Below are 63,664 nucleotides of genomic sequence, written 5' to 3'. Positions count from 1 at the left end.
GAATGATTTTTGTTTTAACATGTAAGAGCTGTGAACTTACTCCTAATGACCATACTGTTCTACAAAATAATATTTCTGTTTAGTGTCCACCATTTAAAACTTAGGTCATATAAAAGTTTTTGATTCCCCCCCCCCAGCCTTTATAGTTAGGGTTTTGCATCAAGTGCCTGAGGCCAGGTTTGTGTGATAATGGACAATTATTTTGTTCCAACATATGTTGTAGATCTTTTGCTGTTTCTGTTTGACACTGTAAGCTTCACATGGTTCTGACCCTGAGATGTGCTCTAGTGTTGTATGCCATCACCAAACATTCATGAAATGTCCAGATAAATCAATTGAGGTAGAACGCAAATTAACCAAACTGTCATTGACAAATGGTCATGCAGATAGATTTTATTGTATTTGAATTACATTCCAAAATATTTTTGTTTTTTATTCCTGAATATTTTCTTTTAAAAAAAATATCAGTTGTTACATTTATGAGATTCTGTTCATTCCTATTTGTATGTAAACCTGTCTATTGTGCCGTGGGATTGGATCTTGATTTTTCTCCACGGAAATATTTTGAACTGTATAATGCCTCAAATAGACAAACATGTCATTGGAAAAGTGTTCAACCTGTCTTTGTCCAAATCCATTGTCTCTAAACTATCTCAAATCATGAAGTAAATTCTTAATACTACACATTGCATTTGTTATTTCTTTCCATCAGTGCTGCTTGGTAAGGAAGGGACACTGGTGGCCCAGTCCTCTAATGTACTGCAAGGTGATGTGCAGAGTTGCCTCCCTTTAGGCACCCAGAAACCTATGATCTTGGGTTTGAATCAGGAGGGTGGCCCAGTTCGCTGTGCAGAGTTACTACAACTGCTACTACTACTACTACTACTACTACTACTACTACTGTTCATATTTATGAGGGGCGGTCGGGTAGCCTAGTGGTTAAAGCGTTTGCTCGTCACGCCGAAGACCTGGGTTCGATTCCAACATTGGTACAATGTGTGAAGCCCATTTCTGGTGTCCTCTGCCGTGATATTGCTGCGATATTGCTTAAGGCGGTGTAAAATCATACTCACTCACTCATATTTATGATGTGTCATATGCACACCCTAAAGTAAGCCCCAAGCACTACATTATTACTGCTTATGGATCAGTGAGCACTCAGTCCCTGGGGAGTGTCCAACCCAAGCTGCCTGTGATTGGCTAGAAGGTAAACAGCCACATTGCCATCTTATCCTGCCGGGTACCCATTCACTGTTGGGTGAATAGATGCAGATTTCGAACGAAGTCACGTGCCCAAGGAGACACCACATGTAACATGTGCTTCAGTGTTGGGCAGGACCGAAGCCTTAGAAACACCCAGGAGGCAAGCAACAGAACCTGTGCTGTTTTGTTTGTTGTTTAACGCTGCACTCAGCACTATTCCAGCAATATGACGGCGGTCTGTAAAATAATCGAGTCTGGACCAGACAATTCACTGATTGACATCATGAGCATCGATCCACGCAATTAGGATCGATGACATGTATCAACCAAGTCAGCGAGCCTGACCACCCGATCCCGTTAGTCGCCTTTTACGACAAGCATAGTCGCCTTTTACGCCAAGTATGGGTTGCTGAAGACCTATTCTACCCCGGAATCTTCACAGGTCCCCTGTGCGCTGTGCCACGTTGTGCACGTTGTGTCCCGTGGGCAAGCCAGAAGCCTACGATCGTGGGTAGGATCCCCGATTATGTACGTTTGTCAGCGCCATATCCATACGCGGGTTTCACCAAATTGGTAAAGGTTTAAATCACTTTCGGCTTTCCTCCTACACACCATGATATACATGTAACTGGAATATTGTTCAAAGGCATTAAAAACAAGTCAGAAGAACGCCTCCGTGATCTAGTGGTAGAGTGCCTGCCCGGAGAGCGGAAGGTCTGGGTTCGATCCCCGGCCGCGTCATACCAAAAGAAGTTAAGAGATGGTACTTGTTGTTACCCTAAAACAAGGACTGGTCGACATGTGTCTGAGTGGGGTTTTCATGTTAAACTGCGGCATGGCATCTCAGTGATCTAGCACTATAAATCGGCATCAGTCAGGACTAGTACAAGCAGCCACACACACACACACACACACACACACACACACCTGCCTGCATGTCGCTATATAAGTGTAATAATCTTGGACACGACGTTAAGCCCAATTTCACCTTACCATTGAACCCAACTCACTCACTCACTCCAATGTGGGGCAACCCATTTGTCAGTGCAGACTCTGATGTGGTTACCGTTGTTTGTACACAGAGTGTATGTATAATCTATACCCCGCACATCAAGAATGTTATGTTTTGACCAATAATGATGAGGCTGGAATATTGCTGAGTGCCGCGTTAAACAACAAACAAACAAACAAACAAACAAACTTGATTTTAAAACACAGATTTTAAAAAAAACATCAGAATGGTTTTTCTGACCTTGAATCATTGAGAATGAATTTCTATCACCAGTAGATACCGACTTTCTCCTTATCCGTACAACAAACCACGGCCGGACACCAGATAGCGTCCCAACTGCAGTATTGCTATTGATTTCAGTAAACACACTGGGTTCTATCCAGACACCACTCGATGGCTTCAGCTGACATCTATAAAGACGCGCATCGGGAGTAAGGTGATGTTTGTTCAGTCAGAAAGTCGCCAAAAGCTGACAACCATTTGGTATCGCATGTCCCTAGAAGCAATCAGACCATCCCTCCGCCCAGGTATTGCTGACCCCTGGGACAGGGTACAGGCCTCTACGTTCAACAGGGTAACAGGCATACTCACAAAGGAACACTCCAGTCGACTTGGGTTTCCAAAGTGGCTCAATCATCGGAGTAATTATGAAAGTATTTGATGACTTTTCATGGGAGGCAAATATAACAGGTGCTTTAGAAGAGGACAGTAGAGATCTTTACACACAATTAGGTCTACTCCACACGCATAGGAGCCAGATTTGTGAAAGAATCGAAAGGCGTATTTGTCTCTAGATAGGGGTATGTGATATTAGAATTTTCTTTGCATACGTTGCCGTGGGTCTGGTACTCTGGAGTTCAGTGCGAAGAGGTCAATATTTTAACGTATTTATATGTTTATTATGCCAAGCTCAGGACAATTGATGATCCCTGCACGTTTTACTCACTGTGTCTGCTCCGATGTTTGAAGTACCTGTGTAGCAGTAAACGATAAACTTAACAACACAGCCACGATTTCACACGCAACTGACTCCTCATCAGTCAGTAGTTAAACAGTTTGCTTGAGAGAGTGAGTGAGTGATTTGGGTGTAACGCCGCTTTTAACAGTATTCCAGTTATATCACGGCGTGTCAGCTTAATGTGGGAGGAAAGCCCGAAGTGATGCAGGTCTCAGACGTTTACCACTTCGGTGAAACCCACGAGCACGGGAATGGTGCTGACAAACCTAGAGTGAGTGAGTGAGTATCGTTTTACGCCGCTTTTAGCAATATTCCAGCAATATCACGGCGGGGGACACCAGAAATGGGCTCACACATTGTACCCATGTCGGGAATCGAACCCGGGTCTTCGGCGTGACGAGCGAACGCTTTAACCACCAGGCTACCCGACCGCCCCGACAAACCTAGAAACATAATCGGGGTGAACCGGGATTCGAACCCACAATCATAGGTTTCTGGCGTGCCCAAGGGACGCAACTCTGCACAGCGAATCGCGGCGCCTTAGACGACTGGGCCACCCGTGCCCCCTGCTTGAGAGAGAGAGAGAGAGAGAGAGAGAGAGAGAGAGAGAGAGAGAGAGAGATACATCACTATCAATTAGACTGACGAAGCCTGTAACACAGACACATGTGGTTTTGCTACACACAGACAGCACAGTTTGTTTGTTAGTTTGTTGTTTAATGCCGCACTCAGCATTATTTCAGCTATATGACGGCGGTCTGTAAATACAGTAAACTACGTTTATAACGAACACGCTTATAACGAACATGCGGATATAACGAACTGTTTTTTTGGTCCCGGCCATTTTCTGTATTTATGGTGTATATATGCTTATAACGAACTACAATGTGTGGTCCCTTTGAGTTCGTTATAACCGTAGTTTACTGTAATCGAGTCTGGACCAGACAATCCAGTGATTAACTTCAAGAACATCGATCCACGCAATTGTGATACGTTGACATGCATCAACCAAGTCCGCAAGCTTGACCACCCGATCCCGTTAGTCGCCACATACGACAAGCATAGTCGCCTTTTACGACAAAGAGCACACCTTGATTTACACGTGGTATTCAGAGGAAGTACACTGACCTCACCATACATGACCACCGGATGTAATGTTTTGAAGAAACAAAATCTGGAAATGTAAAGAAATAATTTGACCTCCTGTTTCACAGAAAAAATACTGCGTTCACGGGACGGTGGATGTTCTGAAGAATGATCTAATATGTGTTTGTTTGTTTGTTTGTTTGTTTGTTGTTTAACGCCGCACTCAGCAATATTACAGCTATATGACGGCGGTCTGTAAATACTCGAGTATGGACCAGACAATCCATTACTAAGACATAAGTAATACGCACTTAACTGGTATTTACATCTGTGTACCATTATCTTGCAAATATACACTGATGTACTTTACAAATAACCTTAGAGATTGCATGATCGTATGTTTGGAAAGGGTTTTGTCGCTTTTTGTCTTTTTCAACATAACCTGCATCTACGCTATGTATATAATTGTCCTAATTTTGTAACATGTCCCGAGTGGCTGTTTTGGTACAATACAAATCGTGATCTTGATCTTCAGCTATGGTGATGAATCCGTGGCCGGATGATGAACAAGATCCCCCCCCCCCCCGCAGCACCACGTGGTAGCGTACAACGATGTACAGTGACGGCAGTGGCACTATGCCTGGCCTCGTGTTGGCAGCACACGGGATGGTGTACCTGAAGATGAAGAAGATGCGCGAACCCGCCGTTTCGCCTTCCTGATGAAACAATGGAATATATACCTTTGCTGTCTGAAAGGTAAGGTATATTGTTCGCTGGCAGTGATAAATTTATGAATAGTGTTATTCATTTGTAATTCGTTACGAAATATGGTTTTCTGTGCGTTAAGGGGTTTATTATTTTTCTCACAACGCTTCTTGACATACTGAGATCCAGACAGTGAAATATGGCAAATATTGCTTGTTTCTATTAAAAAATATATATTTTGACAGTCTAAGCGTTAGTCTACATGTACTGATACCGTCCCTGCATGGGAGTGGGTTCCACGACAACCTGGTTCTCTGACGTATGGACGACAGATAACCAATAATAACACTGGAGTTATAGCTGGCCGAGGGGTGGGCGGGTAGTCTAGTGGGTAAAGCGTTCGCCTTGTGGGTTCTATTCCACACATGGATACGATGTGTGAAGCCCATTTCTGGTCCTTATAGTAGCTAAATCTGGACGTCTGGTTGGAAGGTTGTTTTAGTGAGTGAGTATGGTTTTAAGCCGCTTTTAGCAATATTCCAGCAATGTCACGGCGGGGGACACCGGAAATGGGCTACACACATTGTACCCATGTCGGGAATCGAACCCGGGTCTTCGGCGTGGCGAGCGAACGCTTTAACCACTAGGCTACCCGACCGCCCCGGAGGTTGTTTGAACCCCTACCCTCCCTACTGGGGTCCGTTTCACAAAGGGATCTTAGCTATAAATCTGTGTTAAAGTCATCTTCCCGAGGCAAGAGCGTTAACTGACTTAACAAGTCCAGTTTCCACCCTTGCCGAACTAGGCTGGGATTATGGAGTTACATTTTGGCTGGGCTAACGAGTCTATGCATAGTCCAATCAAAATCGCGCACCGGAATCCGGTTCGTTAACTGTCATGCAGAATTCGGTCGATTGAAGGATTTGCAAAGCATGTGCATCGCCAACTCGTTGTCAACAGATATTTTCCAAATCTTTTCATGTTTTTAATCACATTGCTCACGTGATATGATGTACTTCGCGAAGTAAGAACCGTTTCATCACAAAATAGATCTTGATGGTCGATCAGATCGTCTTGACTGGGCGCCACCATTTTGTTTGAAGCAAATGCATGTGATACGAGAGGTGGAATCTGATTGGTCATTATGGGAGAGGCATAGAATGGACATAACTCGTAATAGCCACTGGTGGCGCTACGATCGAGCCCAGGAATTCCAGCCAAGTTCGGCAAGGGTGGAAACTGGACTTTTAAAGTCAGTTAACTTTCTTGCCTCAGGAAGATGTATTAAAGTATGGAGGTACGACAGTGGTAGACCAACGCTTAGTCTATATAATTGTGATAGAAACAAATAACTGCTATTTAAATTGAAAAGGAAACCAAGTGGGATGGGAGATTTAGAACCTGGGAAAAATCTAGACTTGTTTCATTTAGGGCTTTTGAATTACAGAAATAGCTGGGCGAAAGGGAAAATAATTTGGTTCAGGGACCATGAGACTTGTCCACAATGTTGCTCAACTAGTATGTAGAAAAGAATGAGACGTTCTTTCAAATTTCCTGACTAGCAGTCAAGTGTTCATATCTAACCCTGCTGGGTAAGTCGTAGTTTACAATTGTTGCGTGAATCAGTCCCCAAACATTTGTCTACCGCTGACACCGCAGCCCATGGGTGTGGAACTACTGATATCACCGTACTTCATCAATTAAGAGACCAGCCCCCGGGAACTTCAGCTAAGGTCACAACCATATTAGAGCCCGGTATAAACAAGAGGCTTTCGTATCCTTAACGAGAAGGTAGGGCTTGGTTCAGTCAAGTTATGACATTCAAATGTAGTGGGAGAGAAATCATCAGCCGACTCACTGAACGGACACGGAGCCTCCGCGGATATAACGGAGGAAATACGGTATGTGTTCCAGAGGCGACCCATGTATAGTAGAACAGTGATATACGTTCCTGGAGCTCGGCGAGACAGAAATGATTATTTCCTCACCACCTTCCTCTAAACCCTCACGCAATCTCATTTGTTTGTGTCCAGGAGACACTATACTTAGCGCCACCTAGCGGTAATAACCAGACAAAGAATCCTAATTTACGTGCACAGGAAAGGCACGCACTCACAACGTGCTTGGGCCTGTTATCATAAATCTCTGTTGTTGTTTTTCAAATAGTACTTTATACATGTGTTTAATAGAGCCTGGATCATCCCCCCTTAATGTTCCCCCTGTATGGGATGCATCCTGATGCATTCGCTAGTTTCATATGAAACATCTATATTAATTTCATGACATATTTGCAAAACATTTTTGGTACTAATAGCTGCCAATTCTATTCATTGTTTCCGGGTGGGGCGGTGAGGTAGCCTACTTGTTGAAGCGTTAGCTCGTCACGGCGAAGACCCGTTTGCGAAAAGCATTTCTGGTGTCCCCCCGCCGTGATATTGCTGGAATATTGCTAAAGGCGGCGTAAAACCATACTCACTCACTAACTCTCAATCCGGGTGAGAACAGGGCCTTGCACGTGCGGCGGACTGATGAGCAGAGCGTCTCTGTGGTGTCATGGGTAGAGTGTCGGCCTGGATCCATCGCTGGTCGCGCCGTACCAAAATATGTTTAAAGATGGTATTTGATGTTACCCTGCCTGGCGGTCGGTATAAGGGTATAAAACAAGGACCTGTCGGCTCGGAGTCGGTATATACTGTGTCTGAGTGGGGTTGTCATGTTAAGCTGTGGCATGATATCTCAGGATAGCACAATACAACCGGATTCAGTCCGAACTAGTAATGCAAGACTAAAACATTATCAGACATGTTCAAAACAACTAGTCTATTTTTCTTTTGTTTCATTCCACTTACAAGTTTTGGATCTCTGACATCAGTTAAATAAATGTATCTAAATTATGTGAAAAGGTATGATTTTCCATATTTCAAGAAAAAAAAGTATCTATAAACAGTCGCTGTCTATTGTTTGCTCCTCATACTCATGTGCTATTAAAACACTTGCTTCCTGAAAACCCATTCACACCATCTTCATGACATTCATCCCGGCTATACTTCTAGATTTGTCAGCATCATTCCCGTACCACCAGTGAAGATCCGGGTCTTCAACAGACCATGCTTGCCATAAAAGTCGACGACGTTTGTCGTGAGGGACGACTAACGGGATCGGGTGGTCAGGCTCGCTGATTCGGATGGTGCATGTCATCGTATCCCAATTGCGTGGGTTGACACTGGGTTGATTATGTCAATCTCTGGATTGTCGGGTCCAGACTCGATTATTTACAGACCGCCGTCATATACCTGGAATATTGCTGAGTGCGGCCTTGAAAAACAAACAAACAAACCATACCGTGCTCGTGGGTTTCGCCAGAGTGGTAAACGTGTGAGATTTGCATTACTTCGGGCTTTTCTCCCACATAAAGCCGACACGCCATGACATAACTAAAATGCTTTTCAAAGCGGCGTTAAACCCAACTCACTCACTCTGTGTTGCAGGTTTCGCCTGACCAACAATTAGTTTGTTATAAGTCCAAAACAGGCAAGAACTCAAAAGAAAAATGTCATGTTCTAAGTTTCATGAATACATCAGCTAACTGCAGGTTTCCTCATTGCTAATATGACGCATCCCGTGTGTGCCACGTTTGGGCTCTTGTGAAGCCTATCCCCTCTACAAATGTGAGTGAGTATGGTTTTACGCCGCTTTTAGCAATATTCCAGCAATATCACGGCGGGGGACACGGGAAAATGGGTTTCCTACATTGTACCCGTATGAGGAATCGAACCCGGTTATTCGGCGTGACGAGTGAACGCTTTGACCACTAGGCTGTCCAACCACCCCTTCTACAAACGTAACTACAGTTCCGCTTCAATGATCCCCCTTCTGTAAACACACAACTACCACGACTCCACCTCCTACATAGTCGTCGGCTAGTCGTGACCAGACCAGATGGTATCGCTGTTACGGGCATTTCCGAGATCTGTGAGATGGGTTCCCAGAATACGGTGCAGTGGGGAGAAGACAGGTTATTAACTTAGTAATTACCGAAATCACTCTGACACGTGTTCACTGACCCCAGGAGGGGGGTGGGGGGTGGTGGTGTTGTTGATGGAATGGGGGTGTCGATGGCTATGCTTATGGGATCTCATACTCCAATACTGTGAAAACTTGAAACTTCTCTGTTGTCTTTTAAGAGGAGGTAGCTGTCTTCATTTGTTGCCGGCGGACAGGCAACCAAAAGGTTGTTTAATGCCAGACAATCCAGTGATCAGTATTGTGATCCACGTCAGCAAGGTACGCCAGCCAGCCAGACAATAGTTTATTCATGTCTCACTCCTGTACATACATAAAACAACCTTGTACAAATAAACCTTGGTAAAATGTACAGAACCATTCCATAGAACTATGAGAGACAAATTATCATAAATTATCAGATATGCTGTACGGATCATATAGTCAAACGTTATTCCTGTAAAACATGCTTTTTGCGATTAAGAATTGAAAATGTACACAACCAAACATGTTGCTATGGTTTAATTACATCTGCGGACAAAATCATAGAACCAATGGCATATTATTATTATTTATCTGTTTTACACAATAGTTTCTAATCAAAGAGTGCAGCACCGATACATTATTCTGCATCTCTTGAAACATAATCACCCATGAAGACCGGTTTGTAATTGGTCTTCAGCAACCCATGCTTGCCGTAAAAGGCGACTAACGGGATCGGGTGGTCAGGCTCGCTGACTTGGTTGATGCATGTCATCGATCCCAATTGCGTGGATCAATGATCATAATCGCAATCTCTGGATTGTCTGGACCGCTGTCATAAAGCTGGAATATTGCTGAGTGCGGCGAGAAACTGCAAACAAAACAAACAAACAAACAAACATGCCACCTGAACGTTTTCCCGTGTTTCACCCCCGGGCTGTGCCTCTAGTCTGTAGTTATTACTCTGAGAGACAACTTGGTTAATGGGATGCTATCAACTCACGTGTGAAACTGCCTGAGAGAACAGTCTCCGGGGGGTCTTCGCAGGTAGGTGTAGCATGTACAGACACGTGTTGATCGCACGCTTGTGTAGTTCATATCTTTAGTAGTTTAGACTAAAGCTTAGTCTCTGAAAATATATATAATTCTGATAGAAATAAATAACTCCATTGAAATTGAAGTTTTTAAGGTTGAAATAACCAGCGAGACCGGAGGAACATCTAGACTTGCTTCAGTTAAGTTTTTGGATTACAGAAATGGCTTGGCGGAAGGGAAAATAATATGACTCAGGGACTTTAAGACAGACTAACCTAAGTAATTCTTAGTTGTTTGAGAAATATTTTGAAATGAATATAGTAAAGACGTATTCCTCTTTGTACTTTACTTCACAACTTTGTAGAGCAATTCATTGACCGGACCGGAGTAGATGTAAGTCTCAGGTAGGGAATGGACCGTGGGTCCGATGGACCCTAGGGTAGGCATGTATTTAGGAGTGTGTGAGTGAGTGAGTATGGTTTTACGCCCGCTTTAGCATTAATCCAACAACATCACGGCTGGGAACACCAGAAATTGGCTCCATACCTTGTACCCATCTGTAGAGCCGAACCTGGGCCTTCCACGCTGCGAGGCGAGGCTTTGACCAATAGGCTAGCCCAGGATCTGTCGTAACTGCTTTCGGGCGTCCAGTGCGACCCTGCTACAGTTACTAAACGTATTGCCGTTCCTGGTCCTTGTGGTCAATTAAGCCATGGCATTGCCCTCGCCTTGTCCACCACGGCTCGGCTCCGTCAAGGAGTGATTGGTCTAATGACACTTACTCCAAGTTGTCTATCAGCATTCACACACGCTTAATAAAGAAACGCAACACCAGTTTATACTCACATAGTTTTACTTACTCTCAGCCCATCCATCAATACAGGACAGGATCAGACTGGCCAGGCTCGTCACTAGCTGGGGGAAACTTAGAACGATTGGGATTCGACTCGATCGATTGCAAACCGCGCTCTCCTCTCCTAATGTTGAGGGTATCATTTTATAGTGTTCGAGCCTGGCCTGTCCTTGTCACATGTCTCAATACCTCCATTTGATTCGTTACAAGTTTAGATCTGACCATGACTCATGTGTGTCGTAATCGGAAAAATACCAAAGCCTACGTGCCAGATTGCTCATCTCTCTATTGATTTTGTGACTCGCTCCGAAGCTCCAAATGAATTGTGCTTTGAAATTCCCCATTTGTTTCATTAACTCATGGGCGATAGCCATAGACCAATCCAATGATAAATGTGAAATGTCCAGAATACACTTGTGATAAATGTCAAATGTCTTTTCTCTATTGATTCCTTTCCAATTACAAGTTCTGTCACAAACTATATCTAATGCAACTCCTCATTGCAGCTATAATGGTTCTATTTATTATCATGAGTTTCTGAGATGCATTTTTAACCTTATAACAGATCCCTATATTCGGGAAGTGTGTTTCCTCACCGAGGCATTGCACCTTTCATTAGCATTTTAGTCAATTAATTCTTTTAACAGATGAAAACAACGTAACTTGATGATAAGACAGAGAGCGGGGTTGTTAAGGTTGAAAGTTAACGAAGGGAGATGGTCGGGGATTGATTTAAACTACGTTTGTGTCCTCTTTGTAATCCAGGGATAGAAGATGAATACCATTTTATCTTCATATGTAACTCCTATAGGAACATTAGACACCTCTCACTCTCTCGCGCCCCTCTCATGGCCAATTTTGCGACCGGGTTCCGTCTTCAAATGGCCATACCTAAAACAATTGTCAACTCGTTGCGTAATGGTCCACATATATTTCCCCATGTATTATATATATTTCAGATGCAATTTAAAGCACCCCGGGACATGCGGAATTAATCAGTATGATTGAACACATGTAACTGTGTCTTGGGTACATCTTTTAATGCAAGACATGTAAAAGAAAAAATATTTCTGAGGGATTCTTTGACGAAGAACTTGAAATCATACGCGCATTCTGATTGGTTTGTCGTATTTTCGCACATAACATTCATCGATAGGGGGTCGAGTCTTCTTGCAGGTTACGAAAAGGGACGAGTGGCGACGAATGTTTTTATTGGGTATTGCTTTTTTTTGCAGATTCCTTGTGTCCATTGGTCAAGGAGTGAATTGAATGGCAAGTTGGCTGGAAAGTAACTGTGCCGTGTGTGAGATGTGCAGTCAACGAATGTTCATCATTATCTAAGAGGAGACTCCCTTTGTGAGGAATAGCTGCAGTAATTACCCTCAACGATGCTGTATTAGACGTATACAGAGACAGTGGAGCAGTTGGTCACGCGAACCTCATTAACTAACAGCGTGCTGCGTTAACGTGCCATAGGACAAATACCAGTTCAGGACTGAGGGAGAACTGCTCGCGGAGCAATGGCGTCTGTTGACAACGTGGACGACGAAATGCTGTCCTACTCCCTGCTTCCATTCTTCATTCTCGGCGTCGTCAGGATTGCCCTCGCATGCTTCGGCATCGCCGCCAACATCGTGTCAATTCGGGTTCTCACTCACAAGTCAATCTGGTCGGCGACATCCATCCTCCTTATATCCCTCGTCGTGTACGACACCGTGTTCCTCTTCACCGGCGCTGTCGTCATCATCGCCGGGCTGCCGGAATACGAGGAGGACCATCTGTTCGTCACCGTGACGGTCTTCTACCCGTTCCGATACATCGCGCAAATGGGGTCCGTCTACTCCACTGTCGCAGTCACGGTGGAGCGGTTCGTCGTCGTTGTGACGCCCCTGAGAGCGAGGTCCATCTGGACGACGAACAACGCAAGAAGGGTGGCAATCGGCGTCTTCGTCTTCTCCCTAGGGTTCAACATCCCCCGGTGTGTCGTCTTCCACCAACTGTCATCAGCAGACTGGGTGGAGAACGGCACCCTGACTCAGACCGACGCATCGCAAGCGTTCCTCTATACACGAGTGTACGAGGTGTACCTGACGATGGCGATGTTCTACATCCTTCCCTACACCATCATCATCGTGCTCAACATCAACCTCATCGTCCATCTACGTATCAGCGCCAGGGTCACCAAAACAATCAGTCCCCGCCATACCGCGTCCACCTCGCCAACTGATAAAGAAGATGGCCTGACTATCGTTGTCCTTGGGATCACGACCTGCTTCTTCGTCTGCTGCGTGATTCCGCTGACATACCACATCCTGCTGCTGGCTGACCTGGACCTATTTTCGAACCCCCACAAAGTGTACTTGTTTGCTGTCAGTGACACGATGCTGTGCGTTAATTCGGCTACGGACTTTATTTTCTATTGTCTGCTGGGACGAAGGTTCAGGAACGTGTTCTACAAGCTCTTCTGCCCCTGTCTTTGTAGGAGGAGAAGTAGCCCAGTTAATCAGAACCGACTTACTCTTTTACAAATGAAAGGAATTCCGTGTTCTAATACTCGTTATACCATCTCTGAGTTGCGGTGACATGTGCAGTACAGGATACGGAGGTTTAGCTGAATTGGTGGTGTTACCATAGAAAGTTGATATGGACACTTTATCACACGGACTGTGAGAAGGAATACTACTAAAATAATACTCAGTAAGTTGTGACACTTTCCTCACAAATACAGTGTCGTGACTTGATGTATCCTACTCAAAAGATGTTAAGGAACACCCGATGACAAGACATGACAGATTAACTATAGCCAAATGAAAAACACGACCCGTGAAGATCCGAGTTAGAATAGGTCTTCAGCAACCCATTCTTGCCACAAAAGGCAACTATGCTTGTCGTAAGAGGCGACTAACGGGATCGGGTGGTTAGTCTCGCTGACTTGGTTGATGGATGTCATCGCATCCCAATTGCGTGGATTGATGATCATGATGTCAATCCCTGGATTGTCTGGACCGCCGTCATATAGCTGGGATATTGCTGAGTGCGGCTTGAAACTACAAACAAAACAAACAAACTAACAAACAAACATGCCACCTGAACGTTTTCCCGTGTCCCCCCAGACTGTGCCCCCTCCCGACCACCAACCAGTAAGTAGTTATTGCTCTGCGGGGCTACTTGGTTAAGGGGACCCTATCAAGTCACGTGTGAAACTGCCTGGTGAGAGAACACATGCTCATGATATCAATCACTGGATTGTCTGACCTAGAGTCGGTTATAGACATACTGCAGTCATATATTGTAATATTGCTGAGTGCGGCGTTAAACAATAAGCAAACAAACAAACATTTGAAAAACTAGGGTGTTCTTGTCACTGTATTTATGTGGAAAGTGTTACCTTTATATATTGTCCAAACCTACACTTGGAACCTGTGAGGAGGTCATTTGAAAGAGAAATACTTTACATTGACATTGTCAGATGTGTGAACCCTGACAAACTGACTTGAATGCCCAGTGTTGAGACAGGAGCGAGTGGCGAGGACGTGCAGTTATATAGAGACTCAGAAGTAGTGTTTTTCGTACACTTACATGTAATCCGTGGATTAAACACTAACAGGAACGTGTCAGTTCATTCATATCAGAAACGACACTCCCTAGATGGGCCATAATACTGGTTAATGTGACGTGTCTTTCATAAGGACACGGGTGCCGAGTCGTCTATCATAAGGCATAATTATTCGCTGTACTGAGTTGCGTCCCTTAGGCTGCCGGAAACCTTTGATAGTGGGTTCGAATCCCAGATTCGCCCTGAATATGTTACGGTTTGTCAGCGCCATATTCGTCCACGTGGGAATCGACAAAGCGGTAAAACGTCTAAGACCTGCAACACTTCAAACTTTCCTCCCACATGAAGCTGACACGCCGTGATGTAACTGAAATACTGTTGAAAGCGGCGTGAAAGTGTGACCAATCTGATTCAGAAGGTATCTTGAAATCATTGGTTTCTATTTTAATTCTACGACTATTCTTTAAGCAACCTAGCTGCAAAGACACACTTAATACATCCCGTAAATTGTGAATTGGGTTTAACGCCGCTTTTAACAGTATTCCAGTTATATCACGGCGTGCCAGTTTAATGTGGAGGAAAGCCCGAAGTGATGCAGGTCTCAGACGTTTACCACTTCGTTGAACCAACGAGCACGAGTATGGTGCTGACAAACCTAGAAACATAATCGGGGCGAACCCACGACCATAGGATTTTTGACGTGACTAAGGGAGCGAATCGCGGCGCCTTAGACGACTGGGCCACCCGTGCCCCGACATCCCGGAAGTACATGTGTATAACGTGATGAATAGTGTTGTTATAAATCTTGCTTGGTGCCCTAGGAGATTCCGGGGCAGGATTGGTCCCCATTTCCCGATGCATAACTTGGTTTCTTGTGTTTCGTCCATCGTACCTCATGGACAGCGTGGATGGTTGTTCCTGTTGTCTATCGAATCCAAGAAGAGACATTGTCGCGTCGAGTCGTCGCCCTTACAAAAACAAGCAAAAAGTGTCAAAATTAACCAAAGCGCGACAATGCGACAAATGGCCAAAATGTCGCGTTGTCGCATTGTCACGCTTTGGTTAATTGTGACATTTTTTGTTTGTTTTTGTAGTGGCGACAACGCGACAATGTCCCTCCTAGGATTCCATATCAAGCACTGGTTGGCCTGACCCAGACACGATAATATACAGACCTCAATGTAACAGCCTCAATGTTGCTCACTTCCACATGAAGGAAAACTCACTCACTCACTCTTCCCTAGCAGACAGGACCTTCTCCGAGGTGAAGTGGATAGAAGCTGCCCTGAGAACGGAAAGGTTGTTGTTTACAGGGATAAAAAAGGACAGGTTGGTCTAAGTAGGGTATCCATTTTAAGCTGCGACATGGTATCCCAGTGGATTAGCCCTATAAAACCGGCATTAGCTGGTACAAGCACACGACACACACAACACAACACACGCACACGCACACGCACACACCGCACAGACCCACACGACACACAAACACCACACATACATACACAAACACCACACACACGAACAAACAGACAAACAGACAAACACACGCGCGCACACAAATACAAGGGAACACACGTCGCTTGAATCCCCATTTCACCTCACGTTGCCTAGCAACCAGAGACTTCTATACAGGTAATGCAGCCGATATGTGGCACCAGATGCTTATCTGGTGAAATACTTCCAATTCAAGTTCAATAAACGACAGAACGACCTCTGGCACTGCCACCTGGAAACCGACTTTTTATTTCCCCAAAATAACACCCTGGTCTTTCAGCCACTGGTATAACCAGTAGTAGGGAGACTGGACCGGGATAGGTTTCTGTGTCGTCGTGGTAGTCGTAGTGATCTTGGTCGTTGTTGGAGCGGCGATCGCGGTTACTTTTGCCAGTTCCCTGGCTAGAGCCTGGACGCCGTTCCATGCCTCGCTGGTATATCCGGGGATGGAGGAGGTGGGAGGGGCAAAGTTGTAGCGGCTACTCATCCCGGGGGGGAGCTCTATGGTGTAGCTGTAGTCGATCTTAGCCCCGCCCTTGGCGTAGTCGTCAGACCCCCCGGCCGCCACGTCTGGAAGGAGACATAATTATTGGCCATGTCATCCTCCTCCTCCTTTAACCAGTGTGCGTATTTTCACTGGACTGACATTTGCACCCAGAAAGTTACCGAGAAAGTTCTCGTATTTAAATATATTTATATATATCTACAAAATAAAACGAATAAAATCCAACAGGAGCCCAGAACAACCCTTACCTGAAGCTTAGGCAATCTAGACTTATCAAATCATTCTAAAGTTGAGTTGACTCATTTAAAAAAAAAAGAATTCTCTAAGGTCTGGGAGGCAGGCTCTATCTCCACTTTATTTTGATAAATTCCCGCATTCACAAAGGACAAGATAGATCCATTCGCTACCATAGCCCGATTCGTATGGCACCACACTAACAGCCCTCCAATGATATTACTCTCATGAGCGAGACACATTCTCTGCTGAGTTCGAGATGGTCGTATGGAGGTGGTGACGTCACTGCCGAAATGAAATTATGGTGGCGAATGTCTCCAGTGTAGGTATCACAGTAGAATGGAGATATAATACACTTGTCAATCAAGGATGGGTTCTTATCGGTGTTATTTTTTTATTTCAGTCTGAAAATGCTGTCGATGCCATGGGCCACGGGAGGAGTGGCAACCAGCTCTCAATATTTATCGTTACAAGATCGAAAGCTCCCGAATTCCCAAAAAATCGCTTTGTAATTAAGAGTCCATCTCATTATCTGCCACTAATTTAGTTTTTGTATGTTATAGCACTGAAATTTGTACTTTTAGTTTCCGCCCTCGTACACACATGTAAGTAAGATATTGTAGATTTCAATGTTACGTAACGATGTCCATTAAACATTCCTTAAGTGAGTGAGTTGAGTTTTAAGCCGCAGTATTCCAGCAATATCACAGCGGGGGACACCAGAAATAGGTTTCCTACATCGTACCTATGTGGGGAAGCCAACCTGGACCCTTCAGAGTCCGAAAGATTTAACCACTAGGGTATCCCTAATTCCACCAACCCCTCTAATTCCTTGACTTTAAAATCACAAGAGAAAGTCACGGCCGGGGCAATCTACACAGGTATTTCATTGCTTCCTGTCTGTACACCATGCATGGGTCAGTGATGGGATCTGAGGCGAAAGATATTTGCTACTCACAGAGCGCTTTTGAGGAACTTCCGGTGATATAGTCATCGCTCATGGCTTTGTTGGCGACCTGGGCCACTCGCTCCTGAAAACATGGTGAGAGAGTGAGTGAGTGAGTGAGTGTCATTTCACGTCACAGTCAGCACAATTCAAAGCCTTTAGAGCAATGGAGCCTCGGCAGGGAATATATTGGCATTAGCCCACCTCTCACAATCCAGACACTGGAACAATCACACAGCAACCCTCTCATGCCGCCGTAAAATACTCGATTATTTACAGACCGACGTCATCCAGCTGGAATATTGCTGAGTGTGGCGTTAAAGAACAAAAGACAACAAACAAACAAAACTAAAATCATCCAGATTATACATCATGAAAAAACGATCATTGATCAGTCGATTTTTACGACTAGATTGGCACGTTGAGGATACGGAGACATCCTAGTCCTGTGTGGTAACACAATTCAAAATTAATGATAAACACGGTGATATCTTTGGAGGAAAGCCGGTACTGCATGACTGGCTGCACGACACAGGCACGACGCACGGCATCGGTAACCGCCTCACTCAGTGTATCCACGTCCACGCATCGTGCTCTCACAGCCACCAACACAGTCTGTTACACATGGACCACACCCACCACCTCTGCTGCATCAGATGATGAGGTGAGGAGAAGTCGGGTTTAACGTCGCGTCCAAGATGATTGCACTTATATAGCGACGTGCATGCACGTGTGTATGTTTCTCTCTGCTTGTACTAGTCCGGACTGATGCCGATTTATAGTGCTAGCCAACTGTAATACCATGCCGCAGGTTAACATGAATACCCCACTCAGACACAGTTTACTGACTCCGAGTCAGATAGTCCTTGTTTTAGCCCCTTAATGTCGAGCGCCAGGCAGGGTAACACGTTACATCTTTTAACTTCTTTTGGTATGAGGCGCCCGGGGATCGAACCCCGGACCTTTCGCTCTCCGGGCGGACGCTCCACCACTAGACCACGGATGCGGTCCACATCAGATGGGGAGACAGAGCTCTTAACACTGCCCGTTACATATGGACCCCACCTACCAGCTCGGCCGCATCAGATGGGGAGACAGAGCTCTCAACACTGCCCGTTACATATGGACCCCACCTACCAGCTCGGCCGCATCAGATGGGGTTGCGGTGAGGCTGTATCCCCACGGGTAGAGGATGTAGCGGCCGAAGGAGTGGAGGCTGAGGTAGGCCACGATGGTGTCGTTGTGGGAGTCCAGGTAGTTCTTCAGGGCTCTAGACTCGGGTGCACTTAACTTGCTGGGACCGGAGTAGATGTCGCTGCAGGGGTTGGAGCTGCCGCCAGCGCCTACAACATAAAGGTCATATACTGTAGAGGTCATGTTCGGCATGACGTCCTTTTGATGGGAATCAGGGGGTGCTGACTGTAGGGCTCGTTCTCTCTCCTACCCACAGTTCCTTGCGCTCAACCTCTGACGGCCCGTCACGGTCACAGAGAAACAGTCTATTCAATATTGCAATCCGATCTTAGTCTTCTTCATTTTGGAAAAGTCAAGTCATGATATATACTTGCCGTAAAAGGCGACTAACGGGATCGGATGGTCAGGCTCGCTGACTTGGTTGATACAAGTCATCGATCCAAATTGCGTGGATCGATGCTCATGATGTTAATCACTGGATTGTCTGGTTCAGACTCGATTATTTACAGACCACCGTCATATAGCTGGAATATTGTTGAGTGCGGCGTTAAACAACAAACCAACCAACCAACCAACCAACCAACCAACCAGCATTAAGGCCTCCGCCCCACATCTATATAGTTGATACATACTAGTAGTTGATACATAGTTGATACATAGAAGTACAGAGTTTCACATATTCGGATAAATGTTACGTTTTAAAGGAAATTGCATTTTTGACATATAAAGCCAGTTTTAATATGACAGCATCGTCTTTTGACGAGAGAAAAATAATTGATAAACATATGCCATGACATGTTGAAGTTTGATGTATGCAGAGCCAAAAAACATATTTCCGTTCGCGTTTGTGTCCTTTGTTTACAATAGTTTTACAGTTCCACGTGCAGAGACGCTGAGACGTGGGTAGTTAATGGCACTGTCACTTCGACGTGTAAACACATATTCTCATACCCCTGACTATCGCGAATGTAGCAGTGATTTTGCAAGAGACAAATAGCATGAATACATTTCCATGACTTTATGAACATGTGATAGGACATTCTATCATTACCTGCATTAAAAAATAGGTTAAGAATATCTAAGATAACAATAAGTCAATGTCCTTGGGAATAAAACGGTTTGAAACTATGATGAAGTAGGCCATCTTTGTGTGTGTGTGTGTGTGTGTGTGTGTGTGTGTGTGTGTGTGTGTGTGTGTGTGTGTGTGTGTGTGTGTGTGTGTGTGTAGGCCATCTTTATGTGTGTGTGTGTGTTTGTTTGTTTGTTTGTTTAACGCAGCATTCAGTGATATTCCAGATATATGTCCGTAAATAATCGAATCGAGCTCAGACAATCCAGTGGTGCACATCATGAGCATAGATGGGATACGATTACATTAACCAAGTCAGCGTGTCTGACCACCCGATCCCAGGGTGGCCTCTTACGACAAGCTGAAGACCGATTCTTACCCAGATCTTCACGGGGTCGTCTAATTGTGCAAAGCAATGTAGAAATTACACTGCACTTTCATACTCCGTCTGTGTACCAGGCAGAGATCAGTCCGACCACGTGATATGCAACATTGAGGCACTGGTGCAAGGCAAAGTCACAACTTTACCGGAGTGTGGCTCGGTCTTTCTTTGGCACTTATTAATATACATATTCCTCAGTTGAAGTTTTGAGGTTTTGGAGGGATGTGTCCACACAATTTAACTTGTTCATTATTTATTACATGAGAAGCGACAATAAGCCCAACTCTAAATAGGAAGCATTCTACCATAAGACCAACACTAATTAGGAAGCATGCTACCCAATAAGACCAACAACAAATAAGAAGCAGGCCACACAATACGACAAACTCTGAATAGGAAGCATTCCACCATAAGACCAACTCTATATAGGAAGCATGCCACACAATAAGACCAACACTAAATAGGAAGCATGCTACACAATAAGACCAACTCTAAATAGGAAGCATGCCACACAATAAGACCAACTCTAAAAAGGAAGCATTCTACACAATAAAACCAACACTAAATAGGAAGCATGCCACACAATAAGACCAACACTAAATAGGAAGCATGCCACACAATAAGACCAACTCTAAAAAGGAAGCATGCCACACAATAAGACCAACTCTAAATAGGAAGCATGCCACACAATAAGACCAACTCTAAATAGGAACCATTCTACACAATAAAACCAACACTAAATAGGAAGCAAGCCACACAATAAGACCAACTCTAAACAGGAAGCATGCTACACAATAAGACCAACTCTAAATAGGAAGCATGTCACACCATAAGACCAACTCTAAATAGGAAGCATGCTACACAATACAACCAACTCTAAACAGGAAGCATGCTACACAAAAGGACCAACTCTAAATAAGAAGCATGCTACACAATAAGACCAACTCTAAATAGGAAGCATGTCGCAGATTCCAGATTCTGGAATTCGTCTGTGCCCTTTTTGTACCATGGATCTTAACCATACTTTGTGTCTAAACCCTTCTATGAACTGAAGATTTCTGAAGAGAGTGCGTGAAATTTAACGTCACATCGGCAATATTTCAGCCATCTCGTGACGATGAACAGAAGAACAGCACGGCTCTGAACCCTATCCAATGGATCTGAACCCTATATGTACCATCGGTCTGAACCCCACCATGAATTGAGACCCGGGTTCGATTCCCGACTTGGATACAATGAGTGAAGCATAGTTCGGGTGTCAACGCCGTGATATTACTGGAATATTGCTAAGCGGCGTAAAACAATACTCACTCACTCAAGATGAATTCAACCTTAAAGTGACACTGAGCTCGGGCAAATTGGCAGCCCTAGTAGGTTCAAGTCATCCAAACACCATTTTGTTTGTATAATTGTATAAGTGCAATATTTAGTGCAAAAAATTAAACACACATACACAGTTTCATACTTGGCACTTCTTACGTCTTGACCTGAACTTCAAGCTGACGATCACTGTCGGAATACGTGGTATTTTAGCGAATGAAAATATACGTGAACTCACTGGGCATATGTTGTGGGTAGCCGAAGTTTCTGTTGAGGTCAGTGCCGATACATTGGCTGCCTGTGTTTCCTTGGCGGTTTTTCCTCCAGTATCGGGAACTCTGCGACAAAGAATCAGGAAACAGTGCATTCTTTATACAGTCTCGCCGGCTCTTTACTGGGTCAACAGTTCGCCAATATCTCAAAATGTGTTTTGTTTGTTCGTTTGTTGTTTCACGCCGCACTAAGCAATATTCCAGCTGTATGACGGGGCCTGTAAATAATTGGATCTGGACTAGACAATCCAGTGATTGATATTATAAGCAACGAGCTATGCCGTCGGGGAACGATGACACGCAAACAACCAGGTGACCGAGCCCCACCACCAGTTAGTGGCTTCCGACCAGCTGAGGACCTATTCTAACCTGGAATCTCCACAGATGATCTTAAATGCTCTGACAAATTATTTTTTTGCTCAAAATCAGCAAGAGCTCTGACATTTGATTGACAGTATCTAAATGTGCAGTGTGGGTGACCGGTATTGGTATAACCACCCCAGGTCAGACATAACAACAGAGGGCGTATTTAACTCCCCGTGTGTGGCCCTATCATAGAGGGCGTGGTCAACCCACCGTGGGTGACCCTATCACAGAGGGCGTGGTCAACTCACCGTGTGTGACCCTATCACGTGGTCAACTCATCATGACCCTACTACAGAGGGCGTGATCAATTCACCGTGACCCTATTACAGAGGGCGTGGTCAACTCAGCGTGTGTTACCCCATCATAGAGGGCGTGGTCAACTCACTGTGAGTGACCCTATCATCGAGGGCGTAGTCAACTCACCGTGTGTGACCCTATCATAGAAGGCGTGGTTAACCCACCGTGTGTGACCCTATCATAAAGGGCGTGGTCAATTCACAGTGTGTGGCCCTATCATAAAGGGCGTGGTCAATTCACCGTGTGTGGCCCTATCATAGAGGGCGTGGTCAACTCACCGTGTGTGACCCCATCATAAAGGGTGCGGTGAATTCACCGTGTGTGACCCTATCATAGAAGGCGTGGTTAACCCACCGTGTGAGACCCTATCATAAAGGGCGTGGTCAATTCACAGTGTGTGGCCCTATCATAGAGGGCGTGGTCAACTCACCGTGTGTGACCCCATCATAAAGGGTGCGGTGAATTCACCGTGTGTGACCCCATCATAGAGGGCGTGGTCAATTCACCGTGTGACCCTATCATAGAGGGCGTGGTCAACTCACCACGTGTGACCCTATCATAGAGGGCGTGGTCAACTCACCACGTGTGACCCTATCATAGAGGGCGTGGTCAACTCATCATGTGTGACCCTATCATAGAGGGCGTGGTCAACTCACTACGTGTGACCCTATCATAGAGGGCGTGATCAACTCACCGTGTGTGACCTTATCATAGAGGGCGTGGTCAACTCACCGTGTGTGACCCTATCATAGAGGGCGTGGTCAACTCACCACGTGTGACCCTTTCATAGAGGGCGTGATCAACTCACCGTGTGTGACCTTATCATAGAGGGCGTGGTCAACTCACCACGTGTGACCCTATCATAGAGGGCGTGGTCAACTCACCGTGTGTGACCCTATCATAGAGGGCGTGGTCAACTCACCGTGTGTGACCCTATCATAGAGGGCGTGGTCAACTCACCGTGTGTGACCCTATCATAGAGGGCGTGGTCAACTCACCGTGTGTGACCCTATCATAGAGGGCGGGGTCAACTCATCATGTGTGACCCTATCATAGAGGGCGTGGTCAACTCACCACGTGTGAATACCGATACCCGTCCGGGTTGAGCACTGGGACAATCTCCCAGTTGAAGTCCCTCAGTAGACCTGCAGAGGAGGCGTTGTAGGCCAGCTGGAAGACAGCAATGTTACATGTTTAATGTTGTTTATTATTCTGTATACGCAGCTTTAGGCGAGAGGTCGGGAGAGGTCGGGAGAGGTCACAGTTTGATCGTCTTTTGTTCTGTTGTGGAATACAATGGTTGCTGGTTTTAAGAGCCTTGAAGCATTCGTCACCACTCGTCCCTTTTCGTAACCTACAAGGAGACTCGTCCCCCTATCGATGAATGTTATGTGCGAAAATACGACAAACCAATCAGAATGCGCGTATGATTTCAAGTTCTTCGTCAAAGAATCCCTCAGAAATAATTGTTGATTTTGCATATGTCTTGCATTAAAAATATACCCAAGACACAGTTACATGTGTTCAGTCATACTGTATAATTCCGCATGTCCCGGTGTGCTTTAAATAGCATCTGAAATATATATAATACACGGGGAAACATATGTGAACCATTACGCAACGAGTTGACAATTGCCGAGAGGTACCTGGTAGAGGATGTAGTTCGCTGTTGCCGGTGCTATCCATTCCCGCGCATGAATACCAGCGTCAATGAAAATAGTTCTTTTCTTTTGTCCAGATGCATCCGCCGAAATCTAATAGAGAAAGAAAATATAACAATCGTACATGGTAAACCAAACAATTACACCAATCTAATGATCACTAGTGGTGTCACCACGCAGAATCCGAGACAGAGAAACCTACAAGATTCCGTGTGGAGACTGAACCCGGTTGGCCTCGTTGTTTCAGCCACCGCAACCCGCACTGTTCACCGTGGAGACCCTTGAGGGTCTCGGTTCGAATCCCAGATTAACGTCGAATATGATTCTCTGAGTGTCAGCACCACTACTGTAGCCTTTTACAGTGTTTGGGGGCACGGGTTGCCCAGTCGTCTAAGGCGCCGCGATTCGCTGTGCAGAGTTGCGTCCCATGGACACGCCAGAAACCTATGATTGGTTCGAATCCCGGTTCGCCTCGATTATGTTTCTAGGTTTGTCAGCACCATACCTGTGCCCGTGGGTTTCACCGTAGTGATAAACGTCTGAGACCTGCATCACTTCGGGCTTTCCTCCGAAATTAAGCTGACACGCCGCGATATAACTGGAATACTGTTAAAAGCGGCGTTAAACACAACTCACTCACTCATTATTACAGCGTTTCACCAGTATTTCAGTCAGCGCAATGTGACAAGGAAGCGCTCGTAAAATGCTCGTCTGCTGTGGAAGTTATTATTTGGATGGAGGAGTAAGTGAGGTGAGTTTTATCGCCGCTTTGAACAACATTTCAGTTGTTTCAGGGGTATCAGCTGATGTGGGAGGAAACACATGACAACAGCTAGGGTGTTGTCACACCAACAACACGACGGGGGCAACACTCGACACTATACTTAACTCTTGGACATTGCTTCATGTAGACTCACCCTCTAAAAATAACGCTGTTTTCGAGTTTAAGCTGGAAGCGCTCGATAATCCTCTGTGATCATAATACTTCATGCAGATGCTGACTGATACTGTTTGTTTGTTTGTTTGTTTGTTGTTTGCACTAAGCAATATTCCAGCTATATGACGTCGGGGAGATAAATAATTGAGTCTGGACCAGACAGTCCAGTGATTGACATCATGAGCATCCATCTACCCCATTGGGATACGATCAAGGCAGCGAGCCTGAACACCCGATCCCGTTAGTCGCCTCTTACGACAAGCATAGTCGCCAGTTACGGCAAGCATGGGTTGCTGAAGACCTATTCCACCCCGGGTCTTCACGGGTCGACTAATACTGGAATCAGTGGGTGACCCCTAGCTAACACCGTGTCTCTGTGCACACCCCACCCCCTTCCCACCTCCACCCTATAACAACGGGGTTGCTATATGTAAATAGTTGATACGTCTCCGTACTTACAGCAAACACGTGAACCTCGTTAAAAACCGGACTTGGTTAATCTGGATCCCGGTATCCGGACAATTACTATTGAGGACCGTCATATGCATTTTACAGTGGTGTTGCTAAAAAATCGTTATTCCAGTATGTTTTAATCATCAGGGAACGGAACGGACCGAACAAACGGGGTTGACTGTATATTAGACAGTCAGTTTGGTGTCGAGGAAGAGTCCGAGACCTCTTCAAGTGAGTGAGTTAGTGAATACTGTTTTACTCCGCTTTTAGCAATGTTCCAGCAATATTACGGCGGGAACACAAAACAAATGGGCTTCAGATTGTACCCATATGGGGAATCGAACCCGGGTCTTCGGCGTGACGAGCGAACACTTTAACCACTAGGCCACCCCGCCGACCCAGACCTGTTCAAGAAGACAGGAGACGTACCCTGATCAAATTGATGTCTCTGTCCTCTGACGATCGCCCTATCCGTTCCTTGACCATATGGGCATTGCTTGACCCAGATAATATTTTGTCTTGGAAGGCATATTGCTGAAATGGTAAATTAATTCATACATGAGACAGCAGGTTTTCGCCGTGTTCGTTTTCAGAGTGAGTGAGTGAGTGAGTGAGTGCGTGAGTGAGTGAGTGAGTGAGTGAGTGAGTGAGTGAGCGAGTGAGTGAGTGAGTGAGTGAGTGAGTGAGCCGCTGTCAGCAATATTTCAGCTTTATCACAGCGGGGGACACAAGATATGGGTTACACACATTGCACCTATTTGAGGTTTCGATCCCTGGTCTTCGTCGTGACGAGCGAACACTTTAACCACGAGGACACGCCATCGCTCCTCGTCTTAAATGGATTATTCGCAACAAATAGTGGGGGAAGTTGGATAGCGTTGTGGTGAGACTGACTTTGTTTCAAAATGATAACATGTTCTGTGATAAAGTTTCTCGGATACATGCTCTGTGATGTTCACGTCATGGTACACTACAGGTTGTACCAGGGTCACAAGGGGTACATGGGGTTTTATGCGACCCGCGTTAGGTTTTCTACCTTGAGCCGGACGCTCGCAAAACGTGAGCGCACTCACTCACTCATGTATAAGAAATTCATTCCCCAACTGAGAAAATTATTCACCTCCAAGGCGGGTTACCCTAACTCTTGTAGCAGGGTCACGGGGTTACACGGGGTTACACGGGGGTTACACGGGGGGTACACGGGGGGTACACGGGATTTTAGGCGTCCCGTGTTAGGTTCTATACCAAGAGCGGGTTAGGTTCTACACCAAGAGCCGGAGGCGAGTGGTACAAAACCTAACGAAGGACGCACAAAAACCCGTGTAACCCGAATGATCCTGCTACAACGAATTCACCTTACCGACATGTTTTAATGTGACATTGTAAAAGAATCAACAAAAATTCAAAATTGATAGAAAACAGCTGTTCAATTGAGCTGATGTTAACTTGTGCTATGTCACGTGACTTCCATTGACTCGGGGAAAAAGCGTGCGGCTTTTTGCTTTGAAGCGGGGTATAAGGGATTTATTCTGCCTCTCAGATATCCAGCATTGCTCGTGGCGGGGTATAAGAGATTTATTTCCCTGTTGAGACGTTTATTACCTCCAAGGCGGGTTACACAGTACTTAATCAAGATAACGTGGACAAATCAGATCTCACCATTCTGGCATTGAGGTATGATAAATTCTGTTATATACGACATTTGATCTATGGGTCATGTTGTGATGCAGGCTCTGAGATGCTCATGGTGTGACTGACTGTGACACAAGTTTTGTGATTCGCGTTTTGTGTGATGCGATAAGCAACACGTGGTACACTTCCTAGCATGTGCTACCTTGTCCAGGTCGAGGTACGTGAGGAGATCCTGTTCTTTAGTAGTGACGGCCCGTCTCCGTCTGTGCCTCATCCTCTCTCGGTACTCCTCATCGGCTACTCTGTAACATAGTGTAACATGCTGTAACACTGTAACTCAGCAGAACATTGTAGACACCTGTAACAACGCTACTCTGTAACATGTTGTAACAATGTAGAACACTGTAGTCATTTGTGACATTGCTACCCTGTAACACGGTGTAGCATACTGTAACATGACAACACAACAGAACACGTTCACCACGTGTAACAATGCAGCTCTATAGCACGGTTTAGCATAGAGCAACACTTCAAAACAGCAGAACAGTGTAGACACGTTTAACAATGTTACTCTGTAAACAAAGTGTAACATATTGTAACAATGCAACCGAGCAGAACACTGTTACAACTTGTAAGATTACTAAAGCAATATGGCACACATGCCTCAAAGGGCAAGTACAGTGAAGAATTGATGCGATATTGTTGCGAATACCAATTGCCCAATATACATGAGCAAGGGACAATTCGTCTATCTACTAAATAATCTAGGACCCGTGAAGATTCCGGGGTAGAATAGGTCTTCAGCAACCCATGCTTGCCGTAAAAGGTGACTCTGCTTGTCGTAAAAGGCGACTAACGGGATCGGGTGGTCAGGCTCGCTGACTTGGTTGATGCATGTCAATCACTGGATTGTCTGGTCCAGACTCGATTATTTACAGACCGCCGTCATATAGCTGGAATATTGATGAGTGCGGCGTTAAACAACAAACAAACTAAATAAATAATCTAGTAGCTGCCTTGGTTCCATTTCACTCGCATTGTTGATTTTGTCCGATTATTTTTCTGAAATGATGACCACGTGACGTTGTTTACTCTACAGAACATGGCATACACTGACGAGTGTGAGAAGCGACCTTGATCTTGACATCGTGAATAATTAATGGGACAATTAATTTCTGGAACCAGCTTTTTATGACTAACATCCTGTTTAGGTAAATCTCATGTCGCCCTTGGGCAGTCAGTGAGGGAATGTCTTGGATGAAGTTGTTACTAATTATTGGCAAAGTGGACACGGCAGTCAAACGGATGAGCAGACAGAAAAGCCCCGTTATGCGATTAAAAATCTGTGCGCAGCGCAACAAAGACCGGGGAACTTATTTTAACCCAAGTGGCGTATGTTTCGTTTTGGTGACGAATCATGTTTTTAGCGTCTGTTTACGTTTTCGGTTTTCAAATTTGATTTTGGTCAAGCTTTGGTGATTAAGTATGCCCTAAAGTATTAAAACTTGCAAAGTTGCTATATTCACTACACGTGTTCTTGTGTGACGTACTGATTCTTTGGCTGTCCATATGACATATGTACTACAGACTTTCAGAAACCAAACAATGTATACATTTGCCTATCATTACATAAACATCTAGAGATACAACATCGACACACTATCAATGATTCGTTTATACTGTGAGGTGAGGTGAAAAGGGGTTTAACGTCGCGTCCAAGATTATTGCACTTATATAGCGACGTGCATGCGCGCGTGTGTGTGTGTGGCTGCTTGTACTAGTCCGGACTGATGCCGATTTATAGTGCTAGCTCACTGAGATACCATGCCGCAGTTTAACATGAATACCCCACTCAGACACAGTATACAGACTCCGAGCCGACAAGTCCTTGTTTTAGCCCCTTAATGCCGAGCGCCAGACAGGGTAACAACAAGTACCATCTTTTAACGTCTTTTGGTATGACGCGGTCGGGGATCGAACCCCGGGCCTTCCGCTCTCCGGGCGGACGCTCTACCACTAGACCACGGAGGCGGTCTCGTTTAAACGGACGCCCGGTGTTGTGGATGATTGATGCTACGAACGTCTAGAAATGATGCTGATGATGCTGATGATGATAATGTTTGTTGTTTAACGCAGCACTCTGCACTATTCCAGCGATGTGACGGCGGTCTATAAATACTAGTAATCGAGTCTGGACCAGACAATAAAGTGATTGACATCATGAACATCGATCCATGCAGTTGGGATACGATGACATGCATCAACCAAGTCAGCCAACCTGACCACCCGATCCCGTCACCTCTTACGACAAGCATGGTCGCCTTTAAAGTCAAGGGGTTGCCGAAGACCTATTCTACCCCGGATCTTCACGGGTCACGTTCAGAGATACAACATGGACACATTATCATTGGTTCGTTATGCGGACACCCGGTGTTGTGGATGATTGCTGCTGCGAACGTCTAAAGATACAGCATAGACGTAGTATTTGATTCGTTTATCCAGACATTCACTGGGAACATTACCGTCCGGATTAACGGGGTTTCACTTACTTTTGCATATCTTCGTGTAGGACGGTGATCTTCCCTCCCTGACTCTTGACGACCCGGATGAGCTCTGCTAGATGTCGGGGCGGCACCATTGCAGTCAGACTGACCCCCTCGCTTGAAAACACATCCACCTGGAATAACAAGGATGATCTCATCCATGACGAATTGATGAAAGCGAAACCCTGTTAATCCGTGCTGTTACTTATTTATGCCACCGGATTATCACCACGCGACCACGTTTCTGAACATCAACTTACAGTTTCCGGGTGTGTGTGTGTGGTGTGTGTGTGGTGTGTGGGGTGGTGGCGGGTGGTGGTGGTGGTGGTGGTGGTGTGTGTGTGTGTGGGGGGGGGGGGGGGGGGGGGGGGGGAGATTGGAGAGGGAGTGGTGGATGAGTGAGTGCTGAGGTTCAGGGTAAAGTCTATCACAGTCATAAAATGTCTAATGGTCGAAAGTGTGACATATTTTTCCGCTGACAAACAGACATATTCTACATATATAGCCACCCGATACCCGCTGGTCGGGGTATTGGTAAGTAAGAATGGTAGGTAGAGGAAAAAGCCGTTGTTAGCAATATTCCAGCACGAAAACCAGAAATGGCGTCCACAGAGCGTACACATATAAGAAATCGAGCCGGAGTCGTCAGCTTGACGGTTGAACCAGTAGGCTCCGTAGTGCACGACTAGAATACCCGGACTGTGTATCTTACTGGTTGAGTTGTATAAGGAAACCAAGTGTTGTAGTTACCCAGTCTCGGCCGCTCACTATTGCCCGAAGTTTCAGCTCCGAGGGCGCATCCACCTTGACCAACTTGTAGCTGAAGAAGCAGAAGTATATCACTAGCAGGTTAATGTGTGGGGGAGATGTTTGACTGGGCTCCTGTCTACCTGAACTATTAGGGCTTAAACCGTTACACTTGCTGAGCCAGTCAACAGACGAACCAGTTTACTTTTGGATACGGCGACACGCAACGGACCTTGTCAGTAACCCAGCCCAGCCCAGCCCAGCCCAACCCAGCCCAGCCCAGCCCAGCCCAACCCAACCCAGCCCAGCCCAACCCAGCCGAGCGGAGCCGAGCCCAGCCCAACCCAGCCCGACCCAGCCCAGCCCAGCCCAGCCCAACCCAACCCAGCCCAGCCCAGCCCAGCCCAGCCCAGCCCAGCCCAACCCAACCCAACCCAACCCAGCCCAGCCCAGCCCAACCCAGCCCATCTTAGGGACTGGCCACTTATTCTTCTTTATTTTATTTATTTTTCATGAAAAAATGTTTTTAAATTTGAACATTAGTTAGGGACTGCTCATTTGGTATAGGGGATGGTGGCTGGGGTGGGATTGGATCACATAAAATGGAGAGGGGAGGGGTCCGTCGGCAAAATATGATACAGCCCTAAGGCCAATCTCACTGCGTACCCCCACCCATCCCTTCCCCATAATAAATGACCTACTCGGCGACCCATGGGCGGGCTGCGGGACTTCCTGTAACAGGGTACTGAAAACAAACTCAATTAAATTCCTGTTTAAAGAAGCAGCTTCAGAATCAGAATTGTTTTCGTACGTTATATATTTTTCATAATCTGAACACTCAATAAATGTCATTTTAAAAAAGATATACCTATGAGGACACGGAAATTATTTTCAATAATTCTTACTGACATTATAACTCTTACTGCGCGCTGATTGGCTTATTCGTTCTAATTGCTCCATTGCTCGGAACTTCAACACAATAATTCACTCGGAACTGATAATCCGTAATATCTTCCAATCCCGTCGGCTATTCTTTAATTTGTTTACAACCGCGCAGTGACATACAACATCAATTATTGCGTCACAGATGAAGTCCCTGAAGGGGTGGAGCTGTAACGTGGTTTACGATCTCCCATCTGACCCGGGGGGTATCCGACTCTGGATTACTTGTATACCCAGGGTGTTACGCAGTATCTTGTAAACTTGTAATTTCCTACTTGACCCGAGGTCAGTATTTGCCTCGTGGTGACAATTTCCCCGAGTCTAGTTGGCGTAACATTAGTCTTACTGTTTGGTCAAACATGAGCTCAGTCAAACGGATCATAACAATTGTTCTCTCTCTGAAATGCTTAATAAGAAACTTAATATGAACAACACATACAGTGAAACCTCATTAATGCGAACAATACAGACTGTAAAACCTCATTAATGCGAACAATTACTTACAGTGACACCTCATAACTGCGTAAAATGCATTCAGTGTAACCTTATTAAAGCGAACAATTACTTACAGTGAAACCTCATAAATGCGAATAATGCATACAGTTAAACCTCATTAATGCAAACAATGCATACAGTTAAACCTCATTAATTGAAACAATGCATACAGTGAAGCCTCATTAGTGCGATCAATAACATACAGTTTAAACCCCATTAATGCGAACAATGCATTCAGTTAAACCACATCTGTCCGGAAACCTCCACGTTCCTGCGTTTGTGCTGGGAACGTTTACACATACAGTAAACTACGTTTATAACGAACACGCTTACAACGAAATGACGTATATAACGAACTGTTGTTTTTGGTCCTGGCCATTGGCGGTATCCTTTCGTTGAAACGCTTATAACAAACTACGGTTATAACGAACAGAAATTATTGGTACCTTTGAATTCGTTATAACCGTAGTTTAATGTATACGAAACGACACTTATCCGTCACAATGATCCTTGTTGTCGGAGCGTCCGCTCAGAGAGCAGAAGATTGGTGGTTCGTTTCCCGGCCGCGTCATTCAAAACGACGTTCAAAGATGGCCCTTGTTGTTACCCTGCCTTGCATTATGGGGATAAAACAAGGACTTGTTTCTCGGATTGAGCACACACACACACACACACACACACACACACACACACACACACACACACACACACACACACACACACACACACACACACACACACACACACACACACACACACAGAGTCAGAGATGGAATACATTGATACTATAAGGTACTTGCAAAGGTTTACATCAATGTTACTGATTTTTCTATACCTTATGGGAAAGCAGATAAGGTATCTCAAACTGTGAGATCATCAGGTTGAATGACTTTTGATAAGGAACTCCGTTAATACATACAGTGGACCCAATGTGTATGTTCGTACTATTTAACAAAATACTAGTTGGTGTACATTTGCCTCATCTTCCAAATGCCATCATTTTTGTGTCTAAAACTAGGTTGAAAACAGAAGAATATCTTTTGAAACGACTCTAATGCACCTTTATATCATGTCATCAAAGGACTGCAGGATAAGTATATCCAAACACACTCGACTCCGCTCTTTGCCATACATTTAAACACCTTATTTGTACACGTCCGCATTCGCTCATCGCCCTTCTCCAAGTAATGGCTTGTCAGTATCCCTGCTCACTCTAAAAGACAGACTGCCTCCGTGGTCTAGTGGTAGAGCGTCCGCCCGGAGAGCGGAAGGTCCGAGGTTCGATCCCCGGCCGCGTCATACCAAAAGACGTTAAAAGATGGTACTTGTTGTTACCCTGTCTGACGCTCGGCATTAAGGGGCTAAAACAAGGACTGGTCGGCTCGGAGTCAGTATACTGTGTCTGAGTGGGATATTCATGTTAAACTGCGGCATGGTATCTCAGTGAGCTAGCACTATAAATCGGCATCAGTCCGGACTAGTACAAGCAGCCACACAAACACACACACGTACATGCACGTCGCTATATAAGTGCAATAATCTTGGACGCGGCGTTAAACCCCATTTCACCTCACCTCAATATTCTATAAGACACGGCCGCAGGATGGGATAGGATACATATATATATAACATATATAATAAAGCAACAGCGTGGACAGCAAAGTTCATCCTTGGTGTGGTTCAGAGTGATGGCATGTGTCTGTATAAGCGCTGGGTGGCACAGGCGTCGCAATTCGCTGTGTAGAGTCGCGTCCCTTGGATATACCAGGATCCTAGGAGTGTGGGTTCCAATACCTGGTTCGCCTTTATTATGATTCTTGAATTGTGGCAAATTGGTTTGCCATGCTGGTGGGTTTCACCAATGGAAACATGTTCTTGGGAGATCGGAGGCTTTCCCCCACATTGAAATGGGTACTCTGATAGGCTGAAACATTCTCCATGGTGGTGTCACGGATGTCCCAGCAGTCTAAGGCGCTGCAATTCGCAGAGCAGAGTTGCGTCCCTTGTGCATGCTCGGGGGTTTGAATCCCGGTTCCCCCGATATTGTTTCTAGGTTTGTCAGCACCATACCTGTGCTCGTGGGTTTTACCAAAGGTGTAAACGTCTGAGACCTGCACCACTTCGGGCTTTCCTCCCACATTAAGCTGACACGCCGCGATATAACTAGAATACTGTTAAAAGCGGCGTTAAACCCAACTCACTCACTCACATTAAGCTGACACGCCGTTATATATCTGGAATACTCTTCAAAGCGTCGTTATACCCAACACACTCACTCACTCACTCACTCACTCACTCACTAACTGAATTGTTTGATAGGCATTACTTAGAAGTTGACGGATGACAAAGTGGAGATAATTTATGGAGAACAACACTTGTATTTACTCTAAAGGCGATGTTTCGGTATAGATCCTTATACCGTTGTCAAGCAAGGAGACGTCGCCTTTACAACATATATAGAAGTTGTAATCCATAAATTATCTCTACTTTGGCACTCACTAACTGTTCAAAGTAATGTAAAACCCAACACAAACATTACAGTTTACCCCCAAGGCCTTGAATCTAGCTTGTTTGTTTAACAAATGTTACTTATTGAAGTATACCAGCATTATCAAAGATGAATCTGGACAACTCACTGCCGAGATACTGAACCTACTTCAGACACACCTGAATGTACGCGAGGGCTTTGTGTGCCGTTTAAGGACCTGCATTTACTGTAAAATGTGTTGAGGTACAACCACAGGCTACCCATGTTTACTTTTAACGTGTTTGGGGCTGTGTTTAACACTACAGTAGAACGAGGCGCAGCTCTGACACCCCTATCAACCTTAACATGTACAGAATCTAAACGTGTTCAGATATTAGACATGTTTAGATATAAAACTCATTTATATTCTGGTATTCCGGGGAGTGTTTGTAAGGAATCCAAACTACGGAAATTCATTATTGTCATATCCGGATATTATTTTACTAAATAAGGACCTATTCTTCGTAATTTAAAAGTAATTTACTTGCTAAAATGAGAAGAAATCATTGGTTTTGCTTACGCTTATAAACACTTCCGAAATACTAACCCCAAAGGTGTTTAGATGACTCTGGTTAAATGTAACCTCAATCGGCGTATTTATATCTAATGTTCAATATTGGGCAATAGAAAGTGTACACGTTGTGAAATCGGCGACATGTTGTATTGTTTACTTCAATGTCTGTCGTCAACACACAGAGTAACACTTCATTAAACAAACATATTTTTTAATAAACTTCTTATAACGGTGAACTATTTTGCAAAAAAGGTAGAAATACTACTAATAATGATAAACAAAACTGATAAACAATACTGACTAAGTATAAGATATAAGGATGAACAACTTCTTGTTACAATTAAGAGCGACGTTTCGGTGTAGATTCTAACACCGTCATCAAGCAAGTGATTCATCATCTTATCCTTACTTGGTACTCCCACTTCTAAATGCCTCTCAAAGAAACAATACTGACACTGAAGACAAATGATCTATAAATTTCAACTCCTTCACTCTTCTTATTTCTTTGAAAAAAACCAACGTTGAATCCATACGTCAAATGTATTCATTGATACTTCAGCTATTGAAACGTCACTGAAAGATTGTATAGCACTGGCACTGTGTAACTCACCTGCGATAACCCGCCTCCTCCCCCAACACCGCCTGCCCGAGGGTCAGGACCAGGATAACACACACACCAGACAGCATCGTCACGCCAGGCCACAGTCTGAAACAGCCAGGATATACCCTTTAGTCTCCCTTGATCCTCCAGGGGTCGGGCCACCCTAAATCTCTCTTGATTCTCCAGGGGTAGGGTAACCCCGAGTGTCGTGGTTCTCCGGGGGTCGAGTCACCCTGACTGCCCATGATTCCCCAGGGAGGTCGGTTCACCCCGAGGTAAAGTGCCGAGCTACCCGCAGGGAGCGTCCGTATCGCCCATTATCTACTCAACCTGTGTAAAACAGCTTGATGATAAAGGATTAGGATATGGCATTAATGTTTAAACTGCGGTAAAAGGTGTGTCACGAAGACTATGAATGCGTCTTTAAATATTTAGTTTACAATATTCTCACATCTAACCCCTCTCCCAAACCCCATCCTGACCCCCCTCCATATAACCCTGTCCTCAATACCAGCGTGTGACAAGAGCAGGTATTAGGGGGATTGTGAAAATATTGCACTGAATGGTGGTTACGATTTACGATAATTAAATTTCATAAAGAGAGTTATCGAGTTACGCTAAAAGTCTGGAAGACCTAAAGAAGCACGTGGCCTAGACTAACATTTAGTCTCTGAATTGAACATATCGTACATAAAAAAAAATATAATAAAAAGGAGCCCAGTGACTCGCTTCATTTTCATTTTTCCTGATACTGCAGTGATCTAGACTTGCCAAACATTATAGACTTGCATGGGCTATTTTTGATATATATTTGTATCAGGGTCTGTAAGACAGACTACACGTGGCCTAAATACGCCATAATGAAACAAACAAATGGTACAGTTTCCTGTGCTTTATTACACAAAGCCTACACACAATGTATAGTTTCTATGTTTCGTTACACAAAGCTGTCACACAAAGTATAGTTTCCTGTGTTTTGTCACACAAAGCTTTCACACAATGTATAGTTTCTATGTTTCGTTACACAAAGCTTTCACACAATGTATACTTTCCTGTGTTTTGTTACAAAAAGATTTCACACAATGTATACTTTCCTGTGTTTTGTCACACAAAGCCTACACACAATGTATACTTTCCTGTGTTTTGGTACACAAAGCCTACACACAATGTATACTTTCCTGTGTTTTGATACACAAAGCTTTCACACAATGTATACTTTCCTGTGTTTTGATACACAAAGCTTTCACACAATGTATACTTTCCTGTGTTTTGATACACAAAGCTTTCACACAATGTATACTTTCCTGTGTTTTGTCGCACAAAGTCTACACATTTTGTCGCACAAAGCCTACACACAATGTATACTTTTCTGTGTTTTGTTACACAAAGCCTACACACAATGTATACTTTCCTGTGTTTTGATACACAACGCTTTCACACAATGTATACTTTCCTGTGTTTTGTCGCACAAAGCCTACACACAATGTATACTTTCCTGTGTTTTGATACACAAAGCTTTCACACAATGTATACTTTCCTGTGTTTTGGTACACAAAGCCTACACACAATGTATACTTTCCTGTGTTTTGATACACAACGCTTTCACACAATGTATACTTTCCTGTGTTTTGTCGCACAAAGCCTACACACAATGTATACTTTCCTGTGTTTTGATACACAAAGCTTTCACACAATGTATACTTTCCTGTGTTTTTTCGCACAAAGCCTACACATTTTGTCGCACAAAGCCTACACACAATGTATACTTTTCTGTGTTTTGTTACACAAAGCCTACACACATATATACTTTTCTGTGTTTTGTTACACAAAGCTGTCACACAATGTATACTTTCCTGTGTTTTGGTACACAAAGCCTACACACAATGTATACTTTCCTGTGTTTTGATACACAAAGCTTTCACACAATGTATACTTTCCTGTGTTTTGATACACAAAGCTTTCACACAATGTATACTTTCCTGTGTTTTTTCGCACAAAGCCTACACATTTTGTCGCACAAAGCCTACACACAATGTATACTTTTCTGTGTTTTGTTACACAAAGCCTACACACAATGTATACTTTTCTGTGTTTTGTTACACAAAGCCTACACACAATGTATACTTTTCTGTGTTTTGTCGCACAAAGCCTACACACAATGTATACTTTCCTGTGTTTTGTTACACAAAGCTTTCACACAATGTATACTTTCCTGTGTTTTGTCACACAAAGCGTTCACACAATGTATACTTTCCTGTGTTTTGATACTCAAAGCCTACACACATATATACTTTTCTGTGTTTTGTTACACAAAGCTGTCACACAATGTATACTTTCCTGTGTTTTGGTACACAAAGCCTACACACAATGTATACTTTCCTGTGTTTTGATACACAAAGCTTTCACACAATGTATACTTTCCTGTGTTTTGATACACAAAGCTTTCACACAATGTATACTTTCCTGTGTTTTGTCGCACAAAGCCTACACATTTTGTCGCACAAAGCCTACACACAATGTATACTTTTCTGTGTTTTGTTACACAAAGCCTACACACAATGTATACTTTCCTGTGTTTTGATACACAAAGCCTACACACAATGTATACTTTCCTGTGTTTTGATACTCAAAGCTTTCACACAATGTATACTTTCCTGTGTTTTGTCGCACAAAGCCTACACACAATGTATACTTTCCTGTGTTTTGATACACAAAGCTTTCACACAATGTATACTTTCCTGTGTTTTGGTACACAAAGCCTACACACAATGTATACTTTCCTGTGTTTTGATACACAAAGCTTTCACACAATGTATACTTTCCTGTGTTTTGATACACAACGCTTTCACACAATGTATACTTTCCTGTGTTTTGTCGCACAAAGCCTACACACAATGTATACTTTTCTGTGTTTTGTTACACAAAGCCTACACACAATGTATACTTTTCTGTGTTTTGTTACACAAAGCCTACACACAATGTATACTTTCCTGTGTTTTGTCACACAAAGCGTTCACACAATGTATACTTTCCTGTGTTTTGATACTCAAAGCCTACACACAATGTATACTTTCCTGTGTTTTGTCACACAAAGCTTTCACACAATGTATACTTTCCTGTGTTTTGATACACAAAGCCTACACACAATGTATACTTTCCTGTGTTTTGTCACACAAAGCCTACACACAATGTATACTTTTCTGTGTTTTGTCACACAAAGCTTTCACACAATGTATACTTTCCTGTGTTTTGTCGCACAAAGCCTACACACAATGTATACTTTCCTGTGTTTTGTCACACAAAGCCTACACACAATGTATACTTTTCTGTGTTTTGTCACACAAAGCTTTCACACAATGTATACTTTCCTGTGTTTTGTCGCACAAAGCCTACACACAATGTATAGTTTCCTGTGTTTTGTCACATAAAGCCTACATACCTGTCATTAATTAAATGACAGCTTCATGGCGACCTTTATGCAATAATATTGATTTTATTCTTTATTTCGTATTTTGCAAGAAAACAATGTTTACAATCTATATTGGTACGGACACACATAGTTCAAAGAAATGCATATCTATACTGACATTTAAAGAGGTTGGGAAACTCATCAGCTATCGCTAGTGAGTCACAGTAACTTCTCTCAGTAACCAGCGACCAGTCTCTGTAAGTAAACGATGGTTGGAAGTTCTGAAGGCCACAAGTGGGAAGGAAAACAAATCTTCCAAACGATGACACATTCGGAGTCCATACAATATAGCATTTGGATTCTTGCTAAGAGCGCACTACTTGTATACTGAGTATACGGGCCACGCTGTACACACAGTGTCCTATACTGTAACCCTGGCCGGTGCCACCGATAGGCCAGGACATGATTACCTTTCGCTAACACCTGGTGTCATCACTGATTTTCAGTGGTCTTTCAATGTAATTTTCACAGCTATTTTGCCCTTCACATCTAATGGAGTCTGTTTTGGAGGATAATCAAGACTGGTTATACTCTTTAATTGACGTTTTATATTTATTGTTACTCCCGACACCTGTTATTACGGACACCTGTTACTACGAAAACATGTTATTCCGGACACCTGGTACTCCGGACACCTCTTACTCCGGGCACCTCTTACTACGGACGATATCTGTGAAAGCTCTATCGTTCGGATAAACGGGGTATCTCTAGATATAAACTGTATTTTCTGTTTCGCTATGGACGGATGTGGGTATTGCAACCTCCGCATCTGACCCTAACTGACCGCAGAGTCTAATAAAACACGTTAAATAGACAGTCATAAAGGCATTACTCTCATCCCAGATTACAATCTCACTACAATGAAAGAGACTCAAGTAGGCCTTGCAGGATCCGATTACAGCCAATAAAACCTCACACCTCCTCATAAAACACTTACCTAGCGGGCTTCACATAGCGAGAGAAATATTAAATCACTTTTGTTATTCTGTAACGTATGTGAAACATATATTGTTATGTATGTGAAACATATTATTATGTATGTGAAACATACATTGTAATGTAGTGAAACATGTTGTTATGTACGTGAAACATGTTGTTATGTTTGTGAAACATATTGTTATGTATGTGAAACATATTGTTATGTATGTAAAACATATTGTTATGTATGTGGAACATATAGTTTTGTATGTGAAACATATATTTTTTATGTATGTGAAACATATATTGTTATGTATGTGAAACATATATTTGGATGTATGTGATACTGTCGGAAGTGCTTGGCCGACCTCTCTGGACCTTTCCCGATCCGTAGGACTCTGTTACGAACGTACACGACTGCGTCCAGACAATGATAGGACATTCAAGATCATTGAGGATAGTAATCCGACCTTTTCACTTTTCGTGTCTTAGCGCTGTCTGATCTCAAACGGGAGACAACATCGGCACTGTGTGAACCTGGCCTTACGACTTGGGTGAAACCAACGTGGGGGTATGGTGATGACAAACCTAGAAACATAATCGGGGTGAACCGGGATTTGAATCCAGAGATCATAATTTCCGGAGTGCCCAAGGCACGCAACTTTCATAGCGAACTGCGGCGCATGGACGACTGGGCCACCTGTACGTCCCCTCCACCATGGTCTCCCCCCGCCCGATGTGGGAGGAAAGCACGAAGTGATGAAAGTCGAAATGGCTCACACAGTCACGTGTTTGGTGCTTACATCATTTTCCCTGGACAACGGGCACTGTGATCGCAAAAGCAGCTCTCCCAGGAGTGATTGGATGTTGTTTCACGCAGACAACCCGTGACAGGAAGTATAAGCAGCGCCCGACGCCACAAAGGTACGATCCCGGGCCGTCAGAAGCCTGGTCAACTGACCCCTGTTTTAGTCCGTGTTACAGGAGGCCCTGGTCAACTGACCCCTGTTTTAGTCCGTGTTACAGGAGGCCCTGGTCAACTGACCCCTGTTTTAGTCCGTGTTACAAGAGGCCCTGGTCAACTGACGTTTTAGTCCGTGTTACAGGAGGCCCTGGTCAACTGACCCTGTTTTAGTCCGTGTTACAGGAGGCCCTGGTCAACTGATCCCTGTTTTAGTCCGTGTTACAAGAGGCCCTGGTCAACTGACATTTTAGTCCGTGTTACAGGAGGCCCTGGTCAACTGACCCCTGTTTTAGTCCGTGTTACAAGAGGCCCTGGTCAACTGACATTTTAGTCCGTGTTACAGGAGGCCCTGGTCAACTGACCCTGTTTTAGTCCGTGTTACAGGAGGCCCTGGTCAACTGATCCCTGTTTTAGTCCGTGTTACAAGAGGCCCTGGTCAACTGACATTTAAGTCCGTGTTACAGGAGGCCCTGGTCAACTGACCCTGTTTTAGTCCGTGTTACAGGAGGCCCTGGTCAACTGATCCCTGTTTTAGTTCGGTGTTAACTCTAGTTTCCGTTACGCGGTGATCAACACAGCGCTACGATTGTCGTATAGGTTGAGTTTGTGCATCAAACAAATCACATGTTGATGCCACCCGTGAAGATTCGGATTAGTAAAGGTCTTGGGCAACCCATGCTTGCCGTTAAAGGCGACTATGCCTGTCGTAAGAGGCGACTAACGGGATCGGGTGGTCAGGCTTGTTGACGTGCTTGATGCATGTCATCGTATCCAAATGGCGTAGGTCGATGTTCATAATATCAGTCACTGAAATGTCTGGTCCAGACTTGATTATTGACAGTCCGCCGTCATATACATGTAGCTGGAATATTGCTGAGTGCGGCTTTAGACAACAGACAAACAGAGGAAGACAAATTTTCAAACAAGGTTATATATGACTGGGTGATTTTATAATTAGTTTAGTGAATTAGCGGAGTTATTAAAATCGCACGAGTACATTATCGTTTGGGGTTGGATTAGAACCGGTATAGAATTTGTGATAGAAAATGCTATTGCAAGCTGTATGTACAAGAACTACTCAATAAGTAATACAATTTATAAACAAACAGTCATTCTGACCTAACACTGATCTAAACAGGATTTTCGCTATGAGTGTTCGCAAGTAACCTAAATCTGTAACATGTGTGCATGTGTGTTTCTACCGCACAATTCTCCAGCAGTTACATATAACGGCAAACTTTCAAAAGCAGAACAATTGAAAATCAGATGTTTGAAATAGATAACAAATGCGCAATATCCGGGGACGATACCCTGGTATTTGTATTTGTTTGTTGTTTATCGCCGCACTAAGCAATGTTCCACCTATATGACGGCGGTCTGTAATAATCGAGTCTTGACCAGACAATCCAGTGATTGACATCATGAGCATGTTGAGATACGATGACATGCATCAATCAAGTCAACGAGCCTGACCATCCGATCCTGTTAGTTGCGTCTTACGACAAGTATAGTCGCCTTTTACGGCAAGCATGGGATGCTGAAGACCTATTCAGATACCCTGGAAGATCCATCATACATGTATATTGACATTTATGTTTCAAAACACAGCATAATTTCTACTATGGAATCTTTTGTTAATTGTAACATTGCACACATTGGATTCCCTTTACGTTTCTCTTCCATTCGGAGTATGTGTTCTTTTACGCATCTTCCCTAGGCAAGGGAATTAACTGACTACAAAAGTCCAGTTTCCACCCTTGCCGAACTAGGCTAGAATTACATTTTGGCTGGACTAACGAGTCCATGCTTTGTCCAATCAATATCGCGTAACGAACTAGACATGGATTTCAACGTGCAGGTTTCGGTCGACTGCAGGATTTGCTAAGCCTGTGTACCGCCAACTTGGCGTCGACAGATATTTTGCAAATCTTTTCATGTTTTTAATCAAGGTGCTCAAGTGATTTGATGCACTTCGCGGGGTAAGACCCGTTTTTAAAATGTAGATCATGCTTATCGATCAGATTCCAGCACTATCACAGTGGCCTGTAAGTACACCAGTCTGACCCAGAAGAAGGTCAGATAAAATGGGGATTAAGGTCGCGTCCAAGATTATTGCACTTAGATAGCGACGCGCAGGCACGTGCGTGTGTGGCTGCTTGTACTAGTCCGGACTAACGTCGATTTTATAGCGCTAGTCCACTGAAATACCTTGCCGCAGTTTAACATATATTCCCCACTCAGACACAGTATACTGTCTCCGAGCCGACCAGTCCACGTTTAAGCCCCTAAATACCGAGCGCCAGTCAGGTAAACAACAAGTACCATCTTTTAACGTCTTTTTGTATGACGTGGCCGGGGATCGAACCTCGACCTTCCGATCTCCGGGCGGACGCTGTACCACTGGACCAAGGAGGCGGTAAAATCTGGCCCAGACAAACCAGTGGTTGATACCACGAGTAACGATACACACAGTCAGCCAAGTCACACATTGTAACCATTCGATACCCATAAGGTTATCAGGAAGCTATTCTATGGTTTTACACAGAGTAGTAATATTCCGGCCACGTCACGGCAGGGATATCTGAATGCGGGCGACACTCATTGTTACCATGTGGAGAATCGAACCCGGGCTTTCGGAACGCAAAAACAATAACTGGAATATTGCGGACTGTATCATAAAACAATATTCAATCGTTTACTGACTCCATAAATCGTTAAAGAAATGTCATGTATCCGACAAAATATAGTTCCCGACTGGAGGGGTGGCGACTGACGGAAGAGCCACCTGAACACAGTGCGCATGCTCCATACGCCAATCTAAGCAAGATGGCCCCCTGCTCTGTTGTGGGCTGGTTGTGAACAGATTGAGCTACTTCCCAAAGTATGACACACATGTGGTGTCGATAGTCTCGAAGGACAATACATACGTGAACGGAAGGCGTCAATTATAACAGCAGAGATTTACTTTCTGTTTGTATAATGCTTCACGCAAGCCAGGTAATAATTAAGCGACTCAGTAATTCAAGACCAGTGAAGATCCGGGTTAGAATAGGTCTTCAGCAATCCATGCTTGCCGAAAGCGGTGACTATGCCTGTCGTAAGAGGCGACTAACGGGATCGGGTGATCAGGCTCGCTGACTTGGTTGATGCATGTCATCGATCCCAAGTGCATGGATCGATGCTCATGATATCAATCACTGGATTGTCTGGTCAAGACTCGATTATTTACATACCGCCGTCATATGGCTAGAATATTGCTAAGTGTGGCGTTAAGCAAGAAACAAACAAACAATAATTCAAACCAATTATTCTTATATATAAGAAATCTAAACCAACAATAAGCGTCGTCAGTTTTTCGTAAGTTTTGATGAAATACACAGGAAGTATTATCTGATAATATTGATAGAATGATGCATCATGGGACTTGACGGATGACGTCATGGCGATTATTTTAAACGCAATAAAATACAGTTTATGCAACATTGGTTTAAGTAAGATGGCGTCAGACGCCTTGAGACATGAAACAGCGGGACCGCATCATGCAATACGCCTATCTCTTCTCCTGCAAATGAGTTCTTTTGAAACAAGTGATGTTCATTTCACACCAGCTGACACTGATAATGGATGCACATGCCGAGCTATCAAAAACGTTCGTCGCGAGTGTCAACTCGTTGAAAGTCGTTACAATTATCTCACTGAGGCTACCATTCTTCACGTTACCCCCGCAACTATATGTATTGTCCAGTAATTCTGTTCATAACTGTGTTGTTGTTGTTGTGATTGTTTTATGCCACATGAAGATCTGGGGTAGAATAGGTCTTCAGCAACCCATGTTTGCGCTAAAAGGCGACTATGCTTGTCGTAAAGGCGACTAACGGGATCGGGTGGTCAGGCTCCAATTGCGTGGATCGATGCTCCTGATGTCAATCACTGGACTGTCGGGTCCAGACTCGATTATTTACATACCTACGTCATACAGCTGGAATATTGCTGAGTGCGGCGTTAAACAACAAACAAACAAACAAAATTCTCCAAGTCAGCTTATTTAGGTGGGACAGCCCAAAGTGAGCTTGTTTTGGAAGTGTACCACTTTGGCGCAACCCAGGAGCAGGGTATGGCGGTGACAAACCACAAAACATAACCAGGCCTATGTGGGATTCGAACCTCCTATCATAAGTTGTTTCTGGCATACCCAAGGGACGCAACTGTGCCAAGAATTGCGGCGTGTACCCGTCTGAGTTCAGCAATATGTCATAAGTTGAAACCCTATCTGTCAATCAATGTCACTCTGCAATAATGTATTCCGATTACATTCATGTTTGCAATTAACGCTTCATGTGATCGTACACGCAGTGAAGAACGTACGGATATAAGGAACCACGTGATCTTAGTGCTGCGAAGATCGTAGCTCCAATACTCCAACATGGACTTAAGCCAGGCGTAACGCTACGATCACTTCGTGGAACGGGGCCCTGATATTAAAACCGTTCCTTAAATTAATCACAGTGGGTTTGTAATAAACGTATTCGATATAACTTACTTATATTTCTTTTTAAGAACTTCGTTATGTTCGACGTTGACAGTATTCGAGATAAACAAGTGCTACATTTGTTATACAGCTAACCATCAATTCCACACAGAAACAACATAATCAAGGAAATGTTCTAATGTAAGTTAGTTAGAACAATAACCACGTGTATACACCTGTCCCAGGATGTCTCAATGCGATGTTGTCAAATTTAACAATGAATTTATAGCAGTAATTAAGATATAAATGAAATGGATAAAACAAGAAAAGACATTACACATACATCGGTTACATAAATCAGAAACATGTATATTACCTCAGATTGACAAGAAAACCGAACGTACCTATAAAACAGCCCAATTCAACTGATGGTCCATCACTGAACGGAATATGCAAATCAGGACTTAACAGCCATTACGAGGCTAAATAAAAAGCTTTAAAATATCAACAAAGTAAATGATGTTACCTGAAGCTGTTAAGCGACGTGGCAGATTAACCGACACTACCAAAGCCGACTGATTAAGTGGGAATGCTTGCGATTTGCCGTACAGGTTGGGGTATTTCAAAGGATGCTCGCTCTTTTGTAGAAGGCATTGAAGTCTACTAGGCCAACAGCACATAGTAGTTTAAACACGCAGCTGACAGGTGCTACTTTCCCAACAACTGTCTACATCATTTGTTTGATTTCAGTGTGGGATAGCTTTGTGTAAGTACAAGATTTGTCACGATAGCGGATGGGTTTGAAGGACGTGGGTAACGAGGGCTGTTGACAATAGATACATTAGATGAATTGGAGGATGACTGCACTGCGTTGGATTCCGTCTGCTCGACATCCCGCGAGTGAAACATTGAAGGCGAGAGGACAGACCTCGGACCAGGAAGGGTGACGAATGCGGCATGATTGTTTCGTTTATTTAGTTATGAAATATATGGGATAATGGTTTATTATTAATATGTAAAATGTATCGGGGTGCATATACTTGAATACCCGCGGTGGTGTTTGCTGAGGTGAAGTGGGTAAAGGCGGGATTTGGGATGCTGAAAGGGATATGAACAGTGAGGATGGAGATATATAGATATGAGCCTTGTTGTTTAACATTGCTTGACTTTGCTTGACGTCAGTGAGTGAGTAGATCTCCCTGCCTTGTCAGGTATGTGTGTATCTAAAGCACAGTGGTTTGCAATGTTTGCAATTATTTTTCTTTTTGCTATTAGAAGTATTATTATTATTAGTAGTAGTGGTAGTGGTAGTGGTAGTGGAAGTAGTAGTAGTAGTAGTAGTAGTAGAAATGGTGGTGGGAGTAGTAGTAGTTGTTGTCGTAGAAGTAGTTGTAGTAGTAGTATAAGTATAAACAGTAGTGATAGTACTACTAGTAGTAGAAGTAGTTGCGGTAGGGGGTTAACATCCACATGGAAGTGTGGTGAACTGGCTGGCCGTGTTCCCTGGAGCGTGGAGGGTTAACAGTCGAATGGCAAGGAAATGGTACAACCCACTCTACCAGTGATCAGGGACAGAGGGCAGCATTCTGACAATGTGCGTTCAACGTCACTTCGAAATCATCAGAGAGGTCACAGAGAGGTCACAGAGAGGTCCAAGTCCAAGACGTGTCACACATTGGTGCCGCCCACTAACGGGGGCGTGGTGTTGTCAACACAAGAACGGCCATGGAAAAGAGGGGTTAAACAGCACAATGCCTGCTTTTCGCGAACACCTGGTGTCATCCTTAATGTTCAGTGGTACATTCATACAATTTTCACAGTTATTTTGTCATTTACGCCAAATTGAATCTGTTTCGACGGATAATGTAGTCTCATTAATTCTCATGCATTAACAGTTTATGTTTACAAAGAGTAAAACAGATAATATGTGTTCGGTCAGGAGGGAACTCTCACCTTGAAAAGAAATAATAAATAATCATTTTGTAGCCTCGAGGAATATTTTCGTCTTATTTCCTTTCTTCACAGACCATACCTCATATCGACAATCATTCCATTCCCTGATCGTGTAGGGCGTCCTGATTTCGTGTTTTGTACACTTGCAAGATTCTCCACAGCCAGCTTTGTGCTCAATCAGGTGTTTGTATGGCTTGTGAACATACAGTCACCTACTTTATGTATTCCATCGCCCTTGATATGACTTAACGTTTGCACGATGCCCCGACCTGCACCCAAACATGTTTTCTACAGCATACACACGTCTATACCTGGCGTCATGAAAGAGTAGGCCTTCACATACGAACGTTGCTTGGGGCTTAATAAACATACTGAATGTGGCCAAGCTTTATGATTAAGTCAATCTAAGGATGTGGTCTGCAAACTGCTGTTAGTCAATGTTTAACTGGGGGAGTTATGGTGGCCATCGAACTAATATCGCTTTGTGACCGAGGAATGTCGTATATGCTCTTTAGTTGTAAAGGCCCGGTTCTCCTCTTACAAAGCGGACCTGGCGCTAGGACTCAGATCCATCAACTGAAATGTACCAAAGTCACAGCTGACATTGCTTTGTAGATCCGCTGAGATGAGATAAACGTCACGTAATGTTTTGAAGTTAAAGGTGTTTCAGATTGGACGAGGTCCAGGCGATGTTGTGGTTCAGCTGATACCCTAACCCAGTCCGAGAGGAGAATGCATGTGTATCGTGTGGACACAATGGTTGCAGTGCTTGGAACCACCTAGGAACCGGTGCCACCAAAGCGCCATGTACATGTACCACTGGAGCTGTGTCACTAGCACTAAGGTTGCTCTGTGGAAGGTGACCTGACTATGGGTGCTGTTGTACGAAACAGCTTAGCTTAATGTTAAGGTATGGAAGCTACGATCACCTTAGCGCTAAGATCGTTTTGTACTGAAAATAAACACTCATATTCTCCTGTAACGAGATATACAATGGCAACTGACGGCCCTCATGATATATCCTCGCTTAGATAAAGAATATATCAGCTTCTCCTGTAACGAGATATACAATGGCAACTGACGGCCCTCATGACATATCCTCGCTTGGTAAAGGATATATCAGATTCTCCTGTAACGAGATATACAATGGCAACTGACGGCCCTCATGACATATCCTCGCTTGGATAAAGAAAATATCAGATTCTCCTGTAACGAGATATACAATGGCAACTGACGGCCCTCATGATATATCCTCGCTTAGATAAAGAATATATCAGATTCTCCTGTAACGAGATATACAATGGCAACTGACGGCCCTCATGACATATCCTCGCTTGGTAAAGGATATATCAGATTCTCCTGTAACGAGATATACAATGGCAACTGACGGCCCTCATGACATATCCTCGCTTGGTAAAGGATATATAAGATTCTCCTGTAACGAGATATACAATGGCAACTGACGGCCCTCATGACATATCCTCGCTTGGATAAAGAATATATCAGATTCTCCTGTAACGAGATATACAATGGCAACTGACGCCCTCATGACATATCCTCGCTTCGATAAAGAATATATCAGATTCTCCTGTAACGAGATATACAATGGCAACTGACGGCCCTCATGATATATCCTCGCTTGGTAAAGGATATATCAGATTCTCCTGTAACGAGATATACAATGGCAACTGACGGCCCTTATGATATATCCTCGCTTGTATAAAGGATATATCAGATTGTCCTGTAACGAGATATACAGTGACAACTGACGGCCCTCATGGGATATCCTCGCTTGTATAAAGGATATATCAGATTGTCCTGTAACGGGATATACAGTGACAACCGACGGATCTATAGATATATTCCCTAAGCTGAGGTTCCTGGTGCACTCTTACATAAACTCCCAGCACTCATTCTCATTCGGTCTACACTTGAACAGGGCATGTTACGTGAACAAACAATCGTTTTTCTCAATGGTAAACCAGAACACAGTGCTTGGATTGTTTGAGACGACGCGGGACTGTTACCTCAGTATGCTGCAGCCAGTCGAGCTTCAAGTACAGTAAATCCATGTTGGAGGGCAATAGCAATGACATTGTAAAGCACGTTGACCTGGGTCGTGGAACTCTAAAGATAGTCCAGCAAAACCAGATTCCCTTGTTTATAAAGACACAGGTGAGAACATGTCTCATTAGGGAATGCATCACAGAGTGCCACGCCTTTCTCTCGCCCGGGGTGAAGAGGGGGACCGGGGTTGGGGGTTAGCAATGTGGTATAGAAGTAGCAAACCTGGAACTGCCTAGACAAGTGTCCGCACCCAAAACTGGTGAGTTATGATCGTGATTATGCGCCATCCTTGCACGACCTACAGTATTTTAATGTTTAACACTACGTCTATACTATAGACTTAATTCAAATGAGATAGCACCTCTGTCAACATAGAGAAAGTACATAATACAGGTTCATGTGTTATAGAGTGAGGGGTTTTCGCTGCTTTAAGCAACATTCCAGAAATAGCACGGTGGGGACACCAGGACACCAGGAATAAACATCACACGTTGTAACTATGAGCGGAATAGAACCCGGACCTTCCGTTTGACAAGCGAACGATTTACCCGCTAGGCTACGAGGATTGTTAAAAGCCGAAATGAATGTCATAGAGGTACACACATGTGTGAGACAGACGTATTCGTTGCAATCACTGATGGCGATCTTTTGAAAACAATGAATGCGTGATGGTCGCCTGAAGTCGCAACCAACAGTTTGAGAACCATATTGAGTTTATGATACGTTAGGTATGCGTTCATGTTGTTCATGCTACGTTAGGTATGCGTTCATGTTGTTCATGATTCGTTAGGTATTCGTTCATGAAGCGTTCATGTTGCAACCAGCCAAGGTTCATGACGGTCAAAAACTCGTAAAGAATTCGTGCGTATTGCGTTAATAACGCCGCTTATACTGGGATCGTTGTGCGTTTATGAACACCTCCAAGGCAAACTTAACGGGTTCGCGAGGAGTCGTGATGGAACGCGTTACGAACGCGTTATGCGTTAGTATCTATGAGGGGCGACTTTTGCACAGTAGTGTAGTCATATTCGTTTCTCTGTCACAGGTGGCCCAGTCGTCTAAGGCGCCGCGATTCGCTGTGCAGAGTTGCGCCCCTTGGGCATGCCAGGAACCTATGATTGTGGGTTCGAATCCCGGTTCGCCACGATTATGTTTCTATATTTGTTTCACCGGTGTGGTCAACGTCTGAGACCTGTATCACTTCGGGCTTTCCTCCCACATTAAGCTGACACGCCGTGATATAAAAGCGGCGTTAAAACCAAACTCACTCACTCACTGTCACAAAACAACAAGAAGCAAATTCCGGAAACTACGCACGAGTCACGATGAATAGAGTGGGTATTGTTTTACGCCGCTTATAGCAATACTCGAGCAAAATCACGGCGGGGACAATAGAAACGGTCTTCATACATTCTACCCATGTGGGGAATCGAGCCAGGGTCTTCGGCGTGGCGAGCGAACACTTTAACCACTAGGCTCCCCCAGCATGGGAGACAGAAGCTGGAGCATGTAAGGTGTTGTGTGACATGGACGTGGGGCTATCTCCGCGAGATGGCTGTGATCAGTGGGTTCTCCCTGCTGTGATCCTCCGCAGAACATCGCTGTGACTATCTGTGACCATGTGTGATTATGTCACCATGGTTCATTCCTACTGAGATAGCACGGGGTTCGCTGTTCAGAGTGATGGCCCTTTGGCATGCCAGAATCCTTTGATAGTGGGTTCGAATTCAATATTCGCCCTGATTATGATCTATGGTTTGTCGGCACCTACCTGTGTCGTGGGTTTCACCAAAGTGGAAAGTTTGGCACCAAAATAAACCTGATACCCCTGATAAACCTGAGTTTCTATTGAAAGCTGTGTTTATCACAACTCACTCACTCACTCACTCACTCATACTCGATGTGCGTCTAAGCAGGACATGACTGTGTACGTGTGACACATGTCTGATCACGTGTAACCTTATGTTTATTTGGTTGCTATTTAACTCCGCACTCAGCAATATTCCAGCAATATATTGGCTGTCTTTAAATGATCGAGTCTGGACCAGACAAGCAAGTAATTGACATCATGAGCATCGATCTATGCAATTGGGATACGATGACATGTATCAACCATTTAGCAGGCATGACCACACGATTCTGTTAGTTGGTATTTCAACGATGTGTGATCAATGTGATCATATGTGACGATGTGTGATCATATGTAATCATATATAATTCAGGGCCCGGCGTGGTGTAAGACGCGTGAATTTACAATGAAGTACGGTTCAGACATATGTGCGTCAACACAAAGATTTTAAGAAAGGCATGGTGATGGATGCAGCACACGGGTGAATGTCTTCCTAGACTCCCCTATTACCTTAAGGACGACTTGTCTTAATGTCCGCTCGGGCACTTCCATCACATGTACTTTAAGCTACAGAGTCTGGGCTAAGTGATGAAGTGGAAGTACGCTGTGTTTGGACGGGATCCCGTTACGGAGAGGACGTTGTCACAGTGACCGAGTTCCGACATGTCGCATGCACTTGAATTTCACGTTTTGACATTTGTGCTTGGCACATGGTCTTGTGACCTTATTTCAAAGATACGCTTTAAATTAAACTTTGATGTTAAATGGTGTTTATCATCGACTGTTTTCTTGGATATACATATATGTTTGGTCATTACCAGCAGAATAGTAAATGAGTTTGGTAAAACGCCCCTTTGAACAATTTCACGGCGTGTCAACTTCGTTTCAAAAGTGACGTCACCATCTCGATCTCGATCTATAACTGAGCACAAAATGTCTCTCGCTGGAGGGTGTAATTTGATTGGACGGCTATTGTCATGCTATTTGAATCGGGGTTAAAACGAAGCTATCATTGATGAATAGGTTAAGTGTATTTGACATAATACCCAGGACAACCGAGGATGACACGATCCATACATAAACACTTATCCTGCTTTTATGACTTTATTCCATGTAACATACCCACACCGAAACAGGGGAACCGTATCGCAAATGATAACGTAATAACGATTCATCCCCGCCTTAAGGTTGACTTGATATATACTGAACAAAACAAGTAAGGGGTCATGAATACTTTTTGGATATTTTTGTAGTGACGATTGAGCACACAACTTAATAAAAAATAGGCAGGGCCCGTAACTTGTTTTGTTCAGTATATATCAAGTCAACCTTAAGGGGTGTGTGTGTGTGTTGGGGGGGGGGGGGGGGGGGAATGGGTGGGTGGGGTGAATAGTTATTACGTTACTATTTATAGCTTCTGAAAACTGAAAAAACTCATCTTATTATTCCATGTTTTATGTCGCCACAATGGCTCAAGTCAATTTGCTAATATTTTACAGACAAAATAATTCTCGCGTGAACCACAGCAAAGGAAACAACAGAGAAATTGACGTCTTTTTCACTTTGATGAAATGAAGCCTGTTCCCACACAGATATACTCAGAAACTACTTACTTAACGACAATCTAGAAATAAATAGCCAAACGATTAATAGTGTACAACAGTCAAACTCGAGTAAGTCTGGAAAGAAACATCTTAAGTGAATACGCCATGAGCATAGAGAGATTTAAGTAATATCAAATCGTGTAACAGGTGGCGACATGATGGTAGGTTAATATTTGTTCAACCTTACAGAACTAACTTTCACTGATACTGTCGCTGCTGCGGTTGATCTACATCGCCGTACATCCATCGTTGTAAGAGAGCATGTTTACTCTCGAGTGTTCACATGCTGTTCGTGAAGACGTTGTGTACACATCCTGCCGTACAGTGATTGTACAGTATGCTGGGGGTCGTCGAGTGACGCACGCAACATATGTTACATTATGTCCTTGTGAATATCCGCACAAAAGCACGACTGTATAAACATTGACTGTTTATCATCACGCATTTGGTAATATTGTGACAGAGTACACATGTTCATGTGTGAATGTGTTCGTTGAAGATTTCACATTCACAAGATGTGCAAGTCGATATCTATTTTTTTTACTTTTAATACATAATGCCAGTTAGAAAGTGGTCAAATGTGACAAATGTGACCAACCATGCGAAAAGGGACCTTATGGGTTAAAAAAAATCAGATTTTGACTTTTAATTATATTTTAAAACTACAACATCTTCGGAACACAAAAATACAATGGCGATCACACATGGCGATCTAACTGAAGTAAGTTGACGTCAAACGTCTTTATGACGTCAAAACATAATTGTATCCTAGCACCCATAAGGTCCCCTTTCTCCTGATTGGTCACAAATGTTATGTTTGGGATAACACTTTCTAAGTAAAAATACAAATTCTAGTATATTTTTGGTTTGAGTCGGAGTGAGGCACCTAATCGCCAGCACACAAAGTCCGCGATCTAACCCACTCAGCCACCGAGGCTTCCACAACATGAAAGTCCGACAACTGGTAGTCTAGATCACGTACTTTGTGTACCCCTCTGACAATTGACACGGCTCCCATGGCCGAAACCTATGAATACACAATACCATCCACGATCTGATATATAGTGGTTATAGGAAATCCCATTTCACCTGCAACAATATATTACGCATGAAGTATTTTATTCTAACTTTATGTCTTTATTTAAACTCTAAATAAAACAGTGCCTTTAAAAAAGAAAAGGTACCCGCATGAGTGTATCGGGGTATTATCGTACGTGACATTGATTTTACAGTGAGTGAGTGATTTAGTTTTTAAACAGCTTTGAACAGTATTCCAGTTATATCACGGCCTGTCGGCTTGTGGGACGAAAGCCCGAAGGTATGCAGTCTTAGACGTTTACTACGAGCATGGCTATACTAATTAACGATCATAATCAGGCGAATATCGGATTCAAACCCACGATAAACAGTTATCAGCATCAATCACCAAGCGTCACTATATTGATATTGTCTTGTCTCAGTGCAGATTGGGTGTATACACATATCTATGCTGCATACAGAAAGTGTACATTCGCCGCCGCTATGTGGCATGGGTTTCCTTCAAAACCGATAGGTAAGTCTTGTTGTTTGTAACGTACAATACAACACCTCACTACACCTGTCATGTCCATCTGCCCATGTGTCAGATACACGTAGTACACACGCAATCTGGAGTGAAATGTTTGTTTGCTTGTTTGTTGTTTAAAGCCGCACTCACCAATATTCCAGCAAAATGAAGGCGGTCTGTCAATAATCGAGTCTGATTGACATCATGAGCATCTAAGGCAATTGGGATACGATGACATGCATCAACCAAGTCAGCGATCCTGAGCACCCGATCCCGCTAGTCGCCTCTTACAAAGCATAGTCGCATTTTACACAAAGCATGGGTTGCTGAAGACCCATTCTACCCCGGATCTTCACGGACCCTGAGTGAAATGTACCATAGCGTTCAGTGTGTAACAATGTGATGTGTAGTAGGTAGTAATAAAACCTATACCATTCACCATGACAACAAATTTGATTAATCCTAAAATGTCTTGGAATGATGAACTGCGCGACACTAAGCGTGTCCCATACCACCATCAGTATCTCAGAGGTGATAGTTTGCTCACCAAGCGAGGGCATTTAGAAGCAATTAATCGTCGCTATATGGCTGAAATAATGCCGATGCGAAGTTCAATTTTAACTCACTAGAAGCAATTAGAGATATACAGGAAAACATCAGGATGCACGTCCTCGTGGCAGAGTAGTGATAAAATATTATCCAATATAAAAACGCTTACCTTTTTATGTATGAATGGCCTCCCAAGTGTCCTTGTGTGGTTTTAAATTTCAAGAAATTTGTTATTGTAGGTAACAGAACGCAGTTTCCAACAAACTGCTTTCAGATTGAAACAATTTTACAAGCTAACGCTCGTAGATGTCAAACAGCTGAGACCCATGTGCACAAGGAAATACATTTCATTGAAACGGCTTCGAAATATATGTCAGTCGTTATAGACACCTACATCATGCGGTAGACCTAAAAGTCTCCACGATCACGTTCTAATGATTAGAACGTGCATGTTGAATAGAAAATTGGACATCTGAAACTAATTTCGAGTTAAAACGTCAGGATGGAGTGGCCCCGCTGAGCTCACGCCGTTATTCACTGACGAGAAATGATCAAGAAAAAACGTCCTATTGTGATGCTGGCCTATGAATATTAATGATGCGCTAGGTATTCATTGTGTGTGAATGTTGTGTACAAATAGATGACCGCCATCCTCATCACTACACATTGTTGAATACCGTCATGTCTAAATCTGTTATTATTTGGCCACTAGCAGCTGAAATTTGAATACAAAATCATTGCTTTGTTGTCTTGATTTAATAAAAGCGACAAAACCATTTCCATATTCATCAGAAATCTTTGCCAAAAGCAGAGTACATTGTACGATTCCGACTATATCATGAGCATGTGCTTATAAATCAAAGAGTGATGATATCAGGTGTTGGCAAAAAGGTGAGCGTATCCTGTACAAAACTGGGGCCACCGTCACAAACACGGAGTCATAACCATCAAGATCGTCACCAGCATAAAAGTTCTTTTCAAATCAGCGTCATCAATAGGATCATTAAGATCGCCAGCCTACATTTTGTTTTAAAATCATCATCATCATCATCATCATCATCATCATCATCATCATCATATGGGGCAGTCGGGTAGCCTAGTGGTTAAAGCGTTCGCTCGTCACGCCGAAGACCCGGGTTTGAATCCCGACATGGATACAGTGTGTGAAGCCCATTTCTGGTGTCCCCCTCCGTGATATCGCTGGAATATTGCTAAAAGCGGCGTAAAACCAAACTCACTCACTCACTCATCATCATCATAATGTTTCCCCACTCACTACGTCATCATCACAATTAGTTCCACGCTCAAGTCTCTGGTGGGAGCGATTCCTGCTAATCCTTGTGATTGAGTTTGTTGATTGTTGTTTTACGCCGCACTCGGCAATATTCCAGCAATATTTTGGCTGTCTTTAAATGATCGGCTCTAGACCAGACAACCCAGTGATCGACATCATGAGTATCGGTCTATGCAATTGGGATACGATGACATTCATCAACCACGTTAGGGAGCATGACCACCCGATCCCGTTAGTTGTAAGCCTGTGTGACCATATGTGATCATGTGTGATCTCTCGCTGATAACAGCCTTGCCCAAGTTTGGCCCAATGCATCAGATATGCCCCATAGTAACTGCGTCTATAGAACCAACATTCCTGCTACTCACAAAAGGGTTTTGCTACTTTACAAATAGTACCAGTGTTGGTGCGAATCCAACCTGGAACTGGATTGGATTGACCAATGTGAGTGAGTGAGTGAGTGAGTGAGTGAGTGAGTGGGTGAGTGAGTGAGTGAGTGAGTGAGTGAGTGAGTGAGTGAGTGAGTGAGTGAGTGAGTGAGTGAGTGAGTGAGGTTCAAACCCGCTTTGAACGGTGTTTCATTTACATCACGAAGAGGTCAAATAGAGTGAGTGAGTGAGTGAGTGAGTGAGTGAGTGAGTGAGGGAGTGAGGGAGAGAGTGAGTGAGGTTCAAACCCGCTTTGAATGGTGTTTCATTTACATCACGAAGAGGTCAAATAGAGTGAGTGAGTGAGTGAGTGAGTGAGTTAGTGAGGTTCACACCCGCTTTGAACGGTGTTTCATTTACATCACGAAGAGGTCAGCTTGACGTAGCCCAAAGTAGACATTTGCCACTGTGGAGGTACGGCTGCCGACAATCCAAGGATTAGTCTCAAAACGAAGCCTTGATTCGAACTTACGCTCAGCGGATAAAGGCGAAACCAACATTTCTGAAGGGTAAACCTAATGACGACAGAAGCTTTCACAGAAGGCTGATCAGGTAGAATAACCTCTCTCTATGTGTTGCTTGGATTCCACAATAAGCTTGGAGAAATGTAAAAAGATTTTAATAGTCTAAGGAATGGCTTTATACGTGATAAACTTCCAGCCGACACCACACTGCGTCTTTCATCTCGATACACTATAAAGGTTAATTTGTGTTCTTGACCACAGAAAAAATGTATCGTGCATATTAACACAAACTGATGAGTCGTGCGTAAGAATCAGAGCTTTAAAATTTATCGTCCATGTATCTGAGATAAAGACGTTATCTAAACTGCCAGGCATATGAACGTATACACTCATGTTTGCTGGTGGTTGTAATGAAACAAACAAGAAATGGTTATTGGATGGCGATGTATTTGAGACGGGTATCACAGTTGTGTTTAGGGTGGCCCAGTCGTCTAATGCACCGCGATTCGCTGTGCGGAGTTGCGTCCCTTGGGCACGCCAGAAACCTATGATTGTGGGTTCGAATCCCGGTTCGACCCGATTATGTTTCCATGTTTGTCAGCACCATACCCGTACTCGTGGGTTTCACCGAAGTAGTAAACGTCTGAGACCTGCATCACTTCGGGCTTTCCTCCTAAATTAAGCTGACACGCCGTGATATAACTGGTTGTGTTTAGGAAGTTTTTCAGTGATCGGCGAATGTTTTTAGCCAAGTAACGTGATAATAACCATTCTGATTGTTTGGTCAAATCTGATTTGAAGTGTATATTTTCATTTTACCCGCAGTTTAGCTTGCTATGGATTTTAATAAGAGTCATGGGAATAAAATGTTGTAAAATATGTACACAAAGAAAAGTATGCGCGATATATTGACAGGTCTCGTCTCAGGTCACGTGTTTATGTGTTGCGTGATACATGCTCGGATATAACGCCAGCGACACGTGGGTCGACTTCAATGTTTCCTTAGTGAATACAATAATGCTCGGCATCGCAAACATATTCAGTACTGACGACTTAGGTCAGGTTTTGGAGTAAACACTTCGTAGAACAGAGACACAGAAGCAGTTTGAACTCTGTGTGGCCGTGTGCTTGTATTGTGTCAGGTTAGTCACATGCTCTACACCAGCCTCGATATGAGTTTTGTGGAAGTCACGTGGAGGACATTTCCAAACTTGACGGATCAGTGACAGAAATGATGTCCGATGCAATTCCCTATTTTGACATGTATCATTTGTTCCCGTGGTTTTTTTTAGGTGAACAGTTGACTTGCCTTTGCATGTGTTTGTGATGCAGCCACCGTTGTGCAGGCTTCACTCACCTTTTAGTGAGCATCTGGCACCATAACTATTTGATAGTGATTCATGAAGATGATAAAGTCGTATCGTATAATTTCTTATGAATATGGAGAGGGTTTTGTCGCTTCAGTTTCAGTACGCAGTGGGAAATGTCCGTCGCTCACGCCACCCGCCGTTTCCTGTGGCAACCCCGACTGGGTTAAAACCATAGAGTCCCGAGTGTTGGGCTGCATGGGCACGTGGCGGACCATGTGACGTGCGTGTCTGTTCTCGTAAGTTTTGTTTGTTTGTTGTTTAACGCCACATTCAGCAATATTCCAGCTATATGACGGCGGTCTGTAAATAATATCGAGTCCGGACCAGACAATCCAGTGATTGACATCATGAGCTTCGATCCACGGAATTGGGATGCATCAACCAAGTCAGTGACCCTGACCAGCTGATCCCGTTAGTCGCCTCTTACGACAAGCATAGTCACCTTTTTTCGGCAAGCATGGGTTGCTGAAGACCTATGTTGTTGACGTACGTGACAGCGCAGGTACGCGTGGCGTAGAAACAAAGCTCCCCGCACTTCTCAAGCTAACCTACACTAATCAGTTCTTGTCTTCCAAAATGTAAGACATTATTCGAAAATGGTCACGTGTTACCTATAAAAACCAAGACATCAAAATGAAACCAAAGTTTTTTATGTTTCAACCTTATTTCACATTATCACACAGGTTTCCGGGTTACAAATCATAGCGCTGGTGGATTTTTTCTTTCTCAGAAAACATTGTGCACACGTAACATGAAATAACGCAAACTCTCACTACATCACGCGAGATTCTCCTCCCCCAACGCGAACTGCTGTATCGATACTGATTAGTTCGCCACGGGCGTATTCCTATGTATGGTATAGACTGAGGAACAGCAATCACAGAACTGACTGGAACTAAGAGTTTATGTCGAAAATAACCCATCCCACACCCTACCGCACCCTAAAACACATGACAGTGACAAAGGCCTTTCCATAATCTTAAGAAGTACCTGCTAAAGGCAGAATCCGTTGTACGACGAATCCAACTATATTATAAGCGCGATGGTGTTGATCAATCACTAAACACACAATTTCCAAAAAATATATTTATGATCCTTGTTTCTGTTCAGCATACATACACTCCCTATACTTCAGTTCAATTCATAAGTTATTGCTGTGCACGATTGATTATTACAGAAGTCCAATCCTATCATTAACCTTGGTCGGTTGACATAGAACCCTTTTCTTTGAGCGAATGAGTACTACGATAAATCTCGGCATTGCGTGCTGTACCTTCTATTGCAATAGCGTCACTGGTTACGCTGTGCACAGGAGAGAAACGTATGGCGCGTTTAATCATATTGACAAAACATTATTTCAGATATTTTAGACCCATAATGAAACTCTAAAAAAACTGAATGAAGCTTAACCAAAGACAGCAAGTTTTAGAGGATATGTTGGGTGATTTATCTGCTGATGGAGTGTTATAAAGACGTCTCCCACCATGCAGCACTGAGGACGAATGGTGTATTTTTAAGTAAAGGAAAGCTCTATAAAGCTTTTAAAATGTTTATTATTTCACATTTGACGCATCAGATTATATCAGATGCTATTACCTATTTGGATATATACCGGGTGAATAATTGTCTTGCCTTTGCATCTTTGCATGTGTTTGTGACGGGTGCCACTTTTGGGGCAGGATACGCTTACTTTTAACGAAGACCTAGTTGCATCACTATGTAATAGTGAGTGAGTGAGTATGGTTTAACGCCGCTTATCACGGCGGGGGACACCAGAAACTGGCTTCACACATTTTACCCATGTCGGGAATCAAACCCGGGTCTTCGGCGTGACGAGCGAACGCTTTAACAACTAGGCTACCCGACCGCCCCCTATTTAAAAGTGATTTATGAAGACATGCTTATGATATAGTCGGAATCGTACATTCGACTCTTCTTTTAGCAGATAATATTTATGGATATGGAAAGGGTTTTGTCGCTTTTATTTTCTGCAAAACGTATTCATGTCCGTTGTGAGAAAATGGTAATTTTGAGTACGAAAATATGGATTTTTAAAGTTAGGAATTGGTATGCTTGTTATGAAGGGAGAGAACTCTCACACTGCACTGAGATGGGGACGGTCTTAGTGAAACAATGGTATGCATGGTGTAGTGCAAGAAGGGTATGTTGTGATGCGAACATCTTACAAGTTGTCAGAAAATGTTATGTTGTAGAAGCTGCGAGTCACTTTGTGGAGGTGAGGTGAGGTGAAATTGGGTTTAACGTCGCGTCCAAGATTATTGCACTTATATAGCGACGTGCATGCACGTGTATGTGTGTGTGGCTGCTTGTACTAGTCCGGACTGATGCCGATTTATAGTGCTAGCTCACTGAGATACCATGCCACAGTTTAACATGAATACCCCACTCAGACACAGTATACTGACTCCGAGCCGACCAGTCCTTGTTTTAGCCCCTTAATGCCGAGCGCCAGACAGGGTAACAACAAGTACAATCTTTTAACGTCTTTTTGTATGACGCGGCCCGGGATCGAACCCCGGACCTTCCGCTCTCCGGGCGGACGCTCTACCACTAGACCACGGAGGCGGTCTACTTTGTGGAGAGACAGCTGTACATGTCATCATGTGGCAGACATACGCATTGTACGGAGGGAATGCAACGGCTAGGGTTGGATTACATTGACTTTGATTAAATTAAAAAAATTGTGAAGCCAGGGACGTCTGTATTATTGTGGAAATGTAGTATATATATTTATTTTTTTATGGTAATACAAAGTTTGAATAGATCAGACACATTTAAGAATTCAAATTGTTAACCAGTTTTTCACCCTTCAGGTACATGTTCATTTATGGTAACAACTATATTTAAATGACTACACATGCATCCGTGCTCTGTAACAGACTAGCTACGCACTGCGGGACGTTACTGCCGGACTAATCTCACAGTGCCTGTAGATGACAACGATCGTAATATGGTGCCCATGTCGAGAATCGACCCTGGGCAGCCAATGTGTGGAGCCAATTGCTGTTGTCCCCCGTCGAGATAGTGCTGGGCTAGTGCTCAACGCGTAACCTGTATTAACGTAAATCGTTAGTGCAACCAGTATCAACGTACATCACTAGTGCAACCAGTATCAACGTACATCACTAGTGAAACCAGTATCAACGCAAATAAGCAGTGCAACCGGTATCAACGTAAAACACGAGTGCAACCAGTATCAACGTAAATCAGTAGTGCAACCAGTAACCGTCAAAATACATCAGTAGTGCAACCAGTAACGATGAAAATAAATCAGTAGTGCGACCAGTGTCAAAGAAAATTAATAGTGCAGCCAGTATCAAAGAAAATTAATAGTGCAGCCAGTATCAAAGAAAATTAATAGTGCAACCAGTATCAAAGTAAATCAGTAGTGCAACCAGTAACAGTCAAAGTAAATCAGTAGTGCAACCAGTATCAAAGTAAATTAATAGTGCAACCAGTATCAAAGTAAATCAGTAGTGCAACCAGTAACAGTCAAAGTAAATCAGTAGTGCAACCAGTATCAAAGTAAATTAATAGTGCAACCAGTATCAATGTAAATCAGTTGTGTAACCAGTAACACTCAAATTAAATCAGTGGTGCAACCTGTTATAATCAAAGTAAACCAGTAGTGCAACCAGTAACGATGCAAGTAAACCAGTAGTGCAACCAGTAACGATGCAAGTAAACCAGTAGTGCAACCAGTAACGATGCAAGTAAACCAGTAGTGCAACCAGTATCAATCAAACTAAACCAGTAGTGCAACCAGTAACGATCCAAGTAAACCAGTAGTGCAACCAGTAACGATCAAAGAAAATCAGTAGTGCAACCAGTAACCATCAAAGTAAACTAGTAGTGCAACCAGTAACAAAATGTATTCACAAATCATGTCATCCCGCGGAAACACATTGATCAGTGAGATTATACACGGACAAGTGAAAGACCTCCATTTCCCCACACCCCCATGCTATTGGAATATTACATCTACAAAGTTAAGGAACGAGCGAGAAAATCAAGTAAAAAAGTTCAATTGATGGCTTCCATATGGCTCCGCCGCATGAAAAACCCAGTCATGTGAAGAAGGGTTGTCAGATATAGTACGCAACAGGATGATCGTGTTCGGCATGTCCAACAATCTAAACCGCCGCTTGTTCTAATATGTATCATATAGCTTACATATATCGGTACACAAAGTAAAGTATCAATGTATTCAAAATAATATATCCAAAGTTTCGTTCTGACGGTATTATAAATACATAACTCACAAAATATACAAATAGTGAATTTCAATTACCCTTTTTTAAATTGTTGACTGTGACGCACACGCATTGGTTGACTCACCTTGGTCCGTTGTCCGGTGTCCAGCTAAGGCAGCCCTGTCCTGGGAGTGTGGTCACTTTCAGCCTGTTGACCAGGCCCCGAGTTATCCATGACGCCTCTACACGCCCACTATTTAACAGCAGCATGTCTCTACGAGGCTGTTGAATTTACTAAGCATCGCGCAACGTGGTTCCCGATTTACCAACAGAAAGAGTATCATAGTCACTATCATACAACAAGCAAAGTTCAAGTTCAAAGCGCTCGCGATCGAGTATTTATTTTATGTTTGACCACACGGTTTTGTCTTATATGATAAATACGTGATTATTAAAATTTATCTGAAAATGAATAAAGAAACTATTTATGCATACTTGCCGTATATTATATTTAGCAATGGATGTTACGCGAATCCTTCCCGACACTAATCAAATGGTTGTTCGTTGAGGATATGTTTATGAACGCTATACCGTACATAGGATACTCTCACCTTTTCGCGAACACCTGGTGTCATCTCTGTTTGATAGTTGGAATCATGATATAGTTTGAATCGTAAAATGGACTCCGCTTTGACACTTTGATCTCTTGGAATTTAAGTTTCTAGGTTTTTCAGCGCCATGGCTGTGCGTTATTGCAAAACAAATATATTTTTAAACGTTTTTCTTTACTAACAAACAGCAGAATATCTGCACTCTACAATGTAAACGTAATTCAAATTTTTTTTTTTATTTTAATAAAAATCAGTAAATGCTCTATCGTGTCACTAATGGTTCGTCTACCCCTTGATTGTCTGGTTTGTTTACAGGCTGCTGTGCGGAGTCAGGCAATACTTACTTATTCAGGCAAAGTGCGGGAATGGCGGA

General features: G+C 43.7%; 2 protein-coding genes across 4 annotated transcripts; one reads left to right on the top strand and one right to left on the bottom strand.

Annotated features, from left to right (window-relative positions):
- Positions 1-12,356: 12,356 nt before the first annotated feature.
- LOC124121578 (FMRFamide receptor-like) lies at positions 12,357-13,418 on the top strand. Its single transcript, XM_046484632.2, has one exon. It carries the CDS (start codon positions 12,357-12,359, stop codon positions 13,416-13,418), a length of 1,062 nt encoding a protein of 353 aa, XP_046340588.2.
- Positions 13,419-16,106: 2,688 nt separating this feature from the next.
- Positions 16,107-62,973, bottom strand: LOC124112267 (carboxypeptidase B-like). Of its 3 annotated transcripts, none has more exons than XM_046472332.2 (12): positions 62,826-62,973; positions 35,533-35,628; positions 30,448-30,517; positions 29,704-29,831; positions 27,357-27,456; positions 25,952-26,056; positions 24,118-24,225; positions 23,546-23,641; positions 21,775-21,874; positions 18,709-18,914; positions 17,584-17,656; positions 16,107-16,456 (listed from the first exon to the last, which is right to left on the bottom strand). In XM_046472332.2, exons 1-12 carry the CDS (start codon positions 62,948-62,950, stop codon positions 16,134-16,136), a joined length of 1,530 nt encoding a protein of 509 aa, XP_046328288.2. In that variant the 5' UTR covers positions 62,951-62,973; the 3' UTR covers positions 16,107-16,133. The 3 variants fall into 3 exon arrangements, with proteins under 3 accessions (XP_046328288.2, XP_046328452.2, XP_046328374.2); XM_046472496.2 differs by lacking the exon at positions 62,826-62,973 and adding an exon at positions 55,080-55,254; XM_046472418.2 differs by lacking the exon at positions 62,826-62,973 and adding an exon at positions 45,869-46,022.
- Positions 62,974-63,664: the final 691 nt, after the last annotated feature.

The sequence above is a fragment of the Haliotis rufescens genome, unplaced genomic scaffold, assembly GCF_023055435.1.
Source record: "Haliotis rufescens isolate VD_foot unplaced genomic scaffold, xgHalRufe1.0.p SCAF_17, whole genome shotgun sequence".
Lineage (NCBI taxonomy): Eukaryota > Metazoa > Mollusca > Gastropoda > Lepetellida > Haliotidae > Haliotis > Haliotis rufescens.
Note: the sequence above shows the minus strand (reverse complement) of the source record. Positions and strands in the feature narration are given on the sequence as shown.

Bases quoted from the DNA above. Each gene is read 5' to 3' on its own strand.
- LOC124121578 (XM_046484632.2), top strand. From the start codon at position 12,357: ATGGCGTCTGTTGACAACGTGGACGACGAAATGCTGTCCTACTCCCTG.
- LOC124112267 (XM_046472332.2), bottom strand. From the start codon at position 62,950: ATGCTGCTGTTAAATAGTGGGCGTGTAGAGGCGTCATGGATAACTCGG. The intron at 23,642-24,117 runs GTACCTCTCGGC...GCTGTCTTCCAG, and splicing joins CGAACTACATCCTCTACCAG to CTGGCCTACAACGCCTCCTC. The intron at 16,457-17,583 runs GTGAGTAGCAAA...GTCTCCTTCCAG, and splicing joins AAGTTCCTCAAAAGCGCTCT to ACGTGGCGGCCGGGGGGTCT.